Raw genomic sequence first — 69,385 nt, 5'->3', positions numbered from 1 at the left:
CTTTCTCCTTTGTGTTTAGAGCTGTACTCTAAAGCCCTGGGCCCTTGGGAAAGGCAATGACGTGGAAATGCTTTGATGGCCTTTTATGTGTGTGTGTGTGTGTGTGTGTGTGTGTGTGTGTGTGTGTGTGCACGTGCTCTTTGGTGTCACGATGATCACCAAACTCCTCATCCTGTGTGCCATTTCACCTCCTGGCCCTGTCTCCTGAGAGGCTTTCTGCCATTCTTGTTGAGACCCAGTCAGTGACCCGTGCGTCCCTTTTCCCACTGCTCCAAGCAGGTTTTCTCTTAGCACAGCCCAGTTACCTGCCCAGCATTTACTTTCCTAATTCTGTTTACCGTGACAACCCCTCATAGAGACACAAAACCTGAGTGCCCTGCCCAGGGGCACTTCCTGTCCTGGGCACTGTGAAGGAAATAATAGAGCAATAGTGCTTGCTTGAAGCTGTGCATTTTGAAGGAAGCATGAAAGAGAAAGGAACACTGATTCATGTCGACTGTGGTTAAGAAAAGGGGTTCTATGGAAAGTAACCTCACGGGGTGATCTGATCCTAATCCCTGACTGAGTCATGCCCCAGACATGTAACTTTTTAGTAAAAGATGTATCTTTGCCTTAAGCAAGCCCTGTCCATTGTGTCTGTGCCTCTAGGTTAATACACCTTTGAAATAAGCCGTGACCACCCTCAAGAGAGCACACAATCTTTTTTTTTTTTTTTTTTTTAATATATATTTTATTGATTTTTTACAGAGAGGAAAGGAGAGGGATAGAGAGTTAGAAACATCGATGAGAGAGAAACATCGATCAGCTGCCTCCTGCACACCTCCTACTGGGGTTGTGCCCGCAACCAAGGTACATGCCCTTGACCGGAATCGAACCCGGGACCCTTCAGTCCGCAGGCTGACGCTCTATCCACTGAGCCAAACCGGTTTTGGCGAGAGCACACAATCTTGTTAACTATCCCATAATCCAATCCTGGCCTTGGTTTCTCCCACCTCCATGTAATCTTACTTACATTCCCTCAATTTCAACTGCAAAACTCATTATTTTTTCAGAGCATTTGGGATCTTGCTCCCTGGCATGTCATCAGTTTGATTCAAATAAACTCATAAAAATTCTCTACAGGAGACAGAAACCAAGATGGCGGCATAGGTAAGCACCTAAACTGCTGCCTTGCACAACAATTTCAAAACTACAAGTAAAAGACAGAACGGACATCATCCAGAACCATAAGAAGGCTGGCTGAGTGGAAATTCTACAACTAGAAGGAAAGAGGAAAGCTCACGGAGAATCAGAGGATCGGCAAAGAGCTGAGGTATGGAGACACGTGCACAGAGAGGAAGGGCGGCTGAGTGCCTGGCTGACTTTCTCTGGCGGGAGGGGGAAGGAAGCCCCCAACTGCACTGAACCCCAGTTCCGACTGCACTGAAACCCAGTTCCGGGCGAAACCCCGTGGACCCAGGCTCACAGAGGGGGAGTCTGGACTGTCAGGTAGAGAGAAAGGCACACGGAGACTCGGAGACCCGGGGGAGCCGCAGCGGGTCTGGAGGTGCGCATGTGCACACACGAGTGCTCGCAGAGAAAGCTGAATACGGAGGCTGCCGCAAGCATTCCCTAACAGAAGGGAGTCGGAAGCTCCTGACTGCACTGAACACTAGTTCTGACTGCACTGAACCCCAGTTCTGGGCGAGCCCCTGGGGACCCACGCTCTTATGGGGAAATCTGGACTGTCAGGCGGAAAAATAGGGGAGTCACGGAAGGCAGAGGTCTGGAGGCACACGTGCAAGGGCAGGGCTGATGGGAAGCCAAGACTGTCTGCTCCGCCCTGAGACTCTGCCCTATCCACGCTGAGCACAGAGGCTATTGCAATTTGGCAAGTCTAATCCTATAAGGCTGTCCTAGCACTGAACTTCTCCCAGCATAGACACAGCTGATCCTCACAGCCAACTGGCCTGGAGTATTCCTCCCAGTGATAACAACAACAATCAAGACTTAACTACAACAAGGCTGTACACACAGTCCACAAAGGGGTGCACCAAGAGTGTCCACCTCAGGTTAACTGGGGAGGCCGACCCACTGGGCCATATAGGAAACCTAGCACACAAAGCTACCCTACCAACTCAGGGAAGCAATGAAAATGCGGCAACAAAGAAACAGATCACAAACGAAAGAAATGGAGGCAAACAAACGACTGGATATAGAATTCAAAACCATGGTTATAAGGCTTTTCAAGAATATCCTAGAAAAGGCCGATAAATATAACGAGACCCTCAAAGATATGAAAAAGGACCAACTAGAAATTAAACATACACTGACTGAAATAAAAAATATTATACAGAGACCCAACAGCAGACTAGAGGAACGCAAGAATCAAGTCAAAGATTTGAAAAACAAAGAAGCAAAAAACACTCAACCAGAAAAGCAAAAAGAAAAAAGAATCCAAAAAGTTGAAGATAGTGTAAGAAGCCTCTGGGACAACTTCAAGCGTACCAACATCAGAATTATGGGGGTGCCAGAAGAAGATAGAGAGCAAGATACTGAAAACCTACTTGAAGAAATAATGACTGAAAACTTCCCCCACCTGTTGAAAGAAATAGACTTACAAGTCCAGGAAGCACACAGAATCCCAAACAAAAGGAATCCAAAGAGGACCACACCAAGACACATCATAATTAAAATGCCAAGGGCAAAAGACAAAGAGTGAATATTAAAAGCAGCAAGAGAAAAACAGTTAATTACCTACAAGGGAGCACCCATACGACTGTCAGCTGATTTCTCAACAGAAACTATGCAGGCCAGACGGGAGTGGCAAGAAATATTCAGTGTTGAACAGCAAGAACCTACAACCAAGATTACTCTACCCAGAAAAGTTATCATTCAGAATGGAAGGTCAGATAAAGAGCTTCACAGATAAGAAAAAGCTAAAGGAGTTCATCACTACCAAACCAGTATTATATGAAATGCTGAAAGGTATTCTTTAAGAAGAGGAAGAAGAAAAAAGTAAAGATAAAAATTATGAACAACAAATACATATCTATCAACAAGTGAACCTAAAAATCAAGTGAATTAAAAATCTGAGGAACAAAATAAACTGGTGAATATAATAGAATTAGGGTCATAGAAAGGGAGTGGACTGATAATTCTCAGGGGGAAAGGGGTATGGGGGGTGCAGGAAGAGACAGGACAAAAATCGTACACCTATGGATGAGGACAGTGGGGAGGAGGTAAAGGCAGAGGGTGGGGTGGGAACCGGTTGGAGGTGAGCTATGGGGGGAAAAAGGAGAAACAATTGTAATAATCTGAACAATAAAGATTTATTAAATTAACAAAAATTAGCAATGAAAAAAAATTCTCGACAGGTTTGGACGTTTCTTATGTTGACAGAGTCAAGCCTGGATACTTCCCAGCCGGTCATACACACCAGGCCAAGGGTCCAACAACACAGAACTTTCCTAGTGGAAATTCCAGCGCTGTTGCCTCATGTCACAGAATTGTAGACATAAGAAACTTGCACACCTGTAGAGACTTACAAGAGTGTATTTGAGCCAAACTGACGACACTGCCGGGAAGCAAGATCTCAAAATGCTCCATGAACAACAGCCCAGTTTTGTCAAGAAGATGCTTTGGAGGCAGCAACCATTTGTGGAAAGTTCAGATATTCTGGCCAGCACAGCAGCCCATGCCTTTAGTCTTCCAGGACTAGCTCTCCTGAAGGTTGTAATATCTGTTTAACAGATTCTTAGTATCATTAAAGGGATTTACATAATAAATCTGACTAATTCACAGAGTCAAGCAGGTTTTCTCTTAGCCTAGCCCAACAAAGATGACAGAGAGAGAGGCATAGCACTCAGGAGGGTCCTGGCTGGATACACATCAGGGGGCTGTAGGCATGATGTAGATGAGATTGTCTAAAGCCAGTTTTTAACCTGGAATCCCTGCTAGGGGTCAGAGGATAACATTCAGGGGATCACAGATTTGGAGAGGAAACCATTATAGTAGTCTCACCTTTTTCATGCTTTAAAAAATGTATTTTTATTGATTTCAGAGAGGGAGAGGGAATGAGAGATAGATACATCAATGATGAGAGAGAATCATTGATAGGCTGCTTCCTGCACATCCCCTTCTGGGGATCGAGCCCGCAACTCAGATATGTGCCCTGACTGGGAAGCAAACTGTGATCTCCTGGTTCATAGGTCGACATCGCTCAACCACTGAATCACACAGGCTGGAATCCTTTTCCATACTTTTGCTTTCTCAAGTTTTCAGTTACCTGTAATCAACCGCCATCCAAAAGTATTAAACGAAAAATTCCAGAAATAAACAATTTGTAAATTGTGTGCCATTCTGAGTAGTGTGATGACTTCTTGTGCTGTCCCTGTTCCATCTCTCTGTCGAGTGAATCATCCCTTTGTTCAGTGTATCCACACTGTATAAGTTACCCAATGGTTAGCCACCAAGTAGCCAACTCATTATCAGATCAACTGTTGTGGTATCACAGTGCTTGTGTTCAACTAATCCTTATTTTACTTAATAATGGCCCCAAAGTGCAAAAGTAGTGATGCTGGCAATTTGGATATGCCACAGAGAAGCCATAGTGTTTCCTTCAAGTGAAAAGGTATGTACAGTGTTAAAAAACAAAATTCAACAGAGTAAATTTGAAGATGTAATTGGCTTTATTAAGCAGTTCATGAATCGGGTGTGAGTGGGAAGCATCCCAACTAGCAAATAGAAAGGTGCTCCGTGGGGCCGTGCAAATGGAAGGCTTTTATAGAAGGAAGGACATCTTTTTAGGGGCTGGTAGAGAATGGAAGGGTTACTTCTTTCTATGGGGGGTAGGGGTGGGGCCCATGTGACAGATTACCTCCAGAAAATTCCATACTGGTTGATTAAGATAATGTTTCTGGGAGAGGTTGAAACTTCAGCTAGATGAGATATTAAGCCTAGATTTGGTATCACTGACTTTAGCATGAGTGATACCATTTGGGGCCTCTGGTTTTTCTCTTTAACAACTGTAGAAAGAGGGAAAAGCATAGGATATATAGGGTTCAGTACTATCTGCGGTTTCCAGCATCCACTGCAGCATATCTCCTGTGAATCAGGGGGACTACGCACTATCTTTTTTTTTTTTTTAATATATTTTATTGATATTTTACAGAGAGGAAGGGAGAGGAATAGAGAGTTAGAAACATCGATGAGAGAGAAACATCGATCAGCTGCCTCCTGCACACCTCCTACTGGGGATGTGCCCGCAACCAAGGTACATGCCCTTGACCGGAATCGAACCTGGGACCCTTCAGTCCGCAGGCCGACACTCTGTCCACTGAGCCAAACCGGTTTCGGCAAGACTACGCACTATCTTATTCTCACTAACCTCCAACTGAAAGTTAGCATTTTCCCCAATGTGGTATCTGTAGGCAATGAATCGCAGTGGTTTCTGGGTCTCTGTCACCAACAGAAAATTTTGTATCACATCGCAGTTGTTGCAGGTATCGATTTTCTGCCCTGGCCAGTTTGGCTCAGTGGATAAAGTGTCGGCCTGCGAACTGAAAGGTCCCAGGTTCGATTCCAGTCAAGGGCATGTACCTTGGTTGTGGGCACATCCCCAGTGGGGGACTTGCAGGAGGTAGCCGATCCAGGATTCTCTCTCATCATGGATGTTTCTCTCTCTCTTCCCCTCTTCCTTCCTCTCTGAAATCAATAAAAATATATTAAAAAACAAACAAACAAAAACCCCCAAAACATTTTCTTACATTCTACTCTGCTTCAAAATTAAGGTGGTTATTGTATTATCAACCAGATGGGTATATTTGATCAAAAAAATGTTAAAGAAATATTTTGATAACTGTATTTCTATTTAATTGGTTTCCTTTGTTTTGTACAGTTTGTTTCATGAGTCTATATATATAAAAGGCCAAGATGCTGTGTCCCTCCCTCCTTCTGATTAGTCGCTATGATGTGCACTGACCACCAGGGGGCAGATGCTCAATGCAGGAGCTGCCGAGCTGCAGTGACTTGGCAGCAGCAGTTCTCAGGTGATGCACCCTGAAACCAGAGAGGAGGGAGCCTGGTTCCTCACAGGGCCACGCGATTCCACTTTCAGCCGTGGGTTATGTTGTTGCTAGGGCACTGTCGGCCCGAATCTGGTTTATTGCACACTTGGGTTCCACACCCTGTATGACAGCAACTTTGCAGAGTGCCCTCTCACACTCCAGGACCCCTTGGGGGATGTCGGAGAGCTAGTTTTGGCCTGATCCCTGCAGGCCAGGCCAGAGGGACCCCACTTACTCCACAGACGCCATTTGAGCCACGGCGCCATCCCAGGTGCCGCTGGCCAGAGAGGGACTGTGGGGGGTGGCTTTAGGGTTTGTCTGGCCCATCTAGCTCAGTCCTGCCCCACAGGCCAACTTCTAATTAATTTCCTTTTAATGTGCACGAATCCATGCCCTGGGTCACTAGTTTAAACATATTATTCTAAGAAGGGGTCCACAGACATCACTAGACTCTGGCACAAAAGAGGTTAAATATCCCGATCTGAACCCTAGTTGGTTTGGCTCAGTGGATAGGGCGTCAGCCTGCGGACTGAAGAGTCCCAGGTTCAATTCCAGTCAAGGACACTTGCCCAGGTTGCTGGTTCGATCCCTGGTGGGGGGTGTGCAGGAGACAGCCAATCCATGATCCTCTCATCATTGATGTTTCTATCTTTCTCTCCCTCTCCCTTCCTCTCTGACAATGGATCAATAAAAACAAATAAAATAAAATAAAAGAATCCGAGATCTGGGAATTAAAAAAACAACACACCTTAAAAAAAAGAATTAAAAACATAAATGAATAAAAAGAGCCCTGGATCTGGGAACTAATAAACCCCACTGCTACCAAGGGCCAGCTGGCGGCTGAAAACCAGGGCCTCCTTTTGTTTTCCTGTGTCTGAGGGAAGAAATGTTTCCCTTGCTTTCTCTAGTAACTCTGCTCTAAGAAAAACTGCATTAAACACCTGACATAAATGGCAATTGACACTGGCTTCCATGTCAGAAATAGGGAGGAAGGAGGACGTAGTGAACTGCAGGCTCGTGGCCAGCTGCTTTTGGCTGCAGCTGACCTTGTGATGTGGGAAAGTGGGCCCAGGATGGCCAGACTTCAATTTTCAAGAAAAACAAGAAGTTTGGATTTTTGCACTATTTCTAGTGTTGGCAACTGGTTAAAAAAAATTAAAAACAAAATTTTAGCTACACAGAACCTGTCTGCAGGCTGCATTTCACATGAGGCCACCGCAGCTGGGGCCTTGTGTCACAAGGGAGAAGCACAGAAGGCTGAACACAGAACTTTGGAAGGCACGGCTAACTAAAGGGCCACCTAAAGGGGAGACAGAGTGACAGTGTGCCGGGGGTCTTGTCCAGCATCTAGAAGTGTTCAGGAATCTGGAGAAGGGCTGCTATAAATTATTAAAGAGTCTGGAGATGAAACATAATTTTGGAAGACATTTTGGGGGGCCAGAGGAACTTGGCTGTAGGAACCAAGTTCTCCTGTCTCTCTGGACCCCTTGCTTTTTATTAACACAAATTGTCCTAAAGCAAGGTAGGTATACATATCAAAGGCAAGGTTTAGTATACAGAATCCATTGTCAGATTGGGGGTACTGCCTACGGCTGTTCAGGTGTTTGGCCAGTAGGAGGCAATAACATGTAGATTGAAATGCCCTCAGCTGTCTGGCAGCAAGCAATCATTTATGCATCCTTTTCAGGTTTGGGGAAATGCCCTTAGCCATTTCCAACAGGCAATAATATGTATTTTCCAGTCCTTGCTGAAGGCTCAAGGTCCACCAACCTTTTGATGAACTTCTTGCATTTATGACCTGCTGGAATTAGCTTCTGGCAACAGTGGAAAAGGTGGGAGGGCCAGGAGCAGGGATGTCATGTAAGGAGACTTTAAAAGAAGACTTTTAAGAAGTGAGAGGCCCTGTGTTATGTGACCTGGGAAAGGCCCACTGAGAGGTAAGCCTGAAGAAACCTTTTAGAGGTCACGATTTGAGCCTGTTATTTCCTGCCACTCTGCCCCGTTGGTGCCTTTCCTCACCCATGCCTTTCTCTTTATCATTTCTTCTATCTATTACACTCTTTCCTCTCATTGTTGGGTGAACTCCTATTTATACTGTATGGCCTGGCTTCAGTGTTGCCACCTCTCTCACCTCTTCTGTGCTTGTTTATCTGATGGATGACTTGCTTTCCCTGCTGGGTTTTCAGAGTCCTTGATTCCACGTTACAGCACTTAACACATTTGATTCAAGTACCCTTTGGGCTCTGTGCATCTTGCCCACATTTCACCCACTGGCCATAAGGTCCTGTGGTTCAGGGACTGGATTTTTTTTTTTAAATCCTCACCCGAGTATATGTTTCCATTTATTTTTAGAGAGGCAGGGGGAGGGAGAGAGAGAGAAACATTGATCAGTTGCCTCCTGTATGCACCCCAACCAGGGATCAAACCTGAAACCCAGATAAGTGCCCTGACCAGGAATTGAACCCCAGACCTTTTGGGACAACGCTCCAAACAATTGAGCACCCAGCCAGGGCGAGGATCTTTTTTATTTTTTTAAATATGTTTTTATTGATTTCAGAGAGGAAGGGAGAGGGAGAAACAAACAATGATGAGAGAGAATCATTGATTGGCTGCCTCCTGCACGCCTCCTACTGGGGACCGAGCCCACAACCCAGGCATATGGCCTTGACTGGAATTGAACCTGAGGCTCTTCAGTCTGCAGGCTGAGGCTCTATCCACTGAGCCAATCCGGCTAGGGCTGGACTGGATCTTTTTTAAAAATATATATGTATTTATTGATTTCAGACAGCAAGGGAGAGGGAGAGATGGAAACATCAATGATGAGAGAGAATCACTGATTGGCTGCCTCCTGCTTGTCCCCCACTGGGGATCGAGCCCACAACCCAGGCATATGCCCTTGACTGGAATCAAACCCGGGACCCTTCAGTCCGCAGGCAAACCAGCCAGGGCTGGGCTGGATCTTATCTTTCTTGCCAGGAATGCTGCAGGCTTGGTACAATTTATGTAGTGCTCAAGTGATGTTTGTGGAAGCATAGAGGTTAAGAGCAGGAACTCTGAGCCAGGCTGCCTGGGTTGAGAACCTGGCTTTGCCACTATCTGTCTGCAGAAGGCCCAGGGCACAGCTTTTTTTTGACATTTCTGTGCCTATTTGCTCATCTGTAAAGTGTAATCCTCACATCAACCTTTTATTGTGAGGAATAAGATTAAACAAGTTATACTCAAAGCACTCAGAAGAGTGCCTGACACTTGGCAAGATTTACCAAAGTGTTACCCTATTAAAATATTATATATTTAATACTAGGGGCCCAGTGCATGAATTCGTGAACCTTGAAAAGAACTGTGGGCTGCGAGGCTGTGGTGGGCACAGGGGAAGATGGAGAAGCCCTCAGGGGCGATCAGGGCCATCAGCTGCTGCTTGCACCCACTGATGATGCCAAGCGATTGGGACCAGTGCTGGGCGCCGACAGCGGGTGTGAGTGCTGGGCAGGACTGCAGCGCGGGGGAGCAAAGAATTTTCAGTAATCACCTGAGGCTTGTGCCGATGACAGTGACCGGCACCCTGCCTTGGTCTGGTGACCCCGCTCACCTGCACCACCATCCCATCGCGGCTGATACCCGCCATGTTCTGCGCTCTGCTGCCTGCTGCCAATGCCTGCCATGTTCCGTGAGCATCCCCTGGTGGTCAATGCATATCTTAGCAACCGGTTGTTTTGCCATTCAGTCTATTTGCATATTAGCCTTTTATTATATAGGATATAAATATTTCACTATTAAATGTTAGCTTTGTTATTAAATTGTTTCATTTATTTTGCAGTGATGCAGGTTTGGCAGAAGCGTGCCCACAGTCCAGGCTCATGGGGTTTTTTAGGAGATCCAGGTAGATGGGGCAAGTCACCTCCTTCTCTATGTTCACCAGGATTCCTGAAGCCATCACAGCTGCTCCCCTGTTCCTTCCTACCTGTTCTGAGCTGAGGCTCTTCTTGTTCACTGATCTCTGCTTGTTCTGGAGTTTCTGTGTGAAGAGCAGATGTGGTGAATCCTCGAATCCTTGCCTGATGTTCTCAAAGAGAATCTGTTTCATTTATTTTGTACACTAGTGCATCCTCAGGTCCCAGAACAGTGCCTGGAACACTGTAGATACTTAATAAATATTTGTAGAATGAATGAATGAGTGGTGGACTTCCTTTCCCCTCACTCCAGAGTCACATTGCCCTCCCAATCTGGGTGGGTGACAGGGTGTTCAAAGGCCATCAGGGCCTCATTCAGGGGGTTAGTAGAAGTTTGTGGGCAGGCCTAGGGAATACCTCTCAATTTTTCTCCCGGAAAACGTGTCTAACCTAAAAAGGAACTTCTGGAACCCAGGTCAAAGGTACGTTGGGAAGTAAAATCTGCATGTGTACCAGGAACAATTTCCTTTGTCTTGTTTTATTCGATACATTCAAGTTTCCTTCTCTAGGCTAGGCTGATTAGAGTGCAAGTTGCCAAGTTAATTTGAATTTCACTTTTTGTCCTTGGTCTCACAGGGAGTCAACAGGCTTCAGAACACTGCAAAGTATCCCTGGAATCAACAAAAGGAGTGTTTTTCACCCACATAGAGCTGGATTTGAATCAAGCCCTCAGAGCCTTAGCTGCACTTGGACTCTGAGTCTCACTTTTCTTACCTATAAAATGGAGATACCCTTACTTTCTTCACAAGATTGTGATGGAAAATAATTAACTGTGCATTTTGAAAACACCTAAGCCCTATACAAGTATCAGTTATTGTGGGTCTTCACATTGGTTCCTTGGTAGGGCTTCAGGGAAATAAACAGAGATCCCTATTCTAATCTCTATGCAAGGGTCCAGAGGGACTGGGCTTTCTCGTCCCAAGGCTAGTCGGGGGCAAAGCTGTGACGGTTTGGGTGGGCGATCAGTGCTGGACCAGACTAGGATCCAGGAGTCCTGGCTAAATCTTATGCTTTCTTGCAGGTCAAAAAATTACAATCAGCCTGGTCGGAGTGGACCTATGAACCAGGAGGTCACGGTTGGATTCCAGTCTGGCACATGCCCAAATTGTGGGTTAGATCCCCAGTGGGGGGGTGCAGGAGGCAGCCTATGGACGATTCTCTTTCCTCATTGATGTTTCTCTCTATCCCTCTCCCTTCTTCTCTCTCTAAAAATAAATAAAAATATTTTTAGCCCTTGCTGGTTTGGCTCAGTGGATAGTGTTGGCCTGTGGACTGAAGGGTCCTGGGTTCAATTCCGGGCAAGGACACATGCCTGGGTTGCAGGTTCGATCACCAGTAGGGGACATGCAGGAGGCAGCCGATCAATGATTCTCTCTCATCATTGATATTTCATATATATATATATTTTTTCTTTTTTTTTTTACTTATTTTTTTACAGAGAGGAAGGGAGAGGGATAGAGAGTTAGAAACATCAATGAGAGAGAAACATCGATCAGCTGCCTCCTGCACACCCTCTACTGGGGATGTGCCCACAACCAAGCTGACAGGCTGATTGTAATTTTTTGACCTGCAAGAAAGCATAAGATTTAGCCAGGACCCCTGGATCCTAGTCTGGTCCAGCACTGATCTCCCACCCAAACCGTCACAGCTTTGCCCCCGACTAGCCTTGGGACGAGAAAGCCCAGTCCCTCTGGACCCTTGCATAGAGATTAGAGTAGGGATCTCTGTTTATTTCCCTGAAGCCCTACCAAGGAACCAATGTGAAGATCCACAATAACTGATGCCCTTGCCAGGAATTGAACCTGGGACCCTTCAGTCCGCAGGCCAACAATCTATCCACTGAGCCAAACCGGTTAGGGCTCATCATTGATATTTCTATCTCTTTCTCCCCTCTCCCTTCCTCTCTGAAATCAATAAAGATATATTACAAAAAATAAAAAATATTTTTAAAAAGTCACAGTCCAGCCCTAACTGGTTTGGCTCAGTGGATAGAGCATAGGCCTGCGGACTCAAGGGTCCCAGGTTCTATTCCGGGCGGGGGCATGTACCTTGGTTGCGGGCACATCCTCAGGAGGGGATGTGCAGGAGACAGCTGATCGATGTTTCTCTCTCATCGATGTTTCGAACTCTCTATCCCTCTTCCTTCCTCTCTGTAAGAAAATCAATAAAATATATATATTTTTAAAAAGTCACAGTCCACAAATCCTGGTAAGGACTAAAGAAACACAATCCCTAAAGACGGTGAAGTGGCCCGGCCAGTGTGGCTCAGTGGTTGAGCATCAATCAGCCTGGCCAGTGTGGACCTAATGAACCAGGAGGTCACCGTTAGATTCCTGGTCAGGAGGGCACAAGCCCGGGTTGCGGGCTCAATCCCGTGTGGGGCGTGCAGGAGGCAGCCGATCAACGATTCTCTCTCATCATTGATGTTTCTATCTCCCTCTCCCTCTCTGAAATCAATTAAAAAATATATATATATGAAAGACGGTGAAGTGAAAACCGAGACGCAGGGAGAGGGTCGGAGTGTGCTGTCGGGGAGAAACCTTTGAGCAATGGGCACAGGAGCTCGCCATCCAGAGTGAAAGTAGGGCCCAGCGAAACGCGTCAGCCAAAGGAATTTCGGTTCCGCCCGGCGACTCTCCCTTTGACTACAGTTCAGTCCACAGAAGCCCTGGCCCCTCGCCCCGCCCCCGAGGGTAATTAGACTATACCATTATGTCTTGTTAGGGGTGAAGGTAATCGTGGGCTATCCTCGAGAGCGAATCGGAGTTCTTTGTTAGAAAAGACATGATTATATATATTATTTGAAGATTCTTAGGTTCTTAGCTAATATGCTTCCCTTCTGCCTGCTCGGCCCTCTATACTTTCTGAAGAGTTTTAGGAAAGCAACCATACTACCTCTTGGCTTTCCGCATTTGGTACATTCCTCCGCGGTACGTAGGCGGGAGGCATACATAAACCTCGGCGCAGGCGGCGGGGCGCTCAGTCCTCGAGGCGTCGGCGCTGTGTGGTGTGGGGGTTTTGTAGCTTGTCGGCCTGTGTGCGCGTGCGCCGACATGGCCTCAAACGGTATGTAAGAGCGCGAGGCGGTGGCGGCGCGCCGACCCGGGCTCGTTCCCTCCCAGCTGGGCTTATGTTTTTCGGTGGGACCGGGGCGGTGATAGCGTGTAGGATCTGGTACCTCTGTGGCGGGAAGCAGCATAGAAGGGTGGAGGAGGAAGCCGAGGTCGCCATCTTGTTTCTCTGCTCCGATGCCTTGCGCGGGGCGGGAGGTCTTCCATTCGCAGTCCTGTTCCTTGAGGTGAGGGTTGGGAGGCACGGTTCTTGGTGACATGAAATGTGAGATACGGAAGGAAATGCTCGGCCCCTGTAGCCCCCTTTCCCCCGCTTCCCAGCCCTGCGCTCGGGCCGCTTTGTCGCAGTGCTGCATCCGGGCACTCGGTGCGCGCACGCGCTCTGCCGGCCCCTCCCCCCCATTTCGCGGCGCGAAGCCCCCTCCCGCCTCTTTTTGGCCCTTTTTGTCGCGAGACCCTCTCTTGGCTAAAGACTGCGCGGTGCCCGTCCCGCATGGACCTCGGTCCCCCCCACCCTCCCACGGGTCCCTCGGGAAGGGGCGGGACCACCCCATTCCCTCTTGGGTTGCCACGCGGCGCGGGGCCGAGGTTCGGGATCCCGGGCCGCGTGCCCGCCTAACGGCGGGTGGTGGTGGTTCCTACGGACTTGGGGACCGGGTCCGAGCGTGTTCCCGCCCAAATTCCCTCTTTCTGAGGTGGGAACGGAAAGGAGCGACCGCCCCAGGCCACACCCTCTCCTTGTTCTTTTGCCCTTTTCCTGCGGGGGAAGCGCCCCGTGTACTGTGCGGAGGAGAGGAGTTGATCTGGCTGGTGCGCCTTCATACTGGCGTCTTAAAAGCGCTTTCACTACTTTTGGTTCTCCGAGTACCCCCTCAGCTCCGGGGAAGGCAGGGCGATGAGAAAGCGGATTTAGTTGGAGCTACGGGGCTGGGGACTTGAGTACCAATGGACTTGTCTCTTGAGGCGAGCACTTTGGTGATGATCTCTGTCATGTGGGGTTAGAGTTCTCTTGGTTACCTGTCTGCATTAAAAGTCCACTTCCTAGTCTTCAAATTGTGCGAAGGGTGGATGGCCTCTGTGGAGACATGCTTGTTCTTTTAGTTTTGTTCTTTGGTTGAGAGAGTGGCCACATCCCGAACACTGTTGCCTCCTGCTTCCAGCTGTAATTAAAACCCATCCCACTTATATAGCCCTGACTTCAGCTTAATTCTTGGTGATACCTTCCTCCTGGAGTGGGCATGAAAAGGAGATGTGTGTAGATTTGTGCGGTTCCTGAGGCCAATCGAATTTGTGGAAAATTGTGGCTGTCCACCAAAATTGGTATTTCCATCCAAAAAGGTCTCTGTAGAAATTTGCGTTTTCTTTATTGTGTTCTACTTTCTTAGGAATGGCTGAAAGTGATATAATTGTATTTTTCTTTTGCAGACTATACCCAGCAAGCAACCCAAAGGTGAGTGTCATTTCTGGGCTTCCAAAGTTTGCAGAGGGCAGGAGTTACTATGTTTTCCTGATTGCTGTTTTTTGTTTTTTTTTTTCTTCCCCACCCCCCCTCTCCAGCTATGGGGCCTACCCCACCCAGCCTGGGCAGGGTTATTCCCAGCAGAGCAACCAGCCCTATGGACAGCAGAGTTATGGTGGCTACAGCCAGTCTGGGGACACTTCAGGCTATGGCCAGAGCACCTATGGTTCTTACGGACAGACCCAGAACAGTGAGTCCTCTTAAGTGGGTCACCCGCCTCTTCCTACTCGATCTGAATGTTGCTTTTCTTAACCCCTGAGCAGTGCTGAAATGTTGAAACTGTCCCATGTTTCTTTTCCCTTATCCAACCTTTAAGACTCTGAGTCCTTTCAAACAAAAATGCTTATTGGTTTGTAATTCTGATTCCTTTTCTTTTCTTTTTTTACTTTCTATTTATACTGCACTTTTCCCTATTTCACCTCAGCATGAAAGTGAAATGCGTGGGGGAAGTATTCGCTAAAGGGGAGAAAGTTTTAGGCTTTTAATACTTATAGGTAGAAAATGATTTGCCTGAAGATGTTTGAAGTTAGACTATTAAATGTCATATGCTGCAGTGAGAGGTGAAATTTTCCCTGAAGTATAAATAATACGGGTTGTCCTACTTGTAGTGCAAACACATGAACAGGTTGAAATGATGTTAATGACTAGGGATTTCGGGCTGTGGTTAGTGGTGGTGCTGGAGACTGGCTTTGGGATGGGTGGGATGAGATTGGAACTCTGAAGTTGGTAGAAGTTGGAACATTAGCCTTAGGGTAGAAGAGAAGGGTAACTTTGACTACAATTTGCACAATTTCTAAGTAGCTTCTAAGAAGCTGGCTTTTAAAACATAGTAGCATTAGGTAATATGTAAGGTTTTTCCCCATCATTCTTTGCCTTTTCTTTTTCCTCTTAGCTTTTGTGACTTCCTTTCTTTTTTCTTTATAGCAGGCTATGGCACCCAGTCAGCTCCCCAGGGATATGGCTCAACTGGTGGCTATGGCGGTGGCCAGAGTTCTCAGTCATCTTATGGGCAGCAGTCCTACCCTGGCTATGGCCAGCAGCCAGCTCCTAGCAGCACCTCGGGAAGGTAAGAAGTTGTGGAGAGGGATGAATTGATAAGAAATGATGTGACCCCAATAGGAGCAATTATAAGTAGTAATGGGGAGAGTGTCTTTGTTGGATTTAGAGAATGGGGATGTACCAAAAGTGAAAGGAAGTAGTGGACATGTTGGCATTATAATTCTGTCTTTTTCCTTTTCCTTAGTTATGGTAGCAGTTCTCAGAGCAGCAACTATGGGCAGCCCCCGAGTGGGGGCTATGGTCAGCAGTCTGGCTATGGTGGACAGCAGCCTAGCTATGGACAGCAGCAAAGCTCCTATAATCCTCCTCAGGGCTATGGACAGCAGAACCAGTACAACAGTAGCAGTGGAGGTGGCGGAGGGGGTGGAGGAGGTGAGAAGGTGTCTTCAGTTTTGTGTCATATCTGTTTTCTATAAAGATTGATATTCTGCCTGGTTCTTGCCCTAAAAGGGTTCTTAAAAGTCTTGATTTCTTATTTCCTGACTCTCTTTTTTTAAATATGTTTTTATTGATTACAGAGAAGGAGGGAGGGGGGGGAGAGAGAGAGAAAAACATCAATGAGAGAAGCATTCATCGGTTGCTTCCTCACACCCTCAACTGGGGATTGATCCCACAACCTGGGCATGTGCCCTGAATGGGAATTGAACTGTGACCTCCTGGTTCATAGGTTGATGCTCAACCACTGAGCTACACTGGCCGGGCTGTCTATTTCTTTTTTTTTTTTTTTTTTAATATATTTTATTGATTTTATACAGAGAGGAAGGGAAAGGGATAGAGAGTTAGAAACATCGATGAGAGAGAAACATCGATCAGCTGCCTCCTGCACACCCCTTACTGGGGTTGTGCCCGCAACCAAGGTACGTGCCCTTGACCGGAATCGAACCTGGGACCTTTCAGTCCGCAAGCCGACGCTCTATCCACTGAGCCAAACCGGTTTTGGCTGTCTCTCTATTTCTAGTCACTTATTCCCGGGTTGGTTGAACTGTTTTATGTCATTTCACAGTGCATTTTTTTGTTTTGTTTTGTTTTGTTTTTCCTCTTAAGGTATCTTTTCTTTCTGACAGGTAACTATGGCCAAGATCAGTCCTCCATGAGTGGTGGCGGCGGTTATGGCAATCAGGACCAAAGTGGTGGTGGTGGCGGTGGCTACGGGGGAGGCCAGCAGGACCGTGGGGGACGAGGCCGGGGCGGTGGCGGTGGTTACAACCGCAGCAGTGGTGGCTATGAACCCAGAGGTCGTGGAGGTGGCCGTGGAGGCAGAGGCGGCATGGGGTAGGTGTCTTGTGAGCCAGGGAGTAACATCACGGCGGGTGTGGGGGGGAGTGGTGGGTTGCATGAATTCAGTACCTTAGAGCATGGTTAGTCTTACAGGGATTTGTCATGGCTTTGATACAGGGGGGCATAGACTGTTTATTCCTCCATCCCATTTTATTTTTGTGAGAGCTTGGGAGCCTGAACCCACACCTCTGAGTATTGACACATTTCCAAAGGAAAAGGGAAAACATGGATGTGTATGGATTGGAGTCATTGATATCCTAGGCAGGAAACATGGAAGTAAAGGCTTCTTTCTCTGCAAGGGAAACCGATGATCCCACTCCTGGTAATAGGGAAACTTGTTACTTGTGTTCCCATGTGTCCTTTAAGGGAGTTGTTAATGGTGAATCTGACTTCAGCTTCCAGGATTTGACTACTCTTCCCATATTCTGTAGTCATTTGAATCCACGAGCTTTATTTGCAGTAATTTGACTGACAGTGATGATTTTGTTTCTGACTTGCTTTGTGGGGCTATTGAAGTGTGCAGACCATTTGGACAAAACACACTGGACAGTTGTATCCCACATATTTGCTCCCCCTGGTTACCTGTCCAACTGGACCTTCCCTTCCCGCTGTAGTTGATTTGAAGTAAAACCTTCGATTTGATGTTAAAGCATGCGTCAAATCTGTTGGTAAATATTATTAGAAGGACCATACTCCTGTCTCCCTTGAAAAGGGGAGGGATGTCATCAGTGTGTTACTCTTTTTTTTTTTTTTTGAAAAAGTAGGGTTTTAAAGTGAAAGTTTATATATGGTAAGTATTCAGAGGGTGGGTGGGGGCAATCTCAAAAACCGTACAGAAATGAGGAAAACTCTATTGTGTGCGTGTGTTTAATGCAAAACTTTAAAAAGAAAAAACAACTGTTATGTGACTGTTAACTTGCTCTGCATTTTATGTGCCACAGGTATGAAAGGTGACATTGCAAAATACTCCACTCTTCTCGCAGTGTAGAAGGGGTGACCCCGGTGGTTGGGGGAAATAAAAAACGGCTCAGTAGCTAGGATAGGGTTTAGTTAGCTAAGTTTGTCTCGCTTTAAGGGGAAATTGCCTTTGGTTTTGACTTTTTATGGAATGGGGTTGGGTCTGCTTGCTGCTTTCAAAGCAAAAACCACAAAAATGTGTTCAGGGCTACCCCAGCCTGGTGTGAAATGTCTTCTGGGTAAATTGGGGGTAGGGTTTTTAAACCAACTACTGGGTTGTCAACCACTTACGTGCAACAAGAGGAAAAAACATCTGCTACGTCAGAAGACCAACCAAGGAAAATGCGTCATTTTTTTTCCAGAGGAAATAGATATATAACCTTTTAAAGCAAAATTCTTAAAAAAAACTGTGTCTAAGAAATTTGCACACGTGTGTGTGACATGCTCAAAGGTCAGACAAGGGGTGGTCAGGAAGAGGAATGTATTTTAGTAGCCACTTGTATCTTTTTCCTAAAACACAATACCCTTGTTTGGGGAATACTAAAACAAACAAAAAACAAACAAACAAAAAAACGCCCGTTTGTAGCTGTTGGAAGCTTCATGTCCTTTCTTCTAACTTGTCTTCTCCAGCGGAAGTGATCGTGGTGGCTTCAATAAATTTGGTGGTAAGTGAACAGAGTTTCCAAAATTCCCAACTCTCCCAGCAATGCTTTGTCTGATTGTTCATTTGCCAGATGTCTTAGCGTGTTTTAAGTGTCAAAGGTTTTGAAGTGTCCAGAACCACCTCCAGAAAGGGGTGGGGTAGAATGCCATCTGCCAGATGTGTGCTAACGAGGCAGGCAGGGGTAAGACTCAGCAGTCGTCTTGCACCAAATTGGTTTGACTCAGGTCAATAGGTGTTTAATGAGTGTTGCCACACTTGGTACTTAGTGACCATGGCATTATGAAAAACTGGAGAGTGTGCTGGAACACGAACAAACTTGGCTCTAGGGTCCTTTTTGATCAGTGTGTTCAGGGTGTGTGTGTGTGTGTGTATGTATTTGTATGCATATGTGTAAAAGTGTGACAACCTCTAAGTGTTTTAATTCTGGAAGAGGCATGTGAAATACTGCCCTGAGAATGGTGAAGTTGGTATATACAGTATTTATATATTAAATACTGAATGGTGTCAATTCAATTCTACATATATGTATTTAAACAACTCAGATGGGCAAATAGAAACTAGCTGTGGAAAGGAAGGTGTGGACCACAGAAAGGTTGGGAGCATGTGTGGCTCATGGGAAATAACCAGGTCTTAAACAGCACAAACTGAATTCATAAAAAATGGCAAATTTGAGAAGTCTGCCAGTAAGCTGGAACTTTTCTGGTTTGGTTAACAAAAGGTTTCTTGATTTGTCTCACCATTTAAAACCAAAGGCCCGGGTTCATGATTTTGGTGTCATTGAATGTGGGTACAGTGTGTATATATGGTGAATTCAGAGAAACTTTGGTCAAAGATGGTCTCTGGAAAAAAATAGGCTGCATTATGGAAATAAAACTATTATATATGTTTTTAATTTTTTAAATTTTCATATGTGGTTTTGGGGAAACAACATGGTTTTAAGAATGGTTTCTAAAGAAGAAATTAAAAATTGTTCCACAAGGGATAAGTGTCTTTGGTGTTAAAAGTATGGAGAAACTGGATGGATGCATATCACATTGCTGGTGGTGAGCCCATTTCTCTCTGGGGTGAGAGAACAGGGCCAAGTTATGAGTTGGTTTGTTAACTTCAGTGAGTTTCCCTTTTGGCCTCCCACCTCCCCCCAATCGGTGCTGAGGACATTTCCGAGCCTGAGCTGGGGGAGGCAGCATTTTCTGAAGTGCGGAGTTGTCCCTGTGGGGACTCAAGTTACATACAGATCTTAAGAAAAGGGGCCTGTGTCTTCTTCCCCAGCCATGCCTAGGATTTTCTCTGGGGTTTGGAGTGAGACTGTGAGCACTTAACTGATATTTTGCAAGTTTGGATTTGGTTTTAAGTTTTTGCCTTGTCAGTCTCTACCTGTTGACTAACGACTCCTCTTTCCTTGTTTTTTCTTTCCCCCCAATGTTACTTAAGGCCCTCGGGACCAAGGATCTCGTCATGACTCTGGTGAGTCCACAGGTGGCTAACATGGTATCGGGACCTTTTCTGGATGTTTTTTGAGAAAGAGCAGGGGTAGAGGAGGGAAAAGGAAGGGAAGGAGGGAGTTTAGGTGTAGCTGTAGTTAGTGATTTATAAATAAACATGTATCAGAAATAACTGATGTAGTTTACTCCACCAGCAATTTAGTAGGTCTGGGAGGAGGCCCAATAAATAGTCTTGCATATCTAACAAGTCTCTAGAGTGCTGATACATCTGTATGGTCCATGCACCAGAACTGCTGGTTTAAAGTAGAGGTTTTTAAGATGTGAATCATGACCAAATTAGTGAACACAAAAGACTCATAACAGGGAAGCATTTAGTGTATCATTGTTTTGATGATGCTTGTACTGGATTTTAGTGTAAAATAGATTTCTTACCTTGAGGTCTTCAATTAAGAGTTTTACAAATACTGGTATACTTAATTGTGTGATCTTTGGCAGTTAATTTGAGCCCTGGTTTCTGTAATGGGTATTAACATGTGTGAAAGAATAGTTGTAGAACTAATTTTAAATTTGTGAAATGGGTACCATATAGACATTCAAATAATAAAAAATAAGAGATGTGTTTTTTTTTTGTTTGTCTGATGTAAACCAAATTATATTGGTTATTTTAGAATTTTTTCCTTTGAAATTTAGTGTCAGGTATTAGGTGAAGAGTCACTGACTCATTTTATCTTTGCTTGTTTTCTAATTCATGTTTTCTTCTGCATTACACAAACAGAACAGGATAATTCAGACAACAACACTATCTTCGTGCAAGGCCTGGGCGAGAATGTTACAATTGAGTCTGTGGCTGATTATTTCAAGCAGATTGGTATTATTAAGGTACTTGTGGAGCAGGGTGGGTGCTTTCTATCTGTTTCAGACTTTTGGATTTCACACATTAGTAAAAATAAATGTCTTGATGGTTATAAACTTAATTTGATGAGTAAGGAGCATTTGCTGTTGCTATTTTCTAAAAGAATTAACACAAAAACAGTTGATAAAAGGACTATCCTAGACTTTTGAATTAGTTTTATCTTTAACTAGTTTTATCTCTAACTAGAGCCCAGTGCACGAATTTGTGTACCAGTGGGGTCCCTCAGCCTGGCCTGTAGTATCAATCCGAAACCAGCTCTCCGACATCCCCCAAGGGGTCCTGGATTGCAAGAGGGTGCAGGCCAGACCGAGGGACCCTACCAGTATGTGTCGGGGCCAGGGAGAGATGCGGGAGGTTGGCCAGCTGGGGAGGGACCGCAGGAGGGCTCCAGGGCATGTCCGGCTGGTCTTGCTCAGTCCTGATCAGCCGGACCCCAGCAGCAAGCTAACCTACCAGTCAGAGCATCTGCCCCCTGGTGGTCAGTGCATGTCATACCAAGCAGTTGAGCAGCCTTAGCATATCATTAGCATATTACACTTTGATTGGTTGAATGGACAACCAGACACTTAGCATACATATTAGGCTTTTATTATATAGGATATGATGTGAAAGACAATGGGAGTCATTGATTTTCATTCAAGTTACATGTGAGATGGGAACTAGTAACTGGGAAGAGAGGAGCTGATGTATGGTTACGATGAACCTCAGGTTCTGGAGGAGGAAGTTAGAAGGTGGGTAGAACTATTATGTTCTGTAAGCCTGATGTTATCTCATGTTGCCTTTTTCAGACAAATAAGAAAACAGGACAACCCATGATTAATCTGTACACAGACAGGGAAACAGGCAAGCTGAAGGGAGAGGCAACGGTATCATTTGATGACCCACCTTCTGCTAAAGCAGCTATTGACTGGTTTGATGGTATGTATGAGGAGGCTGGTGTCAGGTGGGGAGATCCGGCAAGCAAGCCTTGGGAAACTGACTACATTTTGAGGGTTTCTTTGAGTCTTTAAACATTTGTACTATGTGCTACTTCAAGTAGTCTTTATTTTTTCTTATATCTCTTTAGATTATAAACCTTTTCAGGAAGGCAGAGTCTTACCTTGTTGATTGTATCTAGTGTTCTTTTCCAAGCATGTCAAATTAGGCATCTGTTTTAGACATGCTTGTTTTAGACCCATGGGTCATAATAAAAAGCCCCCCCCCCTTTTTTTGGGAATATGTTTTTATTGATTTTACAGAGAGGAAGGGAGAGTGATAGGGAGAGAAAATCATTGATCGGCTGCTTCCTGCACACCCCCTTTATTTCTTTAGGTAAAGAATTCTCTGGGAATCCTATCAAGGTTTCATTTGCTACTCGGCGTGCAGATTTCAATCGAGGTGGTGGCAATGGTCGTGGAGGCCGAGGGCGAGGAGGTGAGGAGCTATTTCGTGATGTTAGTGTAAAGAGGTGATGGGAAGAGGGGGGAGCATTGTGAGGGCTTGCATAGAAAAGAAGGTTAGGTTAACTAAACATGGAAGGGGGCCGGACCCATATTTTTTAAAAATATATTTTATTGATTTTTTACAGAGAGAAAGGGAGAGGGGGAGAGAGCTAGAAACATTGATGAGAGAGAAACATCAATCAGCTGCCTCCCGCACACCCCCTACTGGGGATGTGCCCGCAACCAGGGTACATGCCCTTGACTGGAATCGAACCTGGGACCTTTGAGTCCGCAGGCTGACGCTCCATCCACTGAGCCAAAACGGCTAGGGCCGGACTCATATTTGTATCTACACTAGGACCCATGGGCCGTGGAGGCTATGGAGGTGGTGGCAGTGGTGGTGGTGGCCGAGGAGGATTCCCAAGTGGAGGTGGTGGCGGTGGAGGACAGCAGCGAGCTGGGGACTGGAAGTGTCCTAATCCGTGAGTGAAACTTTTTTCTTAGTCTTACATGTGTGCCCTTTGATGTTAGGGTAGAGTTGTGTGTTTTCCAAACTAATAAAGTCAAGGCTGCAGTGATAGAGATAGCCAAGAGCTTACCTCCTAGGTAAGGGAACTGAGGTGGGAAAGGTATTGGACTGGGTTCACTAATTTGCAGTTTTTGTTCCTGTTTTGGAGAAGCAAGCCTTTTTACCTTTCTTGAGGCCTCAGGGCTCAATTTTCTTTCTGTAAGGTCACTGGAGTCTGAGTCTATTTCTAATTCCAGGTCTTGCCCTACTCTCCACCCCTACAAGTTAATTTTTACTTTTCCTCAGTACATGCGAGAACATGAACTTCTCTTGGAGGAATGAATGCAACCAGTGTAAGGCCCCTAAACCAGATGGCCCAGGAGGGGGACCAGGAGGCTCTCATATGGGTAAGGGAAAGGCAGAGCTGGTAATAAGAATTTGGGATCAAAAAAGCCCTTAATTTTTTTGGTGGTAGGGGTGGGCTAGAAGGGGTCAGTGGGGAAGAAAAGGGAGGCATATGTAATACTTTTGACAATATTTAATTTTTTAAAAAGCCCTTAATTTTAAGCAGAGAGGCTCAAGGGAAGGTAGGGAGGATTTTGGGATATGATATATCATATTTCTTTTGTCCTAGGGGGTAGCTATGGAGATGATCGTCGTGGAGGCAGAGGAGGCTATGATCGGGGCGGCTACCGAGGCCGAGGCGGGGACCGTGGGGGCTTCCGAGGGGGCCGGGGTGGTGGGGACAGAGGTGGCTTTGGCCCTGGCAAGATGGACTCCAGGTAAGACTAAATTGAAATAAAAGTAATTGAACAGGTCATGGGGTTGCAAGGGTTTTTTGTTTTTTAAAAAAAATACGTTTTTATTGATTTCAGAGAGGGGGAGGGAGAAACATCGATGAGAGAGAATCATTGATCAGCTGCCTCCTGCACGCCCCCCTACTGGGGATTGAGCCTGTAATGCAGACATGTGCCCTTGACTGGAATCAAATCTGGGACACTTCAGTCCCCAGGCGTACGCTCTATCCACCGAGCCAAACCAGCTAGGGTGGGATTGCAAGGTTTTGTTGAGAAAGTTGTTTCATATTGAGGGTTAGATCGTTAAACTGAGATTGTGACCATAGTGGGGAAGGAAGGAGGGGATGAAAGTCATCTCTGGAAACTAATCTGTATACTCAATACTTAGATTTCTTGGGCTAGTATTTTGGGGGTGGAATGAAAGGTTGGTAACTTGGATTTTAATGGATACTCTTTTTTGCAGGGGTGACCACAGACAGGATCGCAGGGAGAGGCCATATTAGCCTGCCTCCTGAAGTTCTGGAACAGCTTTTCTTCTATACCCAGTGTGACCCTCGTTGTTTTGTAACTTTCCAACTCCTGACCCACCCATGGGTTTTTTGTGTCGGACTATGTACTTGTAACCATATATCTGGTTCCCATTAAAAACCATCATTTTAGTTAAATTTTCTATCTCTACCCCCTCTTCAGAGGATTGATGTCCAGGTCAGGAATGTGGGGTGTTTTCCTCTTTCAGATAATCCTGCCCAGCAGGAACTGGAATAAAGTGTTTGATACTTGGTCCTGGGGAGAAAAAGTCAAGTGGTCTCCTTAAAAGTAGAGATTAAACTCATCACAAAGTTGGGTGTATGAATAGGGTAAATGAACATGTGATGTCATGAGTGTTGCCCCAAATATGCCCAACTCTGTGAACAACTTTTAGCACATTTATTTACATGCTGGTCTTAGTGCATTTACTGTTTACAGCAGCCTTACCCTCTTTAAGGACTCTTGGGTCTTTTTACACTTTTTAAAATCAGAATTGCCTTTAGGGTCAGTATTCAAATTTGACCACCATGGGAGGTGGTGCAATCAGGTCTTTTGCACAAAGGAGAGTAACAGCACATACTGCAGGGGTTGTGTGGCCTCGCTATAGACAGAAAAAGTGTATGGGTCATGTGACTGAGAATCAGAATGATTGAGCCCTAGTGTTCTGACTTCATTTTCAATCTGAAGCCATTTTTCTGAAGGGAACAAACTCAAATGTTCATTTGCTTAGACCTTTTTTTATGTGAGGATTCTAAATTTGAGGGAAGACGTTTGTGGAAGGTTGTGGGTTGGGGTCATGCACCTATGACTTGAGGCCATAATGTATCAAAGGAACTTTTATTTCAGGCACCTGGGTGCAGGTGGGCTGGAGGCCCAGTGTATGAATTTGTGCACGGGTGGGGTCCCTCAGCCTGGCTGGTAATCAGGCTGTCTTGCTGAGGTGGGGTGGGGAGGGGACCTCTGGAGGTTGGCTGTGGGAATGCACTGACCATCAGGGGGCAGCTTCTGTGTTGAGTGTCTGCCCCCTGGTGGTCAGTATGCATCATAGCGACTGGTCCTTAGGTCATTTAGGCTTTTATATACTAGTCTATAGGTATATATAGATAGCTGCTGGCTGCAAACAGTTCTGCTGATGTAAGGGTCTAGTGGTTATCTAGGCTATGCTGAGCTTAAGGCTGCAAGATAACTGCTAAGCACAATGAGTTTCCTCTGCCCTGTTTTATTCTCAGTTTGCGAATGAAAGGAGATGGTAAGGGGAAAGGTTAGCTGGGAAAGGAAGTTTAGAGGCATATTTCAAGGTGCACCCCTAGTTTTCCTAAAGATGGGGCTTGGATAGATGCAGGGAGGCAGTGGTCTACCTGGCTCTCACATCCTGCCTGTACCCAGAAGGCTGAGGTCATTGCTATTATGAGATATTAGGCTTGTATGAGCTTTAATGATTGTGGGTAGTAGGTCCTCCCTTTCAACGTAGTGGTGTTGGAGATGGGGAAAGGGTGGAACTGATGAGTTTGAAATCTCAGAACAATGCCTCTCAAACTTGAATGCCTTTCCTGACCCTCAGAGACCCCACTTCCCCCCACCCCCCGCAATTCTCAAATTGAGAAAACTTGGCTGTACCTGCAATCATTTGTTGAGCATGCATTTTTGTTACATAGAACTGAAAATTAGAGCCAGCAGCAAAAAGGTGCCGGGGAGCCCTGGTGAAAAAGTGCTTTCCTCTTTTGAAATTGTCAAGTATGCTGTTTGCTGTCGGTGTTTTCTAAAGAGTTGATTGGTTCATCCTGAGGTCTCCCCTGACCAGACAGAAGCTCTGGCTTTACACTGGGTGGGGGTGCTCAAAAACCAAGAGTAGGCTGAGTGGCTGAGCTCCCAGGCAGTGATCTGAATTGGCTAATTGGACTTTGTACATGTGAGAAGCCCTTGGATTTAGAGCCAAGATTATAGCAGTTCTTTCCTTGGCTGTTTGATCTCGCAAATGATTGGTTTGAGTGGCCTGATCTGGGTCTCAGAAGTTTTTTTCTGCCTCACCTAGTAGGGTTCTGGGGTTGTGGTTTCTTGGTCCCTGCTCCTAGGGGTAAATGTTGAAGATCCTTGTGAAACCTGAATACTGAGTGGGACTGTTGGTATTAACTTAATGTCCTTTAATGGGCTTCAGTGATATTGTCCAGCCCTTACATAAAAGGTATCTGATTAGTGGGTAGATCCATTGTGGGGACCTTTCTAGGATGGATGTAGACAAAAATAGCAGAAAAAGTTGGTTCTGAGGAGCTGGTTCTGCTGCCAGTTCATTATTATTGAAAAAACCTTTTTAAAAAAATATATTGATTTTTTACAGAGAGGAAGGGAGAGGGATAGAGAGTTAGAAACATCGATGAGAGAAACATCAATCAGCTGTCTCCTGCACACTCCCCACCGGGTATGTGCCCGCAACCAAGGCACATGCCCTTGACCAGAATCGAACCTGGGACCCTTGAGTTCGCAGGCTGACGCTCTATCCACTGAGCTGAACCGGTTAGGGCTTGAGAAAACCTTAAAGCACTAGGTGCCTGGCTTTTCTTTTTGTTATTATTTTAATTAAATTTTTATTGAATTGCCTGGCTTTTTTGAATTAGGATTAGGATTGGGACAGGCTAAATAAAGGTTGTGGGTGGGAAGAGGTATTCTATAGGTCTGCTTGTCCCCTTTGATTTAGTTTAGTCTTTTTAGCTTTTTATCCTATCACATGCTGGGCCTGGCCAGTTTTTGTTTTTTTTAATACTGATTTCAGAGAAGAAGGGAGAGAAACATCAATGATGAGAGAAAATCATTGATAGGCTGCCTCTTGCATGCCCCCCCACTGGGGAGTGAGCCTGTAACCCAAACATGTGATTGGATTGTAACCTCCTGGTTCATAGGTTGATGCTCAACTACTGAGCCATGCTGGCTGGTCCTGGCCAGGTTTTATTGATTTGAATATAGGGCTGAGGTTAAGTCATTGATCGGTAGACTAACCAGGAGTTAAGGTCTAGGGTCCAGCCCCTATGAGACTCTACTTCATCCAGGTATGTTTGCTTCCACTTGGTCTCTGTCTCTTAATGATCCACCATGGGCTGTGATCTCACTTCCTATACTACTATGCATGGGAACAAGAGGCTAAATTTGGTGGGGTCTCATCTGCAACCATTCCTCCTCAGTCTTTACAGAAATCAAGCTCTCTACTACTTTCGGGCCCTCAGTATGTAGAAAACCTTTAATTTTTAATTTTTCTTTTTGGAAATAATTTGACAGTGTCCACAAAAATTATTGTTCTTGGTGTTGGCATATTAAGAACTGAGGGAACTGTCCAGTGGGTCTTGCCAGCAGATTTGGCTTTAGGGCTTGTAGAAATTGTCAGACTGTCAATACTATGGTTTTAGAGGGGCTTTTGGAGACCATTGAATCTAAAATTCCTATTGTTTGCCCGATTGGCATGCTCAGTGGTTGAGCATTGACCTATCAACCGGGAGTTCATGGTTTGATTCCCAGTCAGGGCACATGCCCAGTGTTGCGTGCTTGGCTTGCAGGCTCAGTCCCCAATGTGGGGAGTGCAGGAGGCAGCAAACCAGTGATTGATCATTGATGTTTCTATCTCCCTTTCCTTTCCTCTCTGAAATAAAAAATAAAATACTCATTGTTCGAGGCCAGGAACAGGCAGGGAAAGTGTGTTCCTCATGAGCAGGAATTTGCTGATGGATAGTGCTCTCAGCTCCTTGGGTTGTAATGTGGCTTTAGCCCTGGTGCTAGAGAAAGGGCTTCTTTAGCGAAGCATAGTTGAGAGTCACCAGTGTGGGAACTAGAGACAGGGAAAGAACTTGGACTGTTGGCTTGAAGATTGGGGATTCCTTGTGCTGTAATGGGGGACCAAATTTAGGCGGCTTTATGTGGGGAATTCCAAGGTGGGGTTAGGGGGGTGCGTGTGGGAAAATAAATCATTGAAGGGAGCAGGAGTCAAGCTTTTCCACCCAACACTGCACACACTTCAGGCTGGCAGTGTTGTTCAGTTGCCTGGATTCCCTGTAGCTGTTCAGTGTAGTGTCCTTAGAGCTTTGCAGCCTCTTTAGGGTGGGAGCTCTCTGTTAGATCTAGGCTTTTTTACCTGCCCCCACCCCCTTAGATTTTGAGGGAAAGCTGGCCCATCCTGTGTGCTGTCTCCTCGAGTAAAAAGGCAAATCCCTGTGTGGGAAGGCCTCTGCAAACCTGACTCCAGTCTGAGATGGCAGGGCCGAATCCTCTATGTAGCTGTGTGTCTAAGTTGAATATGCACGCAAACCGTTGGACAATTTTGTTGGCATGTGGGTTCTAATTCAGTATGTAGGTCCAGGTTGGGTGCAAGCTCTGGTGCTGCTGCTGCTGCTGCTGCTGATTCAGTAGCATACTTAAAGCCACGCATTCAAGTTCTGCAGAGACTCCTTTTCTGCTAATTCCCTCTACCTTTCCTGTGATGGGGAGCTTAATTGTACAAAACTTCTTAAAAAATATTTTTTTATTGATTTCAGAGAGGAAGGGAGAACGAAAGAGAAACATCAATGAAGAGAGAATCATTGATTGGCTGCCTCCTGCACGCCCCACACTGGGGATCGAGCTTGCAACCTGGACATGGGCCCTCACCAGGAATTGAACCTTGACCTGGTTCATAGGTCAATGCTCAACCACTGAGCCACCCAGGCCAGGCTGTACAAAACTTTTTTTAAAAATATTTTATTTTTTAATTTTTACAGAGAGGAATGGAGAGGGAGAGTTAGAAGCATTTATGAGAGAGAAACATGGATCAGCTGCTTCTTGCACACCTACTGGGGATGTGCCCGCAACCAAGGTACATGCCGTAGACCGGAATCGAACCTGGGACCTTTTAGTCTGTAGGTCGACGCTCTATCCACTAAGCCAAACTGGTCAAGGCTGTACAAAATTTTTAACATAATGCTACCTAGGAGTTAAGGAAAAGGTAGGGAGGGTGGGACCTGCATGTGGGTTTTTTCCTAATCAGTATAGGCCAGCCAAAACTGTCTTTTGTTCTGCTTTTCCCCCCAGTCATATGCTTAAAGATGTGAGCAAAAAAAATGGATTATTTCAGATCATATTCTAAACCATTGGGGAGCTAGGGACATCTCAGAAATAATTACTAAAATTAATGTGTACTTGCTTTGGATCAGTTGGTGTAAATGATGAATTAAGCCCTAATTTCCCTGCTTATAGGTGAGGATGTTGAGGCACAAACTGGCCTTGAATCTCAGCTGTGAGAGGTGGAGCAGGGATTTGAATCTGGATCCTTTGGCTGTGGATTTTGTGTCCTTGACCACTATGTGGTGCTGTGTGGAGAGTGGCTACAGTGTTCGGACAGGTTCAAGCCTCGGACTGACTTGTGGCAAAGCCACATACAAGTCCCAGCTTGGGGGGCAAAGCTCTCCCAGCACAATTATAGCCAAAAGGCTATGGTAAGCTTGACCTTATAGTCAAACCCTGCAGTCCTAGGTAGCTAAGGGATGTGGGCTGCAGGGGTGTGCAGCGAGTGCTGCCAAAACAAGGCTTGATAGAATTCAGAGAATGGCAACAACAGGAAAGAAGCAGATCTGAAACTTGCAAGAACATTGTAAACATCTTGCCCTTGTTTTGCTTTGTGTGATCTGACTGTAAAATAAAGATCCTGCTTACAGGCAGGGTCACTGTTTCCTCATCCAGACACAGTGATCCACCTGGTCCCAACTGTATTCTCTTCTCTGTTTTCTTTAATCCTTCACCGCCCCTCCTCAGGTTCACCCCTGGCTGTGCTGGATGTGGTTCAATGCTGTTTAAAGACTGGTAGAACTCAGTTCTGCTGTGTCCATCCCTGCCCCCCCCCCCCCCAAAAAAAAAGGAAAAGGGAAGTTCCCAAGAAAACTTTTTAAAAAAACATATTTTATTGGTTTTTTACAGAGAGGAAGGGAGACAGAGAGTTAGAAACATTGATGAGAGAGAGACATCGATCAGCTGCCTCCTGCACACCCACCACTGGGGATGTGATTGCAACCAAGGTACATGCCCTTGACAGGAATTGAACCTAGAACCCTTCAGTCCGCAGACTGATGCTCTATCCACTAAGCCAAACCTGCCAAGAGCCCAAGAAAAATTTTAAACTTAGTTTCTCTTTTTCCTCAGGCCTGCACTGGTTTTTGTAGCCTTTCTTTTTAAGATTATATGTTGTACAAGGAAGTGTTAGCTATGGCCCCATCTCATGAGATTCGTAAGGTTTCTGTGAAGTTTAAAATATATGTACTGTTAGACACAAGGGGTACACAGTAGCTGTCATCGATTATTTTTTATACGCAAGGCACTTGCACAGAGGTTGGGAAGTTTTTGTTTTTAAACCACACAATGTGTGTTTTTTTAAGAGTGTGGAAGGGGTGGGGAGAGGGAGAGAGCCATTGATCTGAGAAACATTGATCAGCTGCCTCCCGTACTCTATACGCCCCAGCCGGGGATCCAACCTGCAACCTAGGTATGTGTCCTGACAGGGAATTGAACCCACAACCTTTTTGGTGTATGGGATGACACTCCAACCAACTGAGCCACCTTGTGGTAGAAAGGGGCTCAGTCTCATTACAGTCCTGTGTGAAAATATACCATGACAATATGGTTTGCTTTACACAGACTCTATATGAAGTGCCCTGGGGCCCAGAGGAAGGCATCCAACACCTATGGGCACTCGAGGACACGTAGATTTCAAGATGTTCAGAAGGGACCAGAATGTGGTAGGGCACGGTGTGAACAAATAGGGATGCTGGACCATGGGGTAGGTGGAGAGGAAGATGAGGTTGGGTAGGTTCTTACAGGCTGGGCTGGAATGAGAGTTAAGGTATCCTAATGTTAGAGAGTCCATTTCCATGATCAGTTTTGATCACTCAGGCCCTTGAAAGTGATAGATTAGAAGCAGGTAAGACAGGCATAAACCAGGTGGGGCCAGTGAAGTTGAAAAGGCAATTGCAAGACTGACTAAATCTAGGCTTTATGGAACATGGTAGGATTTCTGGTTAGGCTGCTGCTGTTGCCACATGTACCGGTTAATGATGTGGATTTTTTTTCAATAGATGGATGCTGATATATATGCAATCTGATATGTATGCTATTTTGTTGTATTGACAACAAGCTTCAAAACTTATGTCAAGCCCTAGCCGGTTTGGCTCAGTGGATAGAGCGTCGGCCTGCGGACTGCAGGGTCCCAGGTTCGATTCCGGTCAAGGGCATGTGCCTTGGTTGCGGGCACATCTCCGGTGGGGGGTGTGCAGGAGGCAGCTGATCTATGTTTCTGTCTCATCGCTGTTTCTGGCTCCCTATCCCTCTCCCTCTCTGTAAAAAATCAATAAAATACATAAAAAAAATAAAACATGTCAAATTTGCTGAAGGTGTTAACATCATAGATATTTTTACACTTAAAAATGTTGAATTTTGTGCCAAAAAAGCATTTGCGGGAAGTTTCATTATTTTGAAGAAAAGTGCTGCTGAATACTTAGGGAAGCTTATGGTGAACATGCTCCATATCAAGATACTTGTGAACGCTGGTTTAAATGCTTTAAAAGTGATGATTTTGATGTGAAAGACAAAAGTCGTCCAGGTCAACCGAAAAAGTTTGAAGACCAACAATTACAAGCATTATTGGATGAAGATGCATGTCAAACTAAAAAACAACTTGCAGAAAGATTAAACGTTGCTCAGCAAACAATTTCCGATCGTTTACAAGCAATGGGAAAGATTCTAAAGGAAGGAAAATGGGTGCCGTGTCACCTGAATGAAAGACAAGTGGAAAACCGAAAAGCCATCAGTAAAATGTTGCTTCAATGGCACGGAAGAAAGTCTTTTTTGCATCGAATTGTGACTGGCAATGAAAAATGGATTTGAGAGTCCCAAACGCACAAAATCATGGGTTGATCCAGGTCTACCATCAACATCGACGGCAAGGTCAAATCGCTTTGGAAAGAAGACAATGCTCTGCATTTGGTGGGATCAGGAAGGTGTGTGGTGTATTATGAACTTCTAAAACTAGGTGAAACTGTTAATACTGATCGCTAACGACAACAAATAATCAATTTGAGCCATGCTCTGATTGTGAAACGACCAGAATGTGCCAGAAGACATGGCAAAATAATTTTGCTTTATGGTGATGCACCATCACACACTTCAAAACTAGTTAAAGACATGTTAAAAGATCTTGCCTGAGAAGTATTAACCCACCTGCCGTATTCACCAGACCTTGCTCCTTCAGATTACCACTTGTTCCAATCAATGGCACATGCATTTTCTGAGCAACACTTCAAAACGTACGAAGAAGTGGAAAATCTGGTCTCTGAATGGTTTGCCTCAAAACGAAGAATTCTATTGGGATAGTATCAACAAATTACTTAAAACAGTGGTTGGCAAACCGCGGCTCGCGAGCCACAATGCGGCTCTTTGGCCCCTTGAATGTGGCTCTTCTACAAAATACCAGGTGTGGGCATACACATACAGTGCGGTTGAAACTTCGTGGTCCATGCGCAGAAGTCGGTTTTCGGCCTGGGTGAGTCTATTTTTTTTTTTTTTTTTTTAATATATTTTATTGATATTTTACAGAGAGGAAGGGAGAGGGATAGAAAGTCAGAAACATCGATGAGAGAGAAACATCGATCAGCTGCCTCCTGCACACCCCCCACTGGGGATGTGCCCGCAACCAAGGTACATGCCCTTGACCGGAATCGAACCCGGGACCCTTGAGTCCGCAGGCCGACGCTCTATCCACTGAGCCAAACCGGTTTCGGCATGGGTGAGTCTATTTTGAAGAAGTGGCGTTAGAACACTCAAGGGGCCAAAGAGCCGCATGTGGCTCGCGAGCCGCGGTTTGCCGACCACTGACCTAAAAGATGGGGAAATGTGTAGCTAGCGATGGACATTACTTTAAATAAAGCACTTTTGATGTTTCTCTTGAAATTATCGTGTTTTTGATGACAAAATCCGCTATTATTAACTGGTACACCTAGTTCAGGGTTGGTAAAAGGAAGACAGATTCACTCTTGGAAATGGTAAGGTCCTTGTAGAACATGTGATTGAACATATCTTGGATTGAATAAGGCTCGAGAAGACTTGGTAGAAGATGGTTAAGAATGGATCAGCATTTTATGGGTAGCTGGCCAAAGAAAGGACTAGGGCATGGGGTTCTGAGGTGTTGGGGCTGATTCCCACCTTTTGGGAAGCTTATGTTTTCTCCTGGAGTTCCAAGTAGCATTATCTATCCCGTTTGACAGGGGCCACATTGTCCCTTCTTGGTAGATTCCTCCTATAGCTAACCGCTTGTTTTCTATTGCTCTGGTGACCCAGGTCAGAATAGGGAAATGTTGCACAGACTCAGAGTGAGATCCTACATACACCCCTGAAGGAGTGTGTGTGGGGAATAAACACTGCATTTGCATAATCTAGGTGAGGGTATTGAAATGAAATCTTGTATCTTTGTTCATTGTGGGTTAGTGTATCATTTTGAGTGGCACAGAACCAATCACCTTATACCCTCATACCTGGATCTCTGTTTGATTAACTCCCAAGGCTCCTCCTTAGGGCCTCCTGTTTTGCATACTGGTTACCCCAGCACTTCACTGCTCTACAACTAGAAATAATTTTGGTGCAAGGAGTATGCAGGTTGTCATCCTAAGATCCTGGTTCCCTAACAGGCTCTGGAAAGGCTCATTAAGTGCTTTTTCTGGAGAGAGATAGTTGGCCCTTGAACAACATGGGTTTGAACTGTGCAGGTCCAGTTAATAAGTGGAGTTTTTTCAGATGACCTGCACAGTTCAAATGCAAGTTGTACAAGGGTGGACTCCACGCTTTGGAATATCTGTATGTGGAGGGCTGACTTTTTTTTTTTTTAACCTTTTTATTGCATTTATTGGGTGACATCTATCTATATGAAAGGCTAATATGCTAATTGTCCCGCCTGTCTGACCTGTTGCTATGACGCACACTGACCACCAGGGGGCAGACGCGCAACACAGGAGCTGCAGAGCTGCAGTGACTCGGCAGCGGTGGTTCTCAGGTGATGTACCCTGAAACCAGAGAGGAGGGAACCCGATTCCTCGAGGGGCCACATGATTCCACCTTCAGCTGTGGGTTTGTTGCTGGGGGACTGTCGGCCCTGAATCTGGTTTACTGCACACTTGCATTTGTGTTCCACACCCTGTATACCCTGTACTATGACAGCAACTTTGCAGAGTGCCCTCTCGCACTCCAGGACCCCTTGGGGGATGTCAGAGAGCCGGTTTTGGCCTGATCCCTGCAGGCCAGGCCAAGGGACCCCCACCTGCTGGAGAGACCCCCGCTCCGCAGATGCTGGGGAGGGACCGCAGGAGGTTGGCTCCAAGGTGTGTCCGGCCAGTCTTGCCCAGTTTTGCCCCGCTGGCCACCTTCTAATTCCTTTCAATGTGCACAAATCCGTGCAGCGGGTCACTAGCTGGTTATTAAAATTATATAGGTTTCAGTGTAGTTTGATGATGTATCATCTGTATATTGTATTGTGTGTTTACCAGCCCAAATCAAATCTCTTTCCATCACCATTCATCCCCCTTGACCCTCCTCTACCCCCTCATCCCCTTTCCCCTGTGGTTATCACCATACTGTTTTCTGTGTCAGATGTTTTTTGTTTTGTTTTTTTTAATCCTCACCCTAGGATATTTTTCCCACTGATTATATATATATATATATTATTGATTTTTTACATAGAGGAAGGGAGAGGGATAGAGAGAAACATCAATCAGCTGCCTCCTGCACAGCCCCTACTGGGAATGTGCCCATAACCAAGGTACATGCCCTTGACTGGAATTGAACCTGGAACCCTTCAGTATGCAGGCCGATGCTCTATCCACTGAGCCAAACCGGTCAGGGCTGATTACTTTTTTTTTTTTTTTTAGAGAGAGTGAAAGGGAGGGAGGGAGGAGAAGGAGAGACAGAGAAGCATCCACTGGTTGCCTTCTGTACGTGCCCCAACCAGGGGCAGGGAGGGAACCTGCAAACAAGATACCTGCCCTTGACCGGAATTGAACCCAAGACCCTTTGGTCCGAGGGCCGACACTCCAACTGGAGCCAAACGGGTCAGGGCTGATGTTTTTTGGGGGGCTTAATCTCTTCACTTTTTCACTCAGCCCCACAGTTCCCCTTCCCTCTGACAGCTGTCAGACTATGAATCTATTTTGTTTTTTGAGGGCTGACTAGTTTTATATGTGGATTTAAGACTTCGTAGGAGGTCAGCATCCCTAACCCCCATGTTCAAGGGTTAACTGTATGTACTTATATTTCCTTTAATTCCATCACAAAAAGAAATATCTACTAGAATTCATAAAGTTTTGCTTTTATGATTAGCATGTTTTCTGGGCATAGTGTAACCTATAACCCCTTCCTCCAGGGGGTGGCAGGGAGCAAAGGGAGTAATTTAGCCTGCTGCTGTCAGTGCCAGAAGGAACCCTAGAATTTTATTTGGTAGCTTGTGGTCTTCCATGTTTAGATGCTACTGTCTCCCCCTGAAAATTGCTCTATTTTTTTTTTTTTTAAAATATATTTTATTGATATTTCACAGAGAGGAAGGGAGAGGGATAGAGAGCTAGAAACATCAATGAGAGAGAAACATCAATCAGCTGCCTCCTGCACACCTCCCACTGGGGATGTGCCCGCAACCAAGGTACATGCCCTTGACCGGAATCGAACCCGGGACCTTTCAGTCCGCAGGCCGACGCTCCATCCACTGAGCCAAACCGGTTTCGGCTGAAAATTGCTCTAATTGTACAATTACTCTTTCCCATGGAAGAGGCAAAAGAGAAGCTCTGCCAGCTAGCAGAGTGCCCTAAGTTCAATGCCTCTGACACACCTGGCTCCCCACAGTACAGACCCTTGGTGCACGCCCCTATAACTTACACTGCAGGGCTAGCTGGAGTCTCAAGGGCGGACCCTCTCGGATAGCACTGGAGGAGCCACTAAATGGCGAATGAAGGAATATTCACCATGGTGACAGGCAGGAAGGGTGACAGTTTGGGGAGCCTGCTGCCCCACCCTTGAAAGGCAGTGAGCTGCACCTGAGCCTCCGCAGCATTTAGCTGTGTAGCTGAGCTCTGCATGTGCGGCCAGGCTGGAAGCAGGAAAACCCACACAAGTATAAGCTGACTTTTTATTTAAAAAATCACTCATTCTGCACGTCCAACCCCTGGTAGTTCCAGTTGCTGCCTCAGCTCTTTTCCAGGTCGTCCACCAAGTAGGGCTGGGTGTCCTTCAAGGCCTGAAGGAACAGATCCTTGCAGGTCAGGTTCCAGGCTGGAGCGAAGCTGAAGAGCTTCCTCATCTTGTCTGGATTGGTGGCCTCTGCCCGCACTGCCTGGTACTGCTCCTCCGTCAGGACCCTCCCGTACAGAGCATCCAGCACGCCATTCACGTCTGTGACCCGCTTAATGAGGGCTTCCCGGTGCTGTTCCATAAAGTGCGGCGCTGGGGGAAGGAGGGGTAGAGCAGATGAGCTGGCACCCAGGGTGGGAACTGGGGCCTGTTCCTGCGGAACCCTGCTTGCTTCAGAATGGCTCTAAATGCACCCTAAGGGGGTGGGGCTCAAGGTGGGGCAGCCAGACTCCCGATATAGTAGCATGAGTATAACATCTCCCCAGCTAGGCTCCCCCCAAGGTGTGTGAGTAGGTAGGTGGGTGGGAAGGGTTGGCCCAACCTTGCTCTCTCCCAATGCAAGTCTTTTGGTGACAGATAGGCTGTGCAGGGGTGTGGTGGGTGAGGCTGGTGAGGTGCGCAGGCAGGTGAGTTGGGTGTGAAGCCTCACCTGATATGGCTGCCGTCTGGAGAAGAGAGGCATTGATCCCTGGTGGCACGGCTCCAGAGCCTGTAAGGAAATAGAGGCATAAGTGGTCCTCTCCCTTCCTATGGTGTCTCCAGGCTCTCGGGGTCCGGGGCCCTTGGGTCGGGAGGCCAGTCAGGACTGAGCGCGGGAAGCCTCCCTTCCCAACAAGAAGAGCTTTATTAGGGGGTAGGAGGAACAGAAAGCGAAAGAGCCCGAGGGGCAAACGGGGGTTGAGTTAGGCGAGGGGATCCCGGAGGGCGTGGAGGGCTCGCTCACCCCGGGCCCGGCCCCGGCCCCGGGCCTGCAGCTGCTCCGAGATCTCCTGCATGCCCATGTCGCGCAGCACCTGGGCGGTGAGCTCGGCGGCGTACCCCTCCAGGTAGTAGCTGACCAGCTTGTCGGCGAGGTCCACGGCGTCCATGGGCAGCAGTGCCCCACGCGGGATGCGCCCGTAGCCGTCGCGCAGGGGCACGGAAAGCAGCTTCAGCTTGAACTTCTTGAGCTCATCAGCGGTCAGCTCCTCCAGCGCATCCAGGATGGCGTCCCGCGTGCCCGCCATGGCGCCGGGGTCCCCCGCCGCCGCCGCCGCCGCGGCTGCGGCTCACCGGGGTATCCGCCGACCAGGAAGTCTCCTCTGGGGCGGGACCTGCAGCTTCCCGCCTTCTCCCGACACCGCCCCTGCCCCAGCCCATTGCCCTTGGTTGGGAGTTAGGTCGTCCCAGACTATCCCTTGTGTCCCTTCTCCCGCCCCGCCCCCCCATCCCTACCCCTAACCCCACCCTCAAGGCCTCCGGTGTCAGTCCCTTGGCCATGGAGAGGGGCGCCAGGAACCCATCCTCCAGCTGGTACGCAAGGTAGGACACGAGACCAGACGGGGGAGGGAGGCGCTCGTGGGTGGTGCCCGCGACTCCAGGCTTGCACTAGCTAGCAGTACCAGGAACCCAGTTTACTGGAGTGCCAAGGCTTAGAATCTTGGAATTCAGAAGCCCCGAAATCTCCACCTTCCCCTGAACCTTAGCATCCTCTCTCACATGCCAGAGGATGTTAGAATCAGAATCCTAACAGCCAGAACCTTGTAGTTCCCAGTTGCACATACTGGGGAGAAATGAGCTATTAAAAAAAGGGAGGAGAATAGCTGTGTGTACTTTATCTCTCAGCCTCAGTTTCCTTACCTGTAAAATGGAGATAACACCCGCTTATCCACTTAGTAAATATTCCAACATGACCGGGGCTACCCAGTGGCTCCTGAAACCTTGTCAAAACTTCCTGGGAGAGCCAGGATTTGGTCCCAGGAGCCGAGGTTCTGGGGACGCGATGACAAGAGACACTTGTAATAGTTGAGAAGATTCTGGACTGGAGGGAAAGTCATGGGTGGGAGTCATTCTGGGTGGTTTGCCCCAGATGAGCAGGTGAAAGCTTGGGGATTGGAACCCAAGCTGTGCCCAGAATCCTTAGCTTGCTGTTCACACGGCTGGTCTAGCCCTGTGGATCTCACCAGCCTTGTCTTGCACCACATCCTGTTCTCCCTCCATCTCAGTTCCAACCACACTGGCCTCGCAGTTCCTCAAATGTGTCAGGCTCCTTCGCTGCCGTTTGGTCTTTGCACATGCTGCTCCCTCAACCTGGAGATCTGTTCCCTCACTCTTTTCCTGATAAACTCTTGAGACTTTAGGTCTCAAGTTAAATGTCACCTTCTCAGGGAGACCAGGTTTAGAATCCCTCCCAGAGTAGTTCATAACACCTGCTACTTATCTGTAGCTCTCATAGCAATTGTGACTACACTGCACTAACTCGGTGTGTTTGTTTAGTACCAGTCTTCCTAGCCTGCAAATCATGCCTGTCCACATCATTGTCACAGCTACAGCATCCAGAACAGTTCCTGGCCTGTAGTAAGTGCTCAATAAATCTTCGTGGAATCAATAATGAGCAAATGGGTCTTATGGCTCAAGGGAGGATACCAGTAACTGGAAGGTGTGCCTCTCTTCAAAGAGAGGCAGCTTCCAGGAGCTGAAGGACTGTGGCCTTGAAGCCGTGCAGTCCCTAGTTTGAATTCTGGCTCTCGTTCCTAGTTGGGTACTGGGACTCCATGTATCCCTTTCAACTGGGCTGTAACAAGGACCATTCCTTCTAGTGATGTGATCCTGACATATTACACACCCATTTATTTATTTATTTGGCATTCATCTCAATTCATCAGAATGTGAGTTTCATGAGTCCTGAGCCTTAAGAGAATGCCTGGTACACAGTAGATGCTCAGTGAAGATTTACTGAATGAAGGGATGAATGAAGCTGGGTTACCTACAGCATGTTGTATGTAAGAGCTTCCAGAAGGGTAGCAGGGCCCTGCTCCCCATCCTTATATGTGTTGTCCCACACGAGCTGGGTAGTATTATGTGCCAACACCCTCACCATGGGTGGCATTTGTGGTCCAATTGCCAATGTTCCCTGGCTCATGGCTGTTTATTATTGTGCCTCTTCATTGGTCTTCATCCTTTCAGAATCTCCAACTGATTTTGTGCACTGTGGCCAGAAGGCTGCATCTTCCTAGCCCACATCTTGATCCTGTCCCCACCTGCTCAGAAACCTGCTATGACTCTCAGTGCCCAGAATCAAGTCCAAGCTCCAGGGCTTGGCCTGGAGGCCTTTGCCAACCTCCTCAGAAGCACCTTCCACCATATTGGCCTCTGGACCTCTGCACATGTAATACTTGCTCTCTGTCTAGCTTTTTTTCTTCCTGATCTGCTTGGTGGGTTCCTGCCTGTTCTCCAGCATTTGTCAATTTAAAAAAATATTTTTTTATTGATTTCAGAGAGGAAGGGAAGGGAGAGGGAGATAGAAACATCAATGATGAGAAAGTATCATTGATTGGCTGCCTCCTGCATGCCCCACAACCCGGGCATGTGCCCTGACCGGGAATTGAGTTGTGACCTCCAAGTTCATAGGTCGATGCTCAACCACTGAGCCATGCTGGTGGCACAAGAGTCACTTCTTGTAAGAAATAATAAACATTGGAGCCCCTCTTTAGGCTGTGATCCTTCATGTGTCTTATTTCTAAGCCTTTCAGCAATCCCTTTGGAATAGGGAATAGTAGCCCCATTTTATAGATGAGAAGATTGAAGCTCAGAGAGGTTGAAGGACTTGCCCAAGGTCATCTAGCTGAGGGGACCATATAGCTTGCCTGTCTAGCATCTGCATCTGTCCCCTGTCTGCTCTTCGCCATTGACTCTTCTGTCCTCTCGGTGTAAAATGAATTACTGCTTGGCCATGTCCACAGGATGCCCTTACTGTGCCTCTCCTGCAGTGTTTATCACACAGCGTGTCTGTTTGCTCTACTTGCCCCACCAGGCTGAGCTCCACAAGGCCCCTTTCCGGTCCATAGCACCCAGCACAGGGCTTGGCACAGACTTTGCCTGGAGAAGCCTTTATGCAGTGACAAAGAATCCTAGAATCCTAGAATCTAGAATCATAGAAACCTGCTCTTTTCACATTTGGTAGAATCTTAGAAGCTGTGTGTGTTTGAGCCATGGAATTTAAAGAACTTGTCCAATTCAACCCCTACTCAGAGCGGAGATCTCCCCGGCCACATGGCCATTGACTGTATCACTTGAACCCTAGTTTGGATGGGGTGGCCTTGGCTTTAAGTAAAATCAATATAACACGTTTCAACTGAACCTTTGGGGCTGAGGAAATTGCACCTGGGGGAGTGTGTATCCTGACTTGGAGGAGAAGGCGGGCTTCTCACACCTGGCTTCCTGGGCGTGAGGGCCCTGAGGACTTACTTCTGCATATCACCACCCAGGATCCTTCTTTTTGGGCCCAGCTTGCCCCTGGCATCCAACCCTAGTCACATTCCTGCTCACACACATAGGAGAACCTGGCTGTGGTTTTCACCTGACATCGCCTCAGAGCAAGTGCCAGCACTTTGTGGTTTTTTTTTTTTTTAATATTTTTATTGATTTCAGAGAGAAAGGGAGAGGGAGAGAGAGAGAGAGATAGAAACATCAATGATGAGAGAGAATCATTGATTGGCTGTGTCCTGCAAGCCCCCAACTGGGGATTGAGCCCACAACCCAGGCATGTGCCCTTGACTGGAATCGAACCCGGGACCCTTCAGTCCCCAGGCCGACTCTCTATCCACTGAGCCAAACCAGCTAGGGCATGTGCCAGCACTTTGGTGTGATGTCGCAAGGAGGCAAAGGGCCCAGGGGCCCGGGACACACAGCCGTTCCTCCCCTAGAACTGGAAGCCTCACTCCTGCAGTGGTTTCAGGCTGGAACTCAGTGGAAACAAGTGGTACTGCGTGACAGGTGCCTGTGCTCTGTGAGAACACTGTAGACACTGAACTCGGGAGGACACAAGGTTTTGGAAGAATCTATGTTATTCTAAAAACAGGTATTAAGGATCTACGAGATGTCCAACCCCATGATAAGTGCTGGTGAAAGACAAATAATAGTAACGACAACTTTCATTTTTTTAATGGACTATGTTCCAGGCACTGTGCTAAGCACGTAACATTCATAATCTCATTGAGTTCTCCCAATAGCCCTATGAGGCATGTGTAGTTATCCCACCTTACAGAGGAGAAAACTGATGTTTTCAGAAATTACTCTGGAAGCCTACACTGGTAACATCTGAGAAAACAGGTTGAACCCATGTCCATCTGACTCCTAGGCCCAGATGCCAACCACCATTTTAAAGTGCCATGTCTGTCCTCAAAAATTGACAAATTGCTTGGAGAGTTATGTTTAAGGAAATTTATGCCTCCTCTAGACTGTCCACAAACACCCTCAGGAGGGTAGGCATTGCAATAACAGTAATGCTAACAGTAACTTCCTCCTCTTTGAAGACTGCTCTAGGGCTTTTAAAGCACATTCAGAAGACTGTGGAATAGTGGGACAAGCAGGAGATAAGGGGTGTCAGACCTACTCACATTTGATTCCCAGGCCCTCTGCCTCTTAGCTGTGTGACTTAGGGAGGTCACAGCCCCTCTCTGGGGTTTGCATGCTGTGTCATGAATGAAAAGGGCTGTAAGTTGCCCAGGGTCCCCCAGGGAGGTAGAGGTAGAGCCTGCTCATTCCTGGAGACTGCCAGGGTGGTTTGCCCTGGGAAGGTGGGGACTAGGGGACTTGGGCAGCTCTCTGGGAATCCATGGTAATCACTTCTGCCTTGACCCCCTTTTCTGGGGGAAGTCTCAGAGCTCTGAGCTTTGACCCCTGGCAGAAAAGAACCTCCTAGTCTTACCTCTTGGCCCACCCTTACCCCCTGGATTAGAGCCAGAGTAGTTGGTGGTAAATTGGTTCCTGGGTGTGACCCTCTACCCAACAAAGTAACCCTTTGATTGCTGGAGCCAGATTGCTCCAGAGGGCCCATAGACTGCCAGAAATTGGGCAAGTCACTTAATCTCTTTGTGTCTCATGGCCTCCCTGTCAGATAGGAATCATGATGAGGTTATTATAAGGTTACAAATGGATTTAAGATATTATAAATGGATTAAGAATTGTGAAGTGTTTGGAACAGGCCTGACACATAATAGGTGCCTTTGTCATTATTGAAGTTTCTGAGCCTCAGTTTCTCAATTTGGGGATGATGCAGGGAAGATTCATTGGAACAGTTAGTAATAATAATTGTAATGATATCAACTGCCAACATTTAGTGAACATTTTCTATGGGTCTGGCATTGTTCTAAGTGCTTTACACGAATTAGCTTGTTGAATCTTCATAACAATCCAATGCTCTGATCCTAAACCTTAAATAATCCTCATTTTACAGGTGAGTAAATCACGTTAAATAACTTGCCCAAAGCCAAAACCGGTTTGGCTCAGTGGATAGAGCGTCGGCCTGCGGACTGAAGGGTCCCGGGTTCGATTCCGGTCAAGGGCATGTACCTTGGTTGCGGGCACATCCCCAGTAGGGGGTGTGCAGGAGGCAGCTGATCAATGTTTCTCTCTTCGATGTTTCTGGCTCTCTGTCCCTCTTCCTTCCTCTCTGTAAAATATCAATAAAATATATTAAAAAAAAATAAAATAACTTGCCCAAGGTCACACAACAAGGAAAGAGCAGAGTCAAGTTTTAACCTAGCACTTCCTAAGCCCTTTGGTGCCAGCACACCACCCTGGTGTTTACTTATATTGTCTAGGTAAATCCCCATGACAAGGCTACAGGGCTGGCGTTATCCTCCTTATCCTTATATTGGAGCTGGAGATGCTGAAGCCCAGAGAGGAAGGCGATCTTCCTGAGCTCATGATGTCAGCATTCAGGACCTGCTTCTGCAGTGGTCCTGATTGGGGGTTTCTGGCTTCCGTTGCATGTATCCAATACAAGGGGCTCTCATCCCCCACGGCACTTATCACTCCAGCTCTTGGGATGCTCTCCCTTAGGACAAGCTAAAACCTGTAGCCTATGTGCTCTGGGGCCCAGCTCTGTCTTAGGGTCAGCGACACTTGTCCTCCTCTCCTCCTCCCCTAGACATGATCTCTGGCCCCTTCTTGTCCTCCAATCTGTTGTAGACAATCCATGTCCCTTCCAATGGTCAGAGGTCAGACCTGGCTCATCTACAGAAAGGGAATGAGTCGTCTGTCTCCTCCCTGTCCTGGGTTCCCACTCTTATTGACTAAACCCTTCAGCCCCAGCCTGGCAGTGATGAAAACTCCAGGTGAGATCTACCTTCAGGATGTTGACTTTTCTGAGCCAAAGTGAAGTGGCTTGTGGTTTCAGAGACCAGCTCCAGGTACGCTCTTACCTCTACCCCCTCCTGTTTGCGAACCCCAGGCCAAGTCTGAGCCATCAAAAGTGGCAGAGAGAAAATCAGAGACTTAGAGATACAGTAGGGAAATCAAACTTTTCTGGATTCTGGGAGAAAGCCTTAGCTTCCTGAGACTGCTCACATATCAGAAGATTCAGTCTGGAGTCATTTGTATAGTTAATTGCCCGATCCAAAAAAAATAATAAAACTCTTATCTCTTCCTGAAGGCCCAAGTGATTACAGCTTGAACAAAGTTCCTAGGCTAAGCCCCAAAGTGCCAGGGAGCCTGGAGTAGCTTCCTAATCAGGCCAGCATGCAACATGCAAGATCCTCAAGCATTCAAGAAGAAATGAGCCCACAGCTTGGAGACAAGTCCAGAGCTTGGAGACTTGTCATAAAAGCCAAGATGTGCAAGGAGCTCTCCTGACTCCTGAGGAGATTTGTTTAGACATTTAAGCAGAGGAGGGGGACAGTTGCCTCCTCCCCCTCTAAAAAAAATTTTTTTATTGCCCTAGCTGGTTTGGCTCAGTGGATAGAGCATTGGCCTGTGGACTGAAGGGTCCCAGGTTCAGTTCCAGTCAAGGGCACATGCCTCAGTTGTGGGCTTGATCCCTGGCCCTGGTTGCAGTGCCTGCAGGAGACAATAAATTGAGGTGTCTCTCTCATCACTGATGTTTCTGCCTTTCTCTCTATATATCCCTTCCTCTCTGAAATCAATAAAAATATGTTTTTTAAAAAATATTTTTTATGGATTTTTAGAGAGAGAGAAACATTGATTGGCTGCCTCCTTCACACCCACATGGGAGTTCGAGCCCACAACCTGGGCATATGCCTGACCAGGAATCAAGTCAGCAACATTTTGGTGCAGGGGATGATGCCCAACAAACTGAGCCACACCAGCCAGGGCGCCTCCTTCCCCTTTAAAAGCAGGAAAAATAATTATTTTTTTATTGATTTTAATATGTTTTTATTGATTTCAGAGAGAGGAAGGGAGAAAGAGGTAGAAATATCAATGATGAGAGAATCACTGATCGGCTGCCTCCTGCACGCCCCCTACTGGGGATTGAACCCACAACCCGGGTCTGTGCCCTTGACTGGAATTGAACCTGGGACCCTTCAGTCTGCAGGCCGACTATCCACTGAGCCAAACCAGCTAGGGCAGGAAAAATGATTTTTGTTGCTCACCTGTGGGGTATCTGGCTACTCTCACAGGTTAATGGACTTGGCTCTCATCGGGTCATCCCAGGGCACAGGGGGCCAAACATTTACTGCTTACTGTGAGTAATTAATGAGAAGTCTGTCTCTGATCCAGAACACCTTCTGTGCAAATTCGGTGTAAAACACATAAACATGAATATTAAAATCCCAAGAGAGAGGCAAAGAGAGAGTCCAAAGAGGAAGTTAAGTGACTGAAATAGGAACAGAATCTCTGAGAGAGACAGAGAGTGGTCGAGGAAAAAAGAGCAAACCCCGGTAAAGGCTGAGAGGGGGTGACTGGGAGGCCAGAAGTTCCTGTGTTGATTTCTTTGTTGAGTATTTATTGAGCACCTGCTGTGTGCCACACACTTACTTTTAAGTTGGAGACAAGCAGTGAACACATGTATGCTGGTAGGAGGAGACGGACGAAAAACGAAGTTAAATGTTTTGCATGTCAGGTGGTGATAAATGTTATGAAGACAAGGAAAGCAGGGAAGGGAGACGTGAGATTTAAAATCAGGGAGTTAGGAAAAGCCTCACGGAAAAAGTGACATTGGCTAAAGATCTTCGTTTGAAAGAGTTTTCCAGACAGAGGGGATGGCAAGTTCAAAGGCCCAGCTGGAGTGAGCAAGGGGGTGACGGGTGAGAGACAAATGGGGCCTAGTTGGGTAGAGCCTTGTAGGCCACAGGGAGGACTTTGGTTTTTATTCTCGATGAAATTTAAGCAGAGATTTCAAGGATCAGCACACAGGGAGGCCTGGGGCTCCCAGGCAGACTCACCTTCTGGACTGCAGGCTCTGGATTCGGTTCATTCATTTACTCAACTGCCAGTTGATTATTGATTTTCAAGCATTTAGGGAGGCCAGCTTTGTCCCTAGGCTTGCGCTGAGCTCTGGTGAGACAGAAAAAAGACTCTTTCCTCAGCTCTGGAGGAAGAAAACCTTCCAGGGTGGGGCAAAGCCCTGTCCTGCAGGGGGAGATCATACTGTGGGTGTGAGAGCCATTAGCTTGGGAAATAGTGAGTGGATGACAAGCTGGGCAGGGGCCGCTCTTGGGGAGGGGAAGCTGCAGATTGTGGCGTGGGAGTGGAGGTGGGGGAGAAAGGGCAGACCTCTCTCTTCTCTCAAATGGAGAGGCCCTGTGTCCTGCTGGCTCTGAGCGCTGGCTTCAGACTGGGGAGCAGAGGGGACAGTGGGATGGGCCAGGACAGCTGGCCTTGACATGTGTTGCTTGTTCCCTGACCACTCAGTCTTCACTTTTAGAATGGTTTCCAGAAATGATAGGAGGCAGAGGAAGGGCAGCTAAATATAGTCCTGGGGCCAGAGCCCAGTGGGGAGGATCCCTCTGCCAGTCACTGCTGCCCATCAGCTGTGGTGGCCATTGCTAGCTGCCCCGTGAGTGCCAGTGCCTGTCCCTGCTCTGAGCTGGTCGCTTGCCTCTCACCTATCTTCAGACACCACCCTGACCCCCTGCGGTTAGTTAGGCCTCACTGTGGCTGAGCATCCTGGGAGTCTCTTTTTGCCTGTGATCTCCAACCAGACCTGTGAGTCCCGTGGATCCTGTGGGCCTGGAGATAATGGCGAGGGGAGTGCTGGGGATCCTGGGGAAGTGAGGGTGAGAGGGTTGGCATGTGGCTTTGGAGAATCTGGGGCTAAGCCAGGGAAGGACAGTGGGTGTTTGCAACCCGGGCTTGTGTTTAGGAACTGGGAGTGAGACAATGTCCCTGATGGGGGATATTTCTGGGGCTGAGTCTCCCTGACTGACCTCTCCTGTACCCAGGCCCGCCATGTCAGCTGCGCCCGGTCTCCTGCGCCAGGAGCTGTCCTGCCCGCTGTGTTTGCAGCTGTTCGATGCGCCCGTGACAGCGGAGTGCGGCCACAGCTTCTGCCGCGCCTGCCTGAGCCGAGTGGCGGGGGAGCCGGGGGCAGACGGCACGGCGCCTTGCCCATCCTGTCAGGCACCCACGCGGCCGCAGGCGCTCAGTACCAACCTGCAGCTGGCGCGCCTGGTGGAGGGGCTGGCACAGGTGCCGCAGGGCCACTGCGAGGAGCACCTAGACCCGCTCAGCATCTACTGCGAGCAGGACCGCGCGCTCGTGTGCGGCGTGTGCGCCTCGCTGGGTTCCCACCGCGGCCACCGCCTGCTGCCCGCTGCTGAAGCCCATGCGCGCCTCAAGGTGTGGGACCCTGGCGGCCGCCGGCGGGTCGGTCAAGGGACGGTTGGATGGGGCAGGGCCCATCAGGGGGTTGCTGCATTGACTGGGACTCCTCACTTCAGGGCCCAAGGCGCCAGGTGTTGTGGGGGACGCGGGAGGGGGAGGCGGCTAGGGACTGCGGGGCTAAGAGCTGAAGGCGGGGCGGCGAGAGGGAAGCTTTGAAGAGGCGCTCAGGGCGGGCCCTGGTAGGACTGGCTTGGCGCAAACCTAGACGTTCCGGGCACGCCTGGGCACGCAGCTCGGTGCGCAGGCCCAGGTGGCACCGAGATTCAAGTCAGGGCTGTTTTACTGGTTGGAGCTGTTAGTTCTGAACGCGTGCAGTGCCCACACATAGTTGTGGGCGCCCGAGGTTTGCGATCCCCACGGGTGCCCAGAAAGGGCCTACACATTTGCAAATGGAGACGCAGGCGCACACCGGCTCGCGCATGCCATAGCGAGGCCAGTCACGAGAGAGTATGTGTCTACACAGGCCAGGAAGGTTTGTCATGAAGGTTTTATTGGCGCGGAGGCAGAACGAGGCGCGGGCTGGAGACACGCAGCGGCCCTGGGTCCCGCGGTGAAGCTGCCCTGGCCTCAGGACTGGGGTCGGGTGGGCTTCTGCGAGGTCTCAGCCTCCCACATCAGCACTGCACTTCTCCTCGGCCGGGCTCCTTGAGGGGGTAGACCCAGCTCTCAGGCTCCCCCAGGACCAGCCTCCCCTTCCCTCCCAGTCCTGCCTCCCGTCCAGCCAGTGCTGGCGGTGGTCTCCCCGTCCCGTGCAGGAGCCCCCCACGCCAGGAGCCCCCCCAGCCCAGGCTCACCTCTGCTGAAAACCGCACCGCTCCCGACCTCGTCCGTTTTCATCTGCGAAGAGATAACAGAGTCCGTGAAATGGGACAGGGTCTTAGGAGTCCAGGGAGCCTCCAGGGGCAGGCGGGGCGGGTGCAATTTGCCAGGGTCCCCGTCAGCTCAGTCCGAAAACGCAGGGAGGGGCTGGCCGGAGGGTTGGAGGAGGTGGCAGGAAGGCTGGCGGGACCGGACCCCTGGGTTTCTGGCAAGGAAGAGGAGCGGGTCCAGCCTTGGCCCCATACCAAGACTCAAGAGTAGCGGAGTGGGACCTGCGGCCGCGGGGACTCACGCGGCGCCCTGCAGCCGCGCCGCTTCCTCCTGCATGCCCATGTCGCGCAGCACCGTCGCCGTGACCTCGGCGCCGTATTCCTCGCAGTAGAAGGCGACCAGCTTGTCGGTGAGGTCCACGGCGTCCAGCGGCCCGAGCGCCCCCCGCGGGATGTTGCGAAAGCCCTCGCGCAGCGAAGCCGCCCCCAGCTTCAGCTTGAACTTCTTGAGCTCGTCCGCCGTCAGGTTCTCCAGCGCGTCCAGGATGGCGTCGCGCTTCCTGCCCATGGCGCAGCCTCTCCGCGCTCCCTGCCACCGCGCGCCGCGAGCCGCGGGGCCGGCCCACACCTGCGGCAGGCGGGGCTGTCGCTCCGAGGACGTCGGGGGAGGAGACTGTCCTGGCGCTGGCGCGGGAAGCCCATAGGTCCACCCGGCGGCTCCCACCGCGGGCACCCGACCACGGCGCCGGTGCCGAGGGGCTCTCCCAGTTTCCCTTAGGGGTGGGGGTGGGCGGAGGCCGGCACTTTAGCGCGACCACAGGTGAGGTGCAAGGCTGTTCTCACAGAAGAGGACACGGAGTTGGAAGCCATGGAGCGGGACTGGAGCTGTGTGACTCCGCGGCCCTGCACCCCCAGTGAAGGGTGGCTTTGGCAGGAGGCATTAGGAGCTCCGGGTGTCCGGGAATAGGAGGAGGTTGCGTTTCTACTTCAAACACCCTACACTCACCCCCAGGAGCCTGCGTGCACCAGCTTCATTCCCCTCTGGCGGAGGAGAGCCAGTCCCATTTGTGTGTGTCTTCCTCACAAAGCCCTGGGGCCGTGGGGGTGGGGGGGCTGACTGCCGAGGGGATGGGCTCAGGCTGGGGGGACCTCACCTAAATAGGCAAGTGGAGGGGGAAGGCGCTCTCGACATCAGGACAGAACTGGCGGGGCCTGGAGACCTGCACGTGGGTTGGGGAGAGGTAAGATGCCAGCTTGGCTGGAGGAGGCGCTGGCCTTGAGGCTGAGTCAGAGGCGGGCTCAGGTGGGGGAGCAGCAGCCTCACCTCTGTCTGTCTCACCCCCAGACCCAGCTCCCCCAGCAGAAGCTGCAGCTGCAGGAGGCATGCGCGCGCAAGGAGAAGAGCGTGGCTGTGCTGGAGCACCAGCTGGTGGAGGTGGAGGTGAGGGCTCAGCATGGCAGAGCCTGGGGGCTGGGGTCAGGCGAGGCTTCCCCAGCCAAGTGCTTTTGCTTGTCTGCCCCTGCAGGAGACAGTGCGTCAGTTCCAGGAGGCTGTGGGGGAGCAGCTGGGCAAGATGCGGCTGTTCCTGGCTGCACTGGAGGGCTCCTTGGACCGGGAGGCGGAGCGGGTGCGGGGCGAGGCCGGGGTTGCCTTGCGGAAGGAGCTGGGGAGCCTGAACTCTTACCTGGAGCAGCTGCGGCAGATGGAGAAGGTGCTGGAGGAGGTGGCAGACAAGCCGCAGACTGAGTTCCTCATGGTGAGCACAGGGTGACCTTCCTTCTCTGCCCCTCGCCCGGGTCCAGGCCCCAGAGAGCTCATCGCATGGTGAGGCAGGGACCCTGAGGCCCAGAGAGGGGCAGGGACCAGCCAGGGTCACACAGGGAGGAGGGGTGAGCTCCAGACTGCAGTATGTTGCTTAGGATGGGCACTGCACAAGGGCGCTATCTCTAAGGGGGACCATTCACATAACAGACGCTGTGGGTTTGTTTACTTCTTAGGACAGTCTTCTACCACAGAGTATTGTTTCTTGAGGAAGGGGTACCCTTTTCTAATTTACTCAGATAAAGGGCTAGGGGTGGCCTTGAATTCTGGGTTTCTTCGGACTTTTCTGATTTTTCCTGACCCCATACTCAGCATTCTTGGTCCATCCACCCCATCCTCAGTCGTGTCCAATGTCTTTCTTGTCTGCCTCACCTCCGTTTTCTTCTTCTCTCTCCAGAAATACTGCCTGGTGACCAGCAGGTGAGATCATCCTGGCCCCGCCCCTTTCCCAACCTGCCCTGGTCTTCAGGGACACTGGCTGGCTCACCTGCTACTCCCAATGTGCCTGGCAATTCCATTCAGTCCTCTGCAATTTCCCTGCACTTTGTTTTGAACATAGAAATGAACGTGACCTGGTCCTTCTTAGGAACCTCCCAGACAGAGGGGGGCGGGGACTTGGGCATCACTGTGCTCAGTGCTGCCCCAGAGAGAAGTGGGTGGCCGGGGTAGGCTTGCAGAGGAGATGGGGCAGGCTTGCAGAGGAGATGGATGCTAGAGTTGGATGCTGGAGGAACGAGGTGGAGTTAGCCAGTCAAGAGCTGGGGGAAGAGCATTGAGAGAAGGCAAGAGGGAGAGGAGGTGTGCTGTGGCAGGTGGGCAAACTGAAGCGCTGAGGGGTTTGGACCTTATCCCAACAAAAGACTTAAAATTTTTGTGGTAAAATGTACACAAAATAAAATTGACCATTTAAAAATATATGTTTTTATTGATTTTAGAGAGAGGGGAAGAGAGAGGGAGAGAGCTATAGAATCATGGATGAGAGAGACATGGATCGGCTGCCTCCTGCACGCCCCCTACTGGCGATCGAGCCCACAACCTGGGCATGACGGGGAATCAAACCAGTGCATGGGTCGATGCTCAACCACTGAGCCACCCCAGCGGTAAACCATTTTTTAGTGCACATTTTCAGTTCAGTATCATTAAGCACATTTACGTTGTTATGCAACCATCACCACCATCCATCTCCAGAACTTTTCATCTTAAAAAAAAATTATCACCCAAGGATATGTTTATCGATTGCAGAGAGAGGAGAGGGGGAGCGGGGAGAGAAACACATGGATGTGAGAAAGAAACATCAATTGGTTGCCTCCTGTACTGGCCCCGACTGGGGATCGAACCCGAAACCTTTTGGTGAATGGGACAATGCTCCAACTGAGCCACCCGGCCGAGGCCAGAACTCTTCATCTTTCCAAACTGGAAAGTCAGCAGAGGAATGATGTGGAGAGATCCTGGAACTCCACAGCCTTATCCTCTCTTCTGGGCACTGCTTCTTGCCCTCCCCCACCCCATGCCTCCTCCGGAAGTCCCCTCACAGACACTTCCCCACCCTCAGGCTGCAGAAGAGCCTGGCAGAGTCCCCACCGCCTGCCCGTCTGGACATCCAGCTGCCTGTTATCTCAGATGACTTCAAATTCCAGGTGTGGAGGAAGATGTTCCGTGCTCTGATGCCAGGTACTGGGAGGCATGATATGTTTGTAACCGTGTGGTTTTTGGGAGGCCGCAGCCACACACAGAGAGGCCTCCCAGTCTTAGTGAGGAAGGTCACAGAAGAAGGTGCCCATTGCCCCTTTGCCTCTACTCTAGGGCAAGCATGTCAAACTCAAAGGCTAACATGGGCCAAATAAACAAGGTTTAAGTTTATGTGGGCTGCAAAAAAACAAAAGCTTCAATTTTTATGGAAACATAGGTTTATTTCAATAGAGACATGCTGAATATAAAGGGCTGAAATAAATGGGTAATTGTGAACATAAAATAATAGAACATTTTAATAAAAATATTTTTTCTTGAACATTAAACTTACCAGACACTGAATAACTGCACAAATTAATAAGCATAATGCAAATAAACCTATTTTTCTTGTTCTTTGAAAGCAAAATATATCCTGTTGTGCACACCAAACAAGTCAGTACAAGACTAATGATGTGGCAATCGGCTGCTAAAATATTCCCTGCTAGTATTAGTGGAGAGAAATGGTGAGCCTGCGTGTAAGGTGTATAAGGGAAATGAATGCAACAAGATTATAGTAATCAGTCATTAGTGAACATTGTAGTTCATTATTAATAACTAGTAGCCTGGTGCATGAATTCATGCACATCAAAAGGAAATTAATTAGAAGAAATATTTTAATTTTTTAAAAATATATTTTATTGATTTTTTACAGAGAGGAAGGAAGAGAGATAGAGAGTTAGAAACATTGATCAGCTGCCTCCTGCACACTCCCTACTGGGTATGTGCCTGCAACCAAGGTACATGCCCTTGACTAGAATCGAACCTGGGACCCTTGAGTCCGCAGGCCGACGCTCTATCCACTGAGCCAAACCAGTTAGGGCGAAATATTTTAATATTGCTACTCACCATTTCTCTATAATGGAAGTGTCAACCAAATTCACCATTGACAATGACAGATGGAAACACACACACACACACACACACACATACACACGTGTGATTGGTGCCAGCGAGAGCTTTATATGTATCACGCATCTGCAAGTCAACTTAGCCTTTTATAGATATAGAATAAACTTGCCTATTAGACCTGCTTTCTGACTTAGCTAAACTTTTTTCCAGCCCAGTGAAACACCCCATCTGCTCTTTCAGGTAATTGTCAGGGACACAGCAGTAAATATCAACACGAAGCAGATTATTATTGTAGATCACGCAGGGAGAACAAAGGGTAAAATATTTAGCTGCAGCAGCAGTGTTTGACTATATTCTGCAGAGGAATGATGTGGAGAGATCCTGCAGTGAGAAAACCTGAAGTCATTTTCAAGTTTCACCATTTCTTACTTCTTTTCAGTCAGGTCAAGTTTCTAAGCTTTCTAAAACTCTGTTTTCCAGCTAATGAAAAGAAAATAGGATTCCACTGAGTCTCCTTAGCTACCTACTCCAGGACTTCTGTGAGGATCAAATGAGATGAGGCACGTGAAAATGCTTCACAAACATTTGGTTAAACTGTGAAGTGTTTGCACCTGCCTATAAAGCAAGTTGTGTTCCTGGGCTGAAGAAACTGCAAGGAGGCTAGTTGCTAGGGAGAGGAAGCCGGGCGTTGCTATGTGACATCATTACCCCTACGGGTGGGTCACTTAGCATATTAGCCATATATATATATATATATATATATATATATAGATAGATTATGTATAACAGGATTGTGTAAAAATTAAGTTACAAAATTTTTATTAAAACGTTTCTTACATACTGTTATATTGGCTGGGCCACAAAAATATTTGTTGTGGGCTGCATGTGGCCTGCGGGCCGTGAGTTTGACATGCTTGCTGTAGGGTATCCCTGTACCCTAATACCTGTGCTAAGAGAATACCTGAGGGCATGGGATTTATAGGTGGGTGCCTGACTGGGGAGGATGCTGCTTACAGGAAGGTGCTGCTGCTGGGCCTTGGCCAGTCTCGCCCCTGTGGACAGTGGAGAGGATAATCCCTGCTAATTGGGGCCTGAGGGTCTGCAGAGCTGGAACCCTGGGCCGGACACTGACTCCGGTGACCTGTGGCTGGAACGGCCCAAAGGCTCAGCCTCCTCTCCCCAGGAGCTGAGCGCGCTGGGGGCTCCGCTCCAGAGCTCCAGGGCATGTACACGTGGTGGGGCAGCCTCGCTGCCCTGCAGGCGTGGGAATGGGGGAACTCTGTTTTATCCAAGACAAGACTGAGACCCAGAGACTGACTGAGATCACACAGCGGTGAGATAGTGGTGGCCGCGGACCAGGCTTCCTGACTGTCTCCTCCCTTGTGACCTGGGTCCTAGATGGTGCTGTATGCCTTGTACCAACCTAATCCACCCACAACCCTGGAAGGAGGCAGTTACGGCCTCAGCTTACAGCTGAGCAAACTGCAGCTCAGAGAGGCAGTCTTTGGCCGAAGCCAGTAAGCAGAGGGGTTCACCCCCCACCCCCACCCCCACCCCGAGGGCCGGGATTAGAGGAGACGAGGCTGACCCATATAGGTTGGTTGTGGGGAAAGGCTCGCGGAGGTTAACAGGGCCTGACGGTCTCTCTGGCAGTGAAGGAGCTGACCTTCGACCCGAGCACGGCCCACCCGAGCCTGGTGCTGTCCCCCTGCGGCCGCCGCGCGGAGTGCTCGGAGCAGAAGGCGCCGCCGGCCGGAGAGGACCCGCGCCAGTTCGACAAGGCGGTGGCGGTGGTGGCGCGGCAGCTGCTCTCCGAGGGCGAGCACTACTGGGAGGTGGAGGTGGGCGACAAGCCGCGCTGGGCGCTGGGCGTGATGGCGGCCCAGGCCGGCCGCCGCGGCCGGCTGCACACCGTGCCCTCACAGGGCTTCTGGCTGCTCGGGCAGCGGGAAGGCAAGATCCTGGAGGCGCACGTGGAGGCCAAGGAGCCGCGCGCCCTGCGCAACCTGGAGCGGCGGCCGGGGCGCGTGGGGGTCTACCTCAGCTTCCGCGACGGCGTCCTCTCTTTCTACGACGCCAGCGACGCGGACGCACTGGAGCTGCTCTTCGCCTTCCACGAGCGCCTGCCTGGGCCCGTGTACCCCTTCTTCGACGTCTGCTGGCACGACAAGGGCAAGAATGCGCAGCCGCTGCTGCTCGTGGGGCCCGAGAGCCAGGAGGCCTGAGCTGCCTGCCGGGTGGGGCCGGGGGTGGGGACTCCGAGAGTTTTGCCAAGTTGGGGATTGGCGTGAATAGGGGGGTGCAGTGAGGGGTGGTGGGGCAGGGGTCTAAAGTCAGTGAGGAAACCCCAGTTTGGGGATCAGGAGATGCAAGTGTTCCAGGAAGAACTGAGGTTGAGGGGCGGAGGGAAGAGCGCCAGGAGCCTGGAGAGGGGAGGAGCTGGAGCGCTGGGGTGAGGGAGGGGGTGGGGGCCTGCAGCTTCCCCTCCCTCCTCCAGACGGGGAGCAGGCCCACTCACCAGGCCATTTAGTGTCTCCAACTGAAGCAGGTCAAAGCCACCTTTTCAGAGCGCGCAGCAGTGGCGTGTCCAAGCACAGGCGGCTGAGTGTCTGGCTCAGTAGGTCTGGGCGTGTAACCGGACAATGGGTCGGGGCTGCCTGTCACTACTAGAGCCAGTGAAGCAGAGACAGGGTTGAATCATATATGAGCATTGATTCCAGTCCTGCCGGCAGCATGGGAGAGCAGCAGGTCAGCCACAGAAACCTGCCCTGCCCCCACCGTAAGCCGGCTGCTTATGTAGTAAAAGCACAAAGGAAAGTAGGCAAAAGGGCAGCTTACAGATAGATCTGCAGGAGGACTAGGGTCTTCAAAGGGCAGAGTGATGTGCAAAGGCTGGGGTTACAGGGGAGATAGCCAAAGGGAGTGCCAGGTGGGCAGTTCACAGGTGAGCAGGCTGGAGGTCTGCAAAGGCCTGCGGGGGTGCCAAAGGGCTGGGGCCTTCAAAGGCTGGCGACTGGTTTCTGCAGCAAAGTTGCTCATCTTTCCATGATAACGGGCAGCTCCAAATGGGGAGGAAGGCTGCATCTCCAGGTGAGCTCCAGCCAGGGAAGACGTGCCTTCTTTAATCAGAACAAAGCAATCATGGTAGCAGAGCATGATTAATATTTCTTTCAATACTAGCCGGTTCCCCAAACTCTACTGCTGCCCCCTTTCAGGCGGGTCCCAAACGTGCCTTTCTAACAGGTTCCCAGGTGGTGCTGACCCCTGGAGAAGCGCTTGGGCACCCATCTGTTCAGTCAGCTGTCCACCTCAGAGTCAATGATCAGATCCTATCAGCCACCAGGTATAGAAAGTCCCAAACGCAGTCCTCCATTCAACAGCCGGTTAAAAACCGCCAGAGCCCCTGCCAGCTGAACAAACCCGCCCCACCTTGTTTCCCTTTCCCTCTGGAATATGCTCACTGAGTGTCTGGGACTTGGAGGGGAACACACCCCCCCACCCCCTCTGCCAGTTGCCAACCAAGAGAACAGCCTGATGCTTCCCCTGCCCTGGGCCTGCTGTGGGGGAGGATAGAAGACTCCATCCCTCTGAGCTGGCTCCACACTTACCTGCTGGTTCACATCTTCCTTGGTTTTAGCTCAAAGACCCACTTTCTGGGCTTTGGGTAACCCCTGAGGCTGAGGGGCCTTTGGGGACTTAGCAGGTGGGCCTGGAGGCTGCTGCCCTTCCTATCCTAGGGGAGATGCTGGCCTGGGACCATCTCCTGTTGATGTGTGACAGGCCTGGGGACCCCTGGCAACTGGTGCCAAAGTGGGGACTTCCTTGGGTGATGGAACTAAGAGATGGGGCCAAGGGAAGGTTGTGGGTAGGTAAGAAAGGCCTCGGGATCTGACTGGGTGGGCACTCCTGGCTGTGTCCCTCCGTGGAAGCCTGCTGGGCCCTGGCTCCGGGACACAGGAGAGAGGATTAATTGAGGACCTCTTTCATGCTAGAAAATGAAACAATAAAGTAAATGGGCTACTTGGTTGTAAAATCCAGCAGCATTAATAAAAGCGATTGCACTCTGACTCCTTCCGCCTGAAGTCTCTGTGAAGAGACAAGTGACCTAGTCTAGGCAGTAACCTCCTTGTTGCCTTCCCAGCCTTCAGTCTTGACATGTCAGATCTTTCAGAAAACACAAATGAGGTCATGTGATTCAGTGGCTCAAAACTTTCAACAACTCCTTGTTGCTTAGAGGAGAAAGTCCGGTCTCTGGCGCGGCATCCGAGGGGCCCTGCCCTTCTCCAGCATGGCCTGTGCCACCCTCCTGTCCCCATCACGCAGAGGGCCCTGCCCTCCCTTTCACCCTTCAGTACTCTCGGGAGGCATCGCCATTTTTTATCCTCTCAACCCCAGCACCTCCTTACAATGTACGCCCCTCGGCACTGAGCCCCTGTCATGGGTGTCGGGGGAAGGCTGGTGGGGTCCAAGAGCCCAAAGCCCCTTTCTGAGGAAATGGGGACCCTGAGAAGCAGACACCAAGGTGGGATCAAATGTGCAAAGATGGCTGGGGGAGAGAACGGAGCCCACAGCTTCGGATGCCAGTCTGACCGAGTGAAGGCAGGGAGGGAGGCTGGGGTGGAAGTGACTGTTGTGGGGACTCCTCCACCGAGCCGCCCGGGCCAGGAGCGTGTGTCCCTGCCTGCTCCGAGGCTGGCTGCGAGCAGACACAGGCGTGGGGTTCACAGCGCCTCAGCTGCGCCCTCGCTCCTTTGCTCCTCTTTGTTGGAGCTACGTAGGAAACTTCCTTTTCACGGCCAGCAGAAAGTTACTCTGGCTCGAGCTGTGTGCATTGAGGGAAATGACCCTGTGACCTTGCCCAGGGCTGGCTGAGTGAGAGATGAGGTCCCTGAACTGGAGGCAGTCATGAGTGGCCAGTTTGTGGAAAACTGCCTAATCAGAGTGTTCCTTGTTGGACGGTGGCTGTGTGGCCCAGCCAGAATCTCCCTGGGGAAGTAGGAAGGTGAAATGGGAACTGAGAAGTGGGTCCCTCCAGCACTCAGTACTTCCCCCTTGTGGAGACTGGGATCCAGAGAACTGGCGGCTGAGAGGGTTGGAGGGGGGGGGCCAGTGAGGAGGGGGAGGGGCGAGGAGGGTGGGAGGGCCCTGACTTCCGGTGGATGAGAGCAAGCTGGCACCTTCCAGGGCCGAGCTAAAGGGCAAACAAAAACACTGAGAGCTTGTTATGTGTCAATAACCGAACACCCTCATTTATCTCATCCTCACAACACCAGGCCTCCAAACAACTAACACCCGCTAGGCTTGCTTGCCTCTTCCCCTGGGGTTCCAGTGTCCTTAGGGGACAACGGTGGTGCAAGCTGAGGACCCGAGTCCACGTCATGGTGCCTCTTGGACAACCAGCTACGCCAGACTGCCTCTCCTCAGCGACGGTGGTGGCGGCAGGAAAGCTGTCTAATTTAACCAATAAGTAAACATTGAACACATCATGATCATATCAAAGCAAACATATTATGGAGTATAGAATTTGCATGGATATTTAAGATTAAATAAGAAATATCCATAAAGTTTGAAAAATATGTTTGTATTGATTTTAGAGAGAGGAAAGGAGAGGGGTAGAGATAGAAACAGCGATGAGAGAGAGAGACATCGACCGGCTGCCTCCTGCATGCCCCCCCCCCCCCCCCCCCCCCCCCCGCCGACTGTGGATCAAGCCTGCAACTGGGAGTGGAAATGGTGACCTCCTGGTTCATAGGTCGACACTCAACCACTGAGCCACACCAGCCGGGCAATCCATAAGGTTTTGCATTGGTGCTGGCTGTTGGATCTAGACTTTTTTAGGTATATAAGTTCTTAAGATTATTTTTAAAATTAAAATATAAATAATGCATGAATATACCTAATATCTTACGGATAAGGGGGAAAGTTCTCTGATCATGCTCCCCAATCCCAAATTCTGGTCTTCCTGGTTGCCAGTTTGGTGAGTGGTTTTCCAGGACTTTCTATACATGTTTATGTCCCACAGGAAGTAGATAAGACTGTGTTTTTCTTTCTCTATGAATGATGTCATATTTTACGCGAATCTCCTTTTTAATTTCTGTGTGGTATTCCACCGTGTGGCAGTGCCATTGCCTACTTAATCATGCTCTGATTAATTGCTGTTTGTTTCTTATTTTTGTTATTGCAAACATTGCTGAAATGAGCATCCTCGTACATGCCTCTACGTGCACATGTGCAAAGGTTTCTCTGGGGTGGATACTGTGTGGGGAGAGTCTGTGTCCTAGCATGTGTGCCTTTAGAATGTCAATCGCATTACCATTAAATGGGGGACTTGAGGAAGAAGTGGTGGGCTTGAAGGATTACCTGGACATAAAGTGGTTAAAACTTCCAAGTGGTTGGGCTTGAAGGGTTACATCAGGAAAGCATCTTCTCTCAGTGGTTCAGCCATGCTCTGGAGGATTGCACAGCTTTTAGGTCATTCCAGCTTGAAGAACAGTCTCATTTTCAGGCATGAAAGTGTCCAGTCCAGCCAAATTTAAACTTTCAACAGCACATCCAATTTAAAGTGACCCCAAGTGGAAGGGGATCTGGTCTTTCACTCTCCTTTCAACCCCTCTCCTTCCCCTACCAGTGTTTCTCAACCTTTCTAATGCCGCGACCCTTTAACACGGTTCCTCATGTTGTGGTGACCCCCAACCATAAAATTATTTTCGTTGCTACTTCATAACTGTAATTTTGCTACTGTTAATGAATCGTAATGTAAATATCTGTGTTTTCCAATGGTCTTAGGCTCTACACTGACCCACAGGTTGAGAACCGCTAGCAGGGTCGCCTAAGACCATCGGGAAACACAGATATTTACATTACGATTCATAACAGTAGCAAAATTACAGTTATGAAGTAGCAACGAAAATAATTTTATGGTTGGGGGTCACCACAACATGAGGAACCGTGTTAAAGGGTCGCGGCATTAGAAAGGTTGAGAACCACTGCGGCCTAAACCCTCCCCACCCTGCTCTGCTGGCTCCTTCAGGTTCGGGTTAATTAGAGGAAAAGAGATGACATCTGATTGGTGTGGTTATAAGCTGAACCTCTGTCATGATGGCCGTCCAACTACTCCTGCTGCCATGGCCGGTGCTGTGGGCTCTTCAGAGATGATGAAAGCAGACACTGTCAGGCTGACTGTGTGACAACCTCTCAGCTCCTGTCCTGCCCTTTCCCCTCCCCCACCTCCGCTCCTGGAGTTACACTCCTTCGGTGTAGTTACACTACTGCTGATCCCTTTGCCAAAGTAGGCAACTGTCTTGGCTGGGGGTCTATCACAATATCTTTCTTTTAAAACATTTATCTCTATTGTTGAAAGTATTACAGATGTCCCCCTTTTTCTCCATTGACCCCCCTCTGCCCTACACGGCCACCACCACCACCCCCCCGGCCTTCACCACACTATTGTCTGTGTCCATGGGTTATGCATATATGCGTCGTCCTGTGCACCAGAAGGTTACTGGTAGATTCCTGGTCAGGGCACATGCCCAGGTTGTAAGCTTGATTCCCAGCAGGGGGCGTGCAGGAGGCAGCTGATCGATGGTCTGCTCTCACATTATGTTTCTCTTTCTCCCTCTCCCTTCCTCTTTCTCTAAAAACCAATGAAAGTATATAGCAAAAAAGAACGTGGGGCAGCATTTCCATCACATATTGTCCCCCTCTTAAAAGAATTCGGAGTCATTTGCCACGGGGGCTGGGTCAGGGAATCTGAGATCCTCAGAGGGAATGCTGTGTTAGTAAAATGGAAGGTCATCATAGACATCTGAGTTGTTGCTACTGTTTTTCTGGCTTTTTCCTGTGAGTAGAGGCTGAGTAGAAAATTTAGCAAGGTTGGCAGAGCTGGGAGTTCCTGGACTTGCCTTGAGAGTCAGGCAGCAGCCCCTGGTCAGTTGCCCAAGGGCCTGGCTGAATGGGTAGAAACAGTTCCCACCATATAAGCATGTTGCCTTTTCCTTTAAACCATTGAGAAACTTGGTGAACCAAATAGCGTGAGATAAAATGTCAAAGAGTTTTTAATGAAATGGGAAATACTCATGAAATAAGTGAGAAACCACAAAGCATTATATAAGACTATATATATCCATCATGGTTGCAATTATGAGAAAAAATCCCCTGAAAAAAAGACAAAAGAAATGTCAAAACATGTCACCCGCGGGATTCCTGGTGCCTTAGCTTTTCTTTATACTTCTCTGCCGTGTCCCCATTTGTGGTGGTGAGCTGCTCTGAATGTCCACAAGGTGGAGGAATGAGGACTCAGAGAGAGACGTGTGCTGGGCTGCACTCTTAGGCGGGGACTCTTAGCGCTGTTTTCTTTTCAAAACCAACGAGGGTGGTGATGCTCAGAGAAGGTAACACAAGTAGTAAGTGGCAACGCTGATTCTACCAAGGAGCGAGTTTTTCAGGGTCAGGCCAGGAAGGGATGTTCTGCCAATTGTAAGCTGTTGTATGGCCCAGCCTGGGCGTGCATCAGTGTGACTCACGTGGGGACGCTGTTCCCTTCCCAGTCCTGCCCTCGCTGCAGGCTCAGCCCAGAGACAGTCTACGCGGGACTCCTGGGCCTTAGCTCCTCTCTGACGCTGACTCTTCTTTGTACGGGAAAGAGCACCTCTCAGGCTCTGACCCGTTAAAATGCAAAGTTGTCCAGGAATTTTATTTTACTTTGTATTCATTATGTTTATTTTTACCATTACTTTCTATTCATAAGCAAGCGATGCTGCTTTTTATGTATGGGTTTGATATGACATTAACTTTTACAGTACATGTATTAGAGAACACGCGTGCGCACACTTGGACCTCCCTGGATGATCTGGAGAGATGGTATTGTGGTTCCGGGAGGCTGGGCAGGACTGGGCGGGAAACTGTTCCCTGTGTGCATTGTTATACCTTTTGAATTTTGAGCCATGTTGGTGTATTTATTAAAAACATAATTTTATTGCACCCCTGCCGACCACAGCTCCTCAAACCAGTGTCCCGCGCCCTCTGTCTATGACTTCCTAAGCTATGGCGTGGAGGCACCGTGCGCTTCTGGGCGGGAGGCACCCAGCACCCACGAGGCCCGAGAGGCCGAGGCGTTTGGGTGTCCTCTGCCTGCTTCGTGTCCTCATTCTCCTGTGGGGGTTCCGTGGCGGCTGTGTAGGCACTGTGGCCGGGCTGGCTGGCTGCTGGTGGGCAACGGGAAGCCACCATGTGGAACCTCAGCGACCGCCTGGCCTCGCATGTGGACCTGGTGCGCGCCCTGGTGGCACCAATGGTGACCTGGAGGTGATGATCGCGACTGGACCCAGAAGCAGGCGCCGGCCGCCCGCAACTGCAGCCACCACCTCAAGGAGCAGTGGGACAGGGCGCCTGGGGCCCCCTGAGAATGCCAAGGTTGTCCTGCAGACCACGGCGCCGGCTGCTGACGAACTCCCACCCACGTGGGCCGGAGCAGTCCCTGCGCAAGCGTGGAGGGGACAGCGCGGCCTGTGCGGGTGCTGGGTGTGGGGTGCTGGGCCCGCTGGCCTGGCCAGAGCCCATCTGGAGACGCAGGCTGAAGGCCTGGAGGAGGAGCGGGCCTGAGGAAGAACCTCAGGAGGAAGTCAGCCCCCGGAGGGGCCAGGGATCTGCCAGGTCAGCGTGGAGGTGGATTTCGCTCCAGAATTGACCTAGCCAAGAGCTGAGTGCTGTGAGAGCCAACAGAGGTCGTGGCTGGGGAGACCTGGGAGGATGCTGAAGCCTGGCCCACCAGCCAGGCTGAGGAGCCTGGGCAGCCACTCCTCACCTGGCCCTCGCTCTGGGCCTTGCATCAGAGCTGCCACCCTCTTCCCCGCCTTCTCATGTCCACCTCCCCAGACACCCCCCAGCTGGTCACCAACTGCCCCTTTCCCTCTTCTTTCTGTCTTCCTCCCTCCCTCCCCCAGCCACTCCCACCCCCTCCTCCCCTTTTCCTATCTATACTAATAAAAGGGTAATATGCAAATTGGTCACAATGCCCTCACAGTAGCAACCGAACAGCAGGCTGCGGGGGCGACAAGGCCGGCAGGGGAGTTAGCGAAGGACGACCAAATGACTGACCAGCAGGCTGTGTGGGGCGACCAGGCTGGCAGGGGTGCAGTGAGGGGCAACCAGGCCGGCAGAGGGGGGCAGTGAGGGGCAACCAGACTGGCAGAGGGGGGCAGTGAGGGGCAACCAGGCTGGCAGAGGGGAGCAGTGAGGGGCAACCAGGCCAGCAGGGGGGGCAGTTGGGGGCGATCAGGCAGGCAGGCAGGTGAGCAGTTACAAGCCAACGGTCCCAGATTGTGAGAGGGATGTCCAAGTGCCAGTTTCAGCCTGATCCCTGGGAGTTAGACATTCCCCAAGGGGTCCCAGATAGGAGAGGGTGCAGGCTGGGCTGAGGGGAACCCCTCCCTCCATGCACAAATTTTGTGCACTGGGCTTCTAGTAATTTAATAAAGAAAAGGTCACGCTTCTGTTTATTTTGGTGGGTGGTATACTTCACTCCATCGAAAATCAATCAACCAGCAAATTCCCGCGGGGCTGGGCTGTGGTTTGGGTCAACAGTGCCAGCTTAGTGAGTTACAGGTGCTATTGACTCACACACACAGGAGGTTTCACTCTAGAGCTCCGCCCACAACGAAAGCATCTTAGACAAACGCAGAGAAGGCAGTTTGATTTGCACTGTTTTCATGGAGGTGGGGTATACCTCATCCATATAGAGTTTCTTTACACGACTCACGTACAGCACGTTAAATGAAGAGAGGTTGACGGGGAAGCAGGGGCAATATGGTTCCCTGCTCATTTCTTCAATTTAAAGAAAATCCCCCAAACGATGCCCCATACTCAGAGGTCGCTGGCCACATGGAGCAACTGCAGCTCCCTCTGGGCCTGTTCTGCGAAAGCGCCTGCAAGGCTCGCCGTGGAACAGAGGCTGGGTTTGGAGCCCCGCTGGCCCAGGGCCAGGTCCTCGCTGACCAGCCGAGTGACGTTCGTGCCCACACTGAAGGGCAGAAGCTGGAGCAGTGGCAGTTCATGGACATCAAGATGCAGCTGGAGGCCCTGGCCGGCGTGGCTCAGTGGTCACAGTTCCATTCCAGGTCAGGGCACACGCCAGGGAATGTGTGGCTGGATCCCCAGTAGGGGGCGTGCAGGAGGCCGCCAATCAATGATTCTCTCTCATCACTGATGTTTCTATCTCTCTCTCTCCCTCTCCCTTCCTCTTTGAAATCAATAAAAATATATTAAAAATATCTTAAAATTAAAAAAAAAATGCAGTTGGAGCAGGGGGTCACCACCTGGCACAGCCTGCTCCAGAGCCAGGATGCCACCTGCAGCAACCTGCCCACCAGCAAGAGTCCAGCAGCCTCCTGGGCGTGTGCTTCCAGCAGAGGGATGTCCTTGGGGACGGGAGGGACCCTACTCCTGGCTCTTCCGCAGACCTGTCAGTAAAATTTTATGCCCCCCAAAAGAACCAAAAAAAACCCTCCATCATTTTATTTTTAAAACGGAAATTAACATGGCAAAAGGAAATTTTAAAAAGAGAGTCTATTAAGACGTGTTAAGTGCCACAGGTGGTACTGTGGGTATGACAAACATGGAAATGGCATGTGAAGATGGTACGTGAGTGAGTGAAGCCTGGGAAACCCTTCTCGAAGGGTTGGCGGTATTTTGGCCCGTTGTTTTCCAAGTGGAGGAGGCCATGTGGGTGGAGGGTTCATGGTGATGGCCAGTGTCGGGTGGTGGGGAGACGAGTCATTTTCCCGTCTGGGTCTCAGTTTCCTCATCTGTAGTGGGAGGGGGTTGGAGAATTCTCTGAATTGCCACTGTCTTAGTTTGGGTTCCCTCCAAGCAGACCTGAAGAGAAGAAAGACCCCGGTGAAAACAGGCTTGCTTATGAGGTGCAGGAAACACTGGGCGTGGGAAGGGGGCCAGGGGGCTGTGGGTCCGGGTCGGGGCAGGGAAGGTGCATTATTAAGGAGGTTAGCGCAAGGAGAGGGGAGCTTCTCACCGAGAAACTCCTCATCCACCTGAGGAGTATAGACTGGGACTCCTGTCAGCCACTGGGGCCCTGAGGGAGGTTATCTTCCCTCTCATCTCCCTGTTCTCCAAGGCCAGGCCATCTGCTGAGGTTTCTGAGAAAGCCCTTGGGCAGGGAGGTGCAGCTGCAGGGTGGGAAGTCCGAGCACACAGAAGAGAGAGGCCTGGAGAGAGCGTCTCCCCCAACCTCGTCTCCCCCACCCCGCCGCCCCGTCCCCCGCTCCTCCTTCCCCTGCTCTGACTGGCTTGAGTCTGAGCCTCAGAGCCTCCTGAGAGAGAAAGGTGGAGGCAGTGGAAGATTCCTGAGGACTCTCAGTTTTCCTGGATGTGGGAGACAGGAGGGGAGAGGCAGGGGTGAGTGTCCTGGCCTGGGAGTGAACAGCAGCAAAGCAGGCTCTCTGGGGGTTCCTTGTTGGGCTGTGTCACCTGCGTGAGGACCAAGCTGTACTCTGGCCTGCCTGTATCTGGATGGATGCTTGAGAGTGACATTCCAGGCTTGAAGAAGGGATCGTGTAGGAGACTTCACGAACCACCAGGCCTTGCCTCGGATCTTCAGGTACCCAAGGCAGGATGGATTTCCTGAGAACAATTAGGGGCGAGGCAGGATGTCTGGGTTTCTGGGTGGGGAGCACACAGTCGGGGTGGGAGGGTGGGTTAAGGAAAACTGAGGGACAGATGTCGGGTCTGGGGACGTGGAGGAATTGGCTCAGCACTGTCTACAAAGGCGAGGAACCAGGGAAGAATGGAGGCCACACTCAGAGCCCTGGAGGAGAGGCTGACGGGGTGTGGCCCTCTGTTGCTGGCTGGGGCTGGAAGCCTGTTGCCAGAGATCTCTGTTGTGTTTCGCCTCTCTGCCCAGAATGCAGTCATTCTTCCTCTCTTAACAGGAGCGTCAGCAACCGTTGGCCAAATTGCTCATTTCATGGGTGAGGAAACAACCATTCGCAGGAATTTGTTTCTAAAGCAAAGTGGCAAGTTAGTGGCAGAACAAAACCCAGAACACCTCATTCCCACTTCCAGTTCAGAGATCTTTCTGAGACCTCACTTTCACAGGGGAGTGTAAGATCCCTAAGGGCAGAAACCGTATGCTGTTTTTTTTGAAAAATATATTTGTATTAATTTCAGAGAGGAAGGGAGAGGGAGAGATAGAAACATCAATGATGAGAGAGAATCATTGATCAGCTGCCTCCTGCACGCCCCCTAGTGGGGATTGAGCCTGCAACCTGGGCATGTGCCCTGATGGGAAACGAACTGTGACTTCCTGGTTCATAGGTCCACGCTCAACCACCAGCCACCCCAGCCCACCCCATGTGCTATTTTTAACCTCAGGTGCACAGACTTGGATTAGGCACAATGCTATCAGCAGTGGGTCTATGTATACCTTCTGCATTCTGCTACCTATTTATTAAAAAATCAGCCCCTATGAACCCAGCTCCTAATCCAACAAGTCAACTAGTTCTAAAAACTTACTTCTCCCCTGTCCCAAACCCGCCTCCCTCTCAGAGGGACTGTGAGCCTGGATTTGTGGTTTTTGGTTTTCTTGCTCCTCCTTTTAATCACCACACATGTTTTTAGTTTCATTTTACTTGTTTATGAATTGTATAAAAGAGGCATAGAAATACTTTGTCCACTGGGATGGGTTTGTTTATTAAAAATCTCAGTATTATGAAAATTTCAAACTCACAAAACAGAAGAATATCATGAACCTCTTGTACCATCACCCAGCTTCAACAATGATCAAGATTTTGCTGCACTTGCTTTATTGATCATGTTTTCCTTCCTCTTTTCTTGCAATAGTTTAAAGTAAATCTTAGAAATCTTACTGTTTCACCAAAGCCCTTCCTACTGCAGATGTAAATTTGCAAAGCAGGTGTTAAAGTAGAAAACAACCTTAGGAGACATACATTTGTAAAAATAACTTTAATAAAGATTCCAAATCCGTTGCCAAAACTTGTACATATAATCACTTGTGCATACTTTAATATTCATTTCTAAAAACTGTTGACATTTTCTTACGCAATCACATTACTGTTATTACACCTAACAAAATCAACAATTATTCCTTAGCCCCATGGATCAGCCAATTTGATGTAACTTTATGTTGCTATAATTAATCCATGGTGTTGTACTTGGCTGTATAGTAATATTTCATTTATTAATTATAACTGTCCATTCTCTTGTTGGTGGGCACTGGGTAATTTCCAGTTTTAGCCAGTATGGATAGTGTGGATATGAATATATTTGCCTGTGTTTCCTGATGAATATGTGCTACATTTATTTTGACAAATACCTGAAAGTGGAATGCTGGGTAGGTTATGCAGTGTTCAACCTGTTCTGCCAGTTCCCACACTAAGCAGCCATGTATTAGTGACCCCATCAACCCCTAGCCTCTGACACTTGGAGGTATGTACAGTATTGGGCTGTAAAGTAAAATTTAGTTTCTTACTGTGGTTACAGTCAGAAAAGTTTGAAGAACAGTGGTTAAAGGAGTCCAATAGTTACAAAGAATTTGCTACAAGAACCTGCAGTCCCTTAGTCCTTCTTCCCCATACAACCCCCCACCCCGCTGAGCAATTATTTTGTTAATTTTATTATTTGTCTTTAAAACCCTAGTGAAACACATAATGCTACTTCTTAATTTTCAGGCATTACTTATTAGGTCTTCCTACTATACAAGATGAGGATATTTTTCTTGTTCACCCCTCCTTCTCCCTTTCCTCCATCTTCCCAATATAGTTAAATCTTTATTTTTGTTTTTGCCTCAGCCCCCAAAGCCATCGCCTCTCCCTCTGGGTGCAGAGATTGCTGCTATTGACAAAAGAAAAGAAAGGATTATATCTGGGCCCGGACATCTTTTCTTTGGGGGATGAGAACGGGTGCCATTGTAAGAAATGTCCAAACGCATAGAGTATTTTTTAAGAGTTTATTTGAGCCAAACTGAGGGCATATGCCAGGGAGCAATATCTCAAAAGCCCCAAACAAGTTTTGCAGTATTTCTTTTTCCTTGATCAACCTTTTAATTAATTAATTAATTATTTTTAAAAATAATTTTTAAACATTTCAATTACAGTTGACATACATTATTATATTAGTTTCAGGGGTACACCCCAGTGATTAGACATTATATAACTTATTAAGTGATCATCCCAGTAAATCTCACACCTATCTGACACCATATATAGTTATTATAATATTATTGACTACATTCCCAATGCTGTACTTTACATCCCCATGACTATTCTGTAACAGCCAATTTGCACTTTTTAAAAAATTCAATACTAGAGGCCTGGTGCACGAAATTCGTGCATGGGGGCGGGGTCCCCTCAGCCCAGCCTGCACCCTCTCCAGTGTACACCCTTCTCTGCAGGAGGTGACTGGGCTGATGAGGGGAAGGCGCCGCCCCCATCACCCCACTGCTGCTCTCACTGCCGGCCATGGTGGCTGTGAGGCCTGAGCCCTGGGACTCGCAGCCACTGTGGCTTTGTCCAGATGGACGTCTGGAAGACGTCTGCCCTAATTAGCATATTACCCTTTTATTAATATAGATACTTTATTGATTTTTTACAGAGAGGAGGGGAGAGGGATAGAGAGTTAGAAACATCCATGAGAGAGAAACATCGATCAGCTGCCTCCTGCACACTCCCTACTTGGGATGTGCCTGCAACCAAAGTACGTGCCCTTGACCGGAATCGAACCTGGGACCCTTCAGTCTGCAGGCCGATGCTCTATCCACTGAGCCAAACCAGTTCGAACAATTTGCACTTCTTAATCCCCTCATTTTTTTCACCCATACTCCCCAACCTCCCTGCAATCTGGCAATCATCAAAATGTTCTTTGTATCAAACAAACAAAAAAAAAACAAAAAAAAAAGAAAAGAAAAAAAATGTTCTCTGTATCTATGATCTCTTTCTGTTCTGCTTGTTCATTTATTTTGTGTGTTTTTTTTTTAGATTCAATTGTTGATAGATATGTTTTATTTTATTATTATTGAACTAGAGGCCCGGTGTATGAATTTGTGCACGGGTGGGGTTCCTTGGCCTGGCTGGTGATCTCAGGGCCGATCGGGGCCGATTGGGGCCGGCTGACCGGGAGGGAGGGATGGGACCAGGAGAGTGCTGGCCACAGGAGGTTGGCTGTGGGAGTACACTGACCTCCAGGGGGCAGCTCCTGCATTGGGCGTCTGCCCCCTGGTAGTCAGTGCTCATCATGCGACTGGTCGACTGGTCGTTTGGTTGACCGGTTGTAACAGTCGCTTAGGCTTTATATATATATAGATACATTTTTTAAAAAATTGAAATTTTAGAGAGAGAGGAAGAGACAGAGACAGAGATTGATATGAGAGAGAAACATTGATGGGCTGCCTCCTGTTTTCACCTGACCAGGGATCAAACTTGCAACCTGGGCATGTGCCCTGACTGGGAATCAAACTGGCAACCTGTCGGTGTGTGGGATGACGGTCCACCAACTGTGCCACACCGGCCCAGGACTACTGCCATTTTATTGTTCATATTTTTTTATTTTTATTTCTTCTTTTTAAAGAAGGATCTTTAACATTTCATAAATACTGGTTTGGTGGTAATGAACTCTTTTTGGCTTTTCTTGTCTGGGAGCTCTTTATCTGTCCTTTGATTCCTTTTTTTTTCTTTTATAAGAGAACATTTCTAAAATCACAGAGGTAGAAGAAGTAATTCATAAAAGAGATGGACTGAGGACATGACTTATGGAGGCAACAGAAGAGCCCTAAGAGCTTGGGAGTGAGAAAGATAATGGTAACACACCTGGGAGTGTGGGGAGGGGAGAAGGGAAAGGGAAAAGAGAAAGGGAAAGGCATGGATGTGCTCCAGGAGGGAAAGCGCTGTCCTTCGATTCTAAATGATACCTTTGCTGGGTAATCTTGGTTGTAGGCCCTTGCTTTTCATCACTTTTAATATTTCTTGGCAATCCTTTTGGGCCTGCAAAGTTTCTGTTGAGAAATAACTG

At 48.7% G+C, this 69,385-nt stretch overlaps 4 protein-coding genes across 7 annotated transcripts; 2 read left to right on the top strand and 2 right to left on the bottom strand.

The window, feature by feature from the left end:
• Positions 1 to 12,962: 12,962 nt before the first annotated feature.
• FUS (FUS RNA binding protein) lies at positions 12,963 to 24,404 on the top strand. Of its 2 annotated transcripts, none has more exons than XM_080681887.1 (15): positions 12,963 to 13,060; positions 14,491 to 14,515; positions 14,623 to 14,774; positions 15,509 to 15,650; positions 15,828 to 16,015; positions 16,708 to 16,915; positions 18,509 to 18,543; positions 19,974 to 20,006; positions 20,760 to 20,863; positions 21,686 to 21,815; positions 22,209 to 22,310; positions 22,677 to 22,800; positions 23,133 to 23,233; positions 23,461 to 23,608; positions 24,087 to 24,404. In XM_080681887.1, exons 1-15 carry the CDS (start codon positions 13,048 to 13,050, stop codon positions 24,124 to 24,126), a joined length of 1,545 nt encoding a protein of 514 aa, XP_080538013.1. In that variant the 5' UTR covers positions 12,963 to 13,047; the 3' UTR covers positions 24,127 to 24,404. The 2 variants fall into 2 exon arrangements, with proteins under 2 accessions (XP_080538013.1, XP_080538014.1); XM_080681888.1 differs by having other exon boundaries at positions 12,981 to 13,060; positions 15,512 to 15,650.
• An 11,298-nt stretch (positions 24,405 to 35,702) lies between these two features.
• PYCARD (PYD and CARD domain containing) lies at positions 35,703 to 38,450 on the bottom strand. Its single transcript, XM_080679068.1, has 3 exons — positions 37,260 to 38,450; positions 36,966 to 37,025; positions 35,703 to 36,628 (listed from the first exon to the last, which is right to left on the bottom strand). The coding sequence occupies exons 1-3, from the start codon at positions 37,540 to 37,542 to the stop codon at positions 36,372 to 36,374; spliced, it is 600 nt and encodes a 199-aa protein (XP_080535194.1). The 5' UTR covers positions 37,543 to 38,450; the 3' UTR covers positions 35,703 to 36,371.
• An 8,258-nt stretch (positions 38,451 to 46,708) lies between these two features.
• Positions 46,709 to 56,417, top strand: TRIM72 (tripartite motif containing 72; the record flags this gene model as incomplete). The annotated part of the gene is made up of 6 exons (XM_080679064.1): positions 46,709 to 47,098; positions 49,298 to 49,393; positions 49,479 to 49,709; positions 50,172 to 50,194; positions 51,327 to 51,445; positions 54,005 to 56,417. 6 exons carry the CDS (start codon positions 46,709 to 46,711, stop codon positions 54,574 to 54,576), a joined length of 1,431 nt encoding a protein of 476 aa, XP_080535190.1. The 3' UTR covers positions 54,577 to 56,417.
• On the bottom strand, positions 47,612 to 48,608 carry PYDC1 (pyrin domain containing 1). 3 transcript variants are annotated; one of them, XM_080679065.1, is made up of 3 exons: positions 48,255 to 48,608; positions 47,938 to 47,980; positions 47,612 to 47,787 (listed from the first exon to the last, which is right to left on the bottom strand). In XM_080679065.1, exons 1-2 carry the CDS (start codon positions 48,518 to 48,520, stop codon positions 47,977 to 47,979), a joined length of 270 nt encoding a protein of 89 aa, XP_080535191.1. In that variant the 5' UTR covers positions 48,521 to 48,608; the 3' UTR covers positions 47,612 to 47,787; positions 47,938 to 47,976. The 3 variants fall into 3 exon arrangements, with proteins under 3 accessions (XP_080535191.1, XP_080535192.1, XP_080535193.1); XM_080679066.1 differs by having other exon boundaries at positions 48,208 to 48,585; XM_080679067.1 differs by having other exon boundaries at positions 48,235 to 48,563.
• Positions 56,418 to 69,385: the final 12,968 nt, after the last annotated feature.

Source organism: Plecotus auritus (genome assembly GCF_963455305.1).
Source record: "Plecotus auritus genome assembly, chromosome: 7".
NCBI lineage: Eukaryota > Metazoa > Chordata > Mammalia > Chiroptera > Vespertilionidae > Plecotus > Plecotus auritus.
Note: the sequence above shows the minus strand (reverse complement) of the source record. Positions and strands in the feature narration are given on the sequence as shown.

What these genes read in the sequence shown, in the direction of transcription:
- PYCARD (XM_080679068.1), bottom strand. Translation starts at nt 37,542, where the DNA reads ATGGCGGGCACGCGGGACGCCATCCTGGATGCGCTGGAGGAGCTGACC. An exon ending in GGGCCGGGGCCGGGCCCGGG is followed by an intron (nt 37,026 to 37,259) that starts GTGAGCGAGCCC and finishes ATTTCCTTACAG; the next exon opens with GCTCTGGAGCCGTGCCACCA. An exon ending in CCAGACGGCAGCCATATCAG is followed by an intron (nt 36,629 to 36,965) that starts GTGAGGCTTCAC and finishes TCCTTCCCCCAG; the next exon opens with CGCCGCACTTTATGGAACAG.
- FUS (XM_080681887.1), top strand. An exon ending in TTACGGACAGACCCAGAACA is followed by an intron (nt 14,775 to 15,508) that starts GTGAGTCCTCTT and finishes TTTTCTTTATAG; the next exon opens with CAGGCTATGGCACCCAGTCA. An exon ending in CCTAGCAGCACCTCGGGAAG is followed by an intron (nt 15,651 to 15,827) that starts GTAAGAAGTTGT and finishes CCTTTTCCTTAG; the next exon opens with TTATGGTAGCAGTTCTCAGA.
- PYDC1 (XM_080679065.1), bottom strand. Translation starts at nt 48,520, where the DNA reads ATGGGCAGGAAGCGCGACGCCATCCTGGACGCGCTGGAGAACCTGACG.